This window comes from Neovison vison, chromosome 13 (assembly GCF_020171115.1).
Source record: "Neovison vison isolate M4711 chromosome 13, ASM_NN_V1, whole genome shotgun sequence".
NCBI lineage: Eukaryota > Metazoa > Chordata > Mammalia > Carnivora > Mustelidae > Neogale > Neogale vison.
In genome coordinates this window covers 49,411,709-49,483,797 of record NC_058103.1, presented here as the reverse complement: position 1 = coordinate 49,483,797, position 72,089 = coordinate 49,411,709, and the positions used below count along the sequence as shown (strand labels likewise).

Genomic DNA, 72,089 nt, shown 5'->3' with positions numbered 1-72,089 from the left:
GTAGATACTTTTTCAGAATGGACAGAGGCATTTCCCACCAAACATGAAACAGCACAGACCATAACCAAGAAACATCTTACCAAAGACATCTTACCAAGGTTTTCCTGTTAAGATTGGATCAGACAACGGATCAGGATTTGTAACACAGGGAGTGGCACTGATACTTGGGGCAGATTGGAAATTACATTGTGCATATAGGCCCCAAAGCTCAGGACAGGTAGAGAGGATGAACAGAACATTATAGGAGACCTTAACTAAATTAGCCCTAGAGACTGGCAGGGATTGGGTGACTCTCCTCCCCTTCGCCCTCTGCAGGGTACAAAACTCCCCATATAAGATGGGACTTACCCCCTACGAGATCATGTTCAGTATTCCTCCACCTATTATTCCCAATTTAAAACCTGAGTTACTTGCTGAGTTTGATGATCACCGACTCCTTTTCTCCCTCCAAATGTTACAATGAACCCATGAACAGTTGTGGCCTAAGCTGAGGGTCCTCTACGAGACTGGGGTGCCTGGACCCCCATCGATATCAGCCGGGTGACTGGGTGTACCTCCAGAGATACCAACACCAGACACTCCAACCACACTGGAAGGAATCCTACTTCATGATCCTGACCACTCCCACCGCTCTCAAGGTCGATGGGATTACTCCCTGGGTCCACTACACCCACGTCTGGCCAGCTGACCCACACGGTCTGGCCAGCTGACCCACACGCCGTTCTCAAGGACATCGTCCCAGAATGGAAAAGTCAGCCAGACAAGGACAATCCCCTAAAGCTAAGACTGCACTGTTCTCACTTACCCCACTAATGTTGCTTACTTTTGTCAAAGACAGAGTCAGTACAGTTCAGCTCATGGTACTCAGTCAGCAATACCAACCACCAGACCTTGTTGCTAAGACCAGCCTAGACCCATGATTGGGTCCTTCCTTAGGTTCCTCTGAGAGGGGGAAATGTGGAGGCTGAGAAATTAAGGCCATCCCACCTCAGGTTTAGCTTTAGCATAAGTACAGCCATCTTAGCTCCGGCAGCCATCTCAGACCCCTGTGCCCAAGGGCTGAACTTTCCCCTGCTTTGCTTTAGTAAGCCCCACCCTGCTTTAGTAACAGGAACCCATAAATACCCCTGCCTTAACTAAGCTTGGGGTCCAAGTCCCTACTCCGCTTTGTGGGGTATACTTGGGCCCAAGCTTAAGCTTGTTAGATAAACCCTCATGTGATTGCACTGGTGTTGGCTCCTTAATAGTCTCTCAGAGGCAAAAACTCGGGTATAACAATGGGTACTCTGGCGTACCACCAGATCTCCCATTCTGGACAAAAAGGCTCATTTTGGTCTAGGTGGCAGGCATTCTGGCTGCTGGGGGCTGAGACTTCAGGAACCGCCCACTGCTAAAGGGAGATGCCTGGATCCCAGGTTACTTCCCCTTGGGCTTTCATTGCAAGAGCTATTTCAACTTCTCCTTCTGCCCAAGTCTTTTTTCTTTACTCTTTCACTGGGGCTGGCCCCAGGCTCACTCCTCAATAAAGGGATCTGTTTGCTGTAAGGGCCTATTCAGCCAGAGTGATTTCATCTCACTTAAACAGTGATTTTGTTGTTTATGCAGTAAAACTTAAACTGACCCTGCCCCCCATGCCCAGGGGAACTTAGTTAAAAGCAAGTCCAGGAAACCAGTAAAATATGGTCAACCAGCCCCTGATAACAGAGCCCAAATACAGGGCGGGTCAGGTCGGTGGAAATAACAGAGCCGGAATGCAGGGATGAGTCATCAGGTGGAGGCATCTACTCAGTGGAGCGAGAATACTGTCTCCCTGGCTACCAAGGAGTGTGGGCCCACCTTTTGGGCGCCTTTTGGGCACCAATTCTGACCAAGGTGATAGGCTAGTTCAAATAGCTACTATGGGGTGAATTGTAATTCAATTGGCCACCCGTGTGTGACCTAGCATGACTGTGCAGCTTTCTCTGTGTGTTGCAATCTCATTGGCCACCCGTGTGTGGCCAGGCTCAACCACATGGCCTTTGCTCTATAAAAGTTGGTCTGTGAGGCAGGGAGTGGTCGCCCTCTTCTGTAAGAAGCGGCCCCGAACGATCGGTTTGATTCTCAATGCTTGGCGTGAAATAAAGCTTTGCTTGACCTTCGCTTTGTATCAGTCTCACTTTGTATCAGTCTCGCTCCTTTGATCGCGGGCCTAACATTTGCAAATCTCCATTTCAAGGTTAATTTCCTAGGGAACCCTCCACCCTCTTCCTTCCCCACTCTCCTCTTTTCCTTCCTCTCCCCTCCCTTCAAGAAAAACCAACTCACATCTTCAGGTTCAAAGTTGCAAAATGTTAACTCTCGCACATAGGTATCAATGAATAAACTAGAGGAAGAAATGGCAATCATCTTCAATTACTTTAAATAATACTAAAATGGGACACTGGGGTGGCTCAGTCAGTTAAGCAGCCGATTCTTTTTTTTTTTTTTAATTTTTTTTTATTTCTTTTCAGCGTAACAGTATTCTTTGTTTTTGCACCACACCCAGTGCTCTATGCAATATGTGCCCTCCTTAATACCGACCACCTGGCTCCCTCAAACTCCCACCCCCCACCCCTTCAAAACCCTCAGGTTGTTTTTCAGAGTCCACAGTCTCTCATGGTTGACCTCCCCTTCCAATTTCCCTCAACTCCCTTCTCCTCTCCATCTCCCCATGTCCTCCATGCTATGCTCCACAAATAAGTGAAACCATATGATAATTGACTCTCTCTCTGCTTGACTTATTTCACTCAGCATCATCTCTTCCAGTCCCATCCATTTGCTACAAAAGTTGGGTATCCATCCTTTCTGATGGAGGCATAATACTCCATTGTATATATGGACCACATCTTCCTTATCCATTTGTCCGTTGAAGGGCATCTTGGTTCTTTCAAGCAGCCAATTCTTGATTGAGGCTCAAGTCAAGATCTCAAGGTCCTGAGCTAAGCCCCACGTGATCAGCTCTGCACTCAGCAGGGAGACTGCCTTGTCCCTCTCCTTCTGCTCCTCCACCCCGCATGCTCTCTTTCTCTCTCTCTCTCAAATAAATAAATAAAATCATTGAAAAAAAAATAAGAAAGGGGTATCTGGGTGAATCAGAGGGTTAAGCCTATGCCTTCAGCTCAGGTCATGATCTCAGGGTCTTGGGATTGAGCCCCACATGGAGTTCTCTGCGGGATTGAGCCCCCACATGGAGTTCTCTGCTCAGCAGGAAGCCTGCTCCCCACCTTCTCTCTGCCTGCCTCTCTGCTTACTTGTGACCTCTCTCTCTGTCAGATAAATAAATAAAATCTTTAAAAAAAAAAAAAAGAAAGAAAGAAAGAAAGAAAGAAAGAAAGAAAGAAAAGAAAAAGAAAAAAGTGAGGGGCGCCTGGGTGGCTCAGTTGGTTAAGTGGCTGCCTTCAGCTCAGGTCATGATTCCAGGCTCCTGGGATCAAGCCCTGCATTGGATTCCCTGCTTAGCAGAGAGCCTGCTTCTTTCTCTCCCTCTGCCTGCTGCTCTGCTTACTTGTGCTCTCTATCTCTCTGTCAAATAAATAAATAAAAACTTTTTTTAAAGTGAGTCCTTTTAAAAAAAAATAAAAATAAAAATAAGATGAGAACATGAAGAAAGAGACGGTGTTATTGCATTTGTTCTTAGTGATTAGGTTAGCAGCCAGCCTGGTTAAAAGCAGAGAGGGCCCCAGTCAGCAGCGTGGATATAATATTCAAAAGCAAGAACTTACCACTCATCTTCTTCCAGCTGTAGAAAGAACCTTAAAGCTCAAGAAAAAAGAGTAGGAATGCAAAGAAATTCTAATTGTATAAATGATGCAAATGAAAGCAAAAATTAAATAACTCATTATTAGGTTTTTGTTTTGTTTTGTTTCGGGAAAGAGCAGTTGTCACACAAAGGAAACTATTTGCAACCAATAAGGAGATCACAGGGCATAACTGCCAAAGTGATGACTCCTGGACTCCTTCAAAGTTTAATGAGAAATTAGCTCAGAAGTCCCAAAAGAATATATGCAAATGTTGAAAATAACTTACATGCTGAGACTAAAGCTGATTTTTTAAGTATTTTTTATTTGTGTTTTTTTCAATACTGGCTAAATTTTTAATTAAAAACAAAGCTGTTTTAGATGGGTTGTTGCTGAAGGCAGGGGTTGGGGGTGGATAAAATAGGTAAAGGAGGTCGAAAGCTACAAATTTTAAGTTACAAAATAAGTAAGTCCTAGGGATGTAATGTTCAGGGTAGCAATTATAGTTATTAACACTGTATCACATGTTTGAGAGTTGCTAAGATAGTAGATCTTAGAAGTTCTCACTACCAGAAAAAAACATTCTGCAGCCATGTATAAGGACAGGGTTGAACTAGATCTATTGTAATGATTATTTTCCAATATATACATTGAATCATTATGTTGTATAAAACTAATACAATGTATGTCAATTACACCTCAATTTTTAAAATGAGGCTATTTTAACTTTGAAAAAAAATTTGAAGACCCTCTTAACTCTAAATATGTTTATTTCAAATTGTTTGACTCTATATAAAATGTATTTGGGTATAAAATGTCTAGAAAGTTTTACACAGACATAAATTCACACCCTGCCAATGACCAAGCTCCTTGAAAAGTCATTCTGAGGGCTCTCTCCACCTCCAAATTTACCAGAGGTCCATCTCCATCTCTACCCCCGCAGCTCAAGTTCAAGACCTTACCACTCAGAGTCACATTGTCTTCCACCTGAGACACTCTGGAAGCCCTAAGTCCTTCCTCTCTTCTTCAGGCTCATCCTCCTGCATCTCTTCTCCACGGCCATAGGTCAGCCCCCTTCTGAAGCTTCTCAGATGACCTTCTAACTTCCTCTCCAACTTCACCTTCAATGCTCTCCAGACACTACACTACTTCTAGCTCCACAATTCACTCAAATCTCCTTAGGGAGTCCATTTATTTGTCAGTTTGTTTCCATTTGTTCTAAAAAGAAATGAAGTGGCTACTTTTTTCTTCCCACATCAGCAGAAAAACAATCAGGGGTGATCAGGACAACACTGAAGGGAGGGGGTAGTTGGGAAAGAAAGGACAGAGGATGCTGATAATTAGGAGAGTGGGTAACAATAGTCCCCACTCTGCAAAATTCAGAGGCTTTTCTAAAAGACAAATCTTTGGATAGGGATTCCTTTCCAAAGGAATAGCATGAAACCTAGCTGACAGCTGAACAGAACGGCAAGAGAAACACAGCTTGTTTTACCAAGCCCTCCACCTTCTAGCACTTCCTTGCTACCACCAACTCAACTTGAATCTCTCAGGCTCTCCTCCACAGAACACTACTTTGTCATAAGCTATTAGTAGGTACATGATAAAAGGGTCTATGCTAAAGTGTGGGAAACACTGCTCAGAGTCACACCCCTGGAAATACATATTAATCTCATAGAGCTCTGCAGAGATCACTTCATTGCCAAGGAAGTGAAAGGCTAGTTGAGCATATTTAGCTATGAGTCTCAAGAGTATTTAAAATACTTACATCTTTTGATTAGCAATTCCAAGTGTAGGACTTTATCCTAAAGAAACAATCATGAAGATGTGCGCAGATTTTGCTAACAGAGATTCTATTTAATAGAATAAACCAGGAATTACATAAAAGCCCAGTAGATTAGGGGATTGGTTATATAAAGCATGGTGTATCATACCCCTATATCATATCAGGGATGCTTGAGCAGCTCAGTCAGTTAAGCCTCTGCAGGGGTCCTGGGATTGAGCCCCCACCTCCAGCTCCCTGCTCAACAGGGAGTCTGCTTCTCCCTCTGCCTCCACTCCTCCCTGCACCTCTGCACACCCCTCAGTTGTGTCCTCTCTCTATCTTTCTCTCTCTCTCTCAAATAAATAAATAAGATCTTTTAAAAAACAAAGTATGGTCTATCCACATAATTGACTATCATGCAGACAAAAGCAATGATAACATTTAATGACATGGGAAAATGTTAATGAAATTTTAAGAAGAAAAAGCTTATACTTGAGTACAAAAGGATAACTCACTTTCTAAAATTAAACATTATCCAAGAGGGAAAAGATGAGAAGGCCTTATAACTGGGGTTTCAAACCCAAATATCTCAGGTGCAGGTGGATAAACCAAGCAGGGTTTTCTTTCCTAAACAGAGCAGTGCCTTCTCAGCCCTGAGACCTGACATGCCAGAATGAAGGTCACATGATGCCAATGTTCCAGACTGCAGAAGAAGCTAGAAATATGTGTGTTTGTAAGAAATCACCCAATTTTTTTATGTAGAAGCTGTAATCCAAAAAAATGGAAATAAAACCATCATTAGAGGCTCTGACTTATGCAGAATGTCAACAGTGGCTAAATCAGGTAAGTTTTATTTCTTTTTTTGTTTGTTTTTTATGCTTTTTCCATATTTTCTGCAATGAAAAATAAATCTTTTTAATGAAAAAATACATCTTGATTGAACTTTTAACAGTGCAGTTGTTATCATTGCCACTGAGAATAAGAGGAAAGTTAGAATTTAAGAACTTAGTCTGGAAATGATAAAGTATAAACCAACCTATATAGTGGCAATATGAGGTATAACACTTACACAAAGTGTTAGCAAAGTAGTCTACTTCCTTCCTGTCCTTGGAGCTATCTGGAAATAAAAAGAATCTCCAACATTTTTGCAGATTCTTTCCTTCTGTTCAAAACATTGGCAATGTTACAAATACAAACAACCTAAGGTTATGGGAAGTTCTATTATATTAATTTTTCTGTAAAAACCATAAGAAAAATAGATCCATCTATCCAAAATACAATTTTCCAAACTGGGTTCCTCGGAAGTTCCATGGACAAATCAAATTGGAAAGTACCGCATCTCTATCTCCCTCAAGAGTCCAATGCATATTGACAAGACAAGGCTCTGACCTGTCCTGTAGTCTCAAACAGTCTCATACTGATTTGTCTATAGAACTCTCTTTTATGGAACATCTATTACTATCCCACACGTACTCGTATTCCTTAAGACACAAATTAGAAAATATAGAATGAGTCACGAACAGGGGGAACAAAAAAGGGGGGTCCCTAGGAATCCATTCTGTATAACTGATCATTTTCAGTGAACTTCCAAATTATATAGTCAACCTTTCTTAAAGAGGTATACAGATTTGTGATATTTAGAAACTCAAGGAACAAAGACTTGGCTCTGAAGAGACTGACCCAACCACTCGAGGTAAGATGTATGTAGAAAACCCACACATTAAGGGGTCCCTTGAGGTCAGATTTTGGAGTCTAATAACAAAATGATACTGAACTCAAAATCAATGGGGGTCAGCTGTGGGGCAAAATGAAAGACTGCCTGGAAATGGCTTTCCTTTTTTTCTTTTTCTTTTTTTTTTTATGACTTTCCTTTTTCAAGCAATTTTACTTAGACCTCAGTTAACAGGACTTCTACTCAGCATGATGATAAAAATAAACTGCATCATTTTCTTTTAAAAAGAAAACAACTATTGAAGCTCCAAGTCAGGCTCAGACACTCTAGCTCAACATCAAAGCCATCCTCTCTGAGTCAACTGTTTTAAAATAGCCTCTACATTCCAAAAAGTCCTGATATTTGACTATTAGCTTCTTCACCTACCACAGCTGCCTGGAGAGCTCATAGTGGGATCAAACAGCAACACCATCTCTTCGGTGCCTCTCTCCTCTCCCCTATGCCCCCATTCCTCGCCCCCTCTCCTTCCCCTTGTCTGTATTCTGCCGGTTTCCATCATCACCTGCGACAGGGAGCATGGCCAACTGAACGATTTGTTAGGTTTGTGCTTACATGTGTCAACTTAAAATATGGAATCTTCACACCGATTATTATTTATTTAAAATGTATTGTTTTGTCTGCAAAGGATCATACACCATGTTGGTATCTGATGGTGACCTTCTAACCCCACCCACCCACCCAAACAGAGATCCAACTCAACCTGTTTTCCCCCTCAGTTAAAAGCCAGCTGTTATTCCTCTCCTACTGAAATTGGGCAGCATCTTCCACAGGGCAAACATTTTTCTTTCCTGGGGATTTTATTTTTGTTTTTTTCCTGTTCTGGACTTTTCAGGAGATACACTATTCCTGGCTGATCCACCACTGGCTTGCAGCATTCAGAAAATGGCCCGTGGAGAATTCTGCCTCTTTGCTTTTATTTTTTTGTTCACTGATTCTAAAGAAAACAAACTTCTGGGGCGCCTGGGTGGCTCAGTGGGGTAAAGCCTCTGCTTTTGGCTCAGGTCATGATCCCAGGGTCCTGGGATTGAGCCCCGCATCGGACTCTCTGCTCAGCAGGGAGCCTGCTTCCTCCTCTCTCCTCTCTCTGCCTGCCTCTCTGCCTACTTGTGATCTCTGTCTGTCAAATAAATAAATAAAATCTTAAAAAGAAAAAAAATAAGAAAAAAAAAGAAAACAAACTTCTGGTCAAAAACCACTTGTTTCAGAAAGGGCACAACAACTAAAATATACTGGAAATCCAAAAGACATCAAGAATTTTTCAGACCCGGGGGGAAAAAAATACCTTTTTCAAGGACCTTGGTACATATACAGGGAAGATAAGAACCCTACAATCTTTGTCCCATAATAAGCTTAAGTGAAAGCAATTTTCCAATCTAGATCTCTCTCCATGGTTTACCTCAGAAAAAGCTACAGTGGGATTTTTATCCCCCCCCCCTTAGAAGCATGTTCCCCTTCTCATTCAGTTGATAAAAAGCCTTCTTTTGTGAGAACCATTTGATGTTGAAAGAACTCTTCAATATGCATGGGAACAGCCTTTGGAGAATTCTTGGAACACCAATCTAAATGTGAGTTTTAATAACAGGAAAGTTTAATTAGCTGTAAACAAATTCCAGTGCCAAATTCCAGATAGTAAGAATTCATGTCCTCCTCATCATTGGCCCCTGAAGTCCATCAAGGGCAATTTAGAGTTTGACCATGCACACACTTCCATCCCTTACCATTTCAATGTCAGAAACAGCTACTACTGGAACAAGAAGACCAGTGAACTGTCACAGCAAAAGCCAGCTCTCTACTATTCTTGTCTAATCATCACACAAGAAGTGCAAAGCTACCCACAGTCTCCATCTTCCAAAGAAATTCCTGCCTTGAAGTCACAGTTCCAGGTTCCCCGCATGCTTGCGGAGCTCGGTGAACACACAGGGGAGGATGTCATCAAGGCTTGCATCCTTTTCACCATTTGCATTATTAAATATTTTCCCATCAAGGAAACAGACCCTGGGATGCCTGGCTGACTCAGTCAGGGGAGCACGGGATTCTTGACCTCTTGGTGATGAGCTCAAGCCCCACATTGGGCATGGAGCCTACTTAAACACACACACACACACACACACACACACACACAAAGAAACAGACCTTAAAGCCCTAGGAGACATAGGTAGGAATTGGGTCAAAAGGAGCAGGCTGAATGGTGTGATTTTCCATTTTTTGCTATTAAGTCCAAAAACAAACGGCTTTGGATTTGGGTTTTACTTGAGGATTTTCTTTTCTCTTGCTCTCAGAGAGATTCTGAACCCTTTACTGACTGCAACACTATGTTGCAAAAATCCAGAAAGTGAACTCTGGAGAACTCTAAGTCTTTGCTTTTTTTTTATTTGTTTTCGTTTGTTTGCTGATTGAATTTCCAGTAAATAATCTCTAGTCCTTAAGAAGTCACAGCCACTAGAATACAATAACAATTAAAGTTTTATAGTAATTCTCACCACTTGACCATTTGATTCTCCTATTCTGACTTACATTAGCTTCCTGCTAACCACCAAAATTGAACTAACCAAGCATACTGAGTAGGTACATCTTACTGTCTCACAAAAATTTCATTTAATCCACACAGATTCTCCCTCAACTGGGGGTAGGGAAGAACAGTGTGAGTTTGGACCTAAGAAAAAAGCTGCCACTGGTCCTGTATGTCCACCACTCTCAAACCTACCTTCCAATCCACACCTTTCCTGGGTCAAAGACCCAAACATCTGATTCAACTTGGATATCCTACAAGCACCACAAACTCAGTTTCTCCAAAGCTTAATTTATCCTTTTTACCAACTTCTATTCTTCCTCTATTCTCTATGGTAGTAAATGTCATCAACATTCACCCAGGACCAAAATCAGAAACCAAAGAATCATCCTAAACTCTTCCCTTCCCATCTATGGCTAGAACTACCTTAACACTCCCCTCTGTTGGACTAACCAGGCCTCTTCCCTTTTCTTTTAATTTTTTTTTTATTATGTTCAGTTAGCCAGTGTATACTACATCATTGGGGTTTTTTTTTAATTAAATTTATTTATTTTCAGCATAACAGTATTCATTATTTTTTCACCACACCCAGTGCTCCATGCAATCCATGCCCTCTATAATACCCACCACCTGGTACCCCAACCTCCCACACCCCCGCCACTTCAAACGCCTCAGATTGTTTTTTAATGTAGTGATCAATTCATTAGTTGTGTATAACACCCAGTGCTTATCACAATCTGTGTCCTCCTTAATAAACATCACCCAGTTACCCAATTCCCTCCTTCCCCTCGCCTCTGTTTGAAACCCTCAGTTTGTTTCCCAGAGTCCATATTCTCTCATTACTCTCTCATTACTTCCCATTCAGTTTTCCCTCCTTTCCCCTGTGGTCCTCTGTGCTATTCCTTATGTTCCACATATATGTGAAACCATATGATAATTGTATTTCTCTGCTTGACTTATTTCACTTAACATAATCCCCTCCAGTTCCATCCATATTGATGAAAATGGTGGGTATTCATCCTTTCTGGTGGTCAAATAATATTCCATTGTTTATATATACTACATCTTCTATATCCATTCATCTGTTGAAGGGCATCTCAGCTCCTTCCACTATTTGGCTATTGTGGACATTGCTGCTATGAACATTGGTGTGCATGTGCCCCTTCTTTTCACTACAACTGTATCTTTGGGGTAAATACCCAGCAATGCTGGGTCATCAGGTAGCTCTATTTTTAACATCTTGAGGAACCTTCATACTGTTTTCCAGAGTGGTTGTAACAGGTTGCCTTCCCACCAATAGTGTAAGAGGGTTCCCATTTCTCCACATCTCATCAACATTTGTTGTTTCCTGTTTTGTTAATTTTTGCCATTCTAACTGGTGTAAGGTGATATCTCACTGTGGTTTTGATTTGTATTTCCATTATGGCTAGTGATATTGAACATTTTGTCATGTGCCTGTTAGCCATTTATATGTCTTCTTTGGAGAAGTATCTGTCAATGTCTTCTGCCCATTTTTGGACTTATTTGTTTTCTGGGTGTTGAATTTGAGAATTTCTTTATATATCTTGGATACCAGCATTTTATTTGTAATATCATTTGCAAATACCTTCTCTCATTGTGAGGGTTGCCTCTTACTTTTGTTGACTGTGTCTTTTGCTGTGCAGAAGCTTTTTATCTTAATGAAGTCCCAAAAATTAATTTTTGCTTTTGTTTCCCTTGCCTCTGGAGATGTGTCTTGAAAGAAGTTGCTGCGACCAATCTCAAAGTAGTTACTGCTTATGTTCTTCTCTAGGATTTTGTGGAGTCTTGTCTCACATTGATGTCTTTCATCCAGTTGAGTTTATCTTTGTGTATGTTGTAAGAGAATGGTCTAGTTTCATTCTTCTGTATGTAGCTGTCCAGTTTTCCCAGCACCACTTATTAAAGAGACTGTCTTTTTTCCACTGGATACTTTTTTCTTGATTTGTCAAAGATTAGTTAACCATAGAGTTAAGGGTCCATTTCTGGAGTTCCGACTTAAACATCCTTACATCCTCATTTCCCTGAGATAGTCCTGGTATATACTTATTGTCCCAGAGTAATTATTACAAACCACTTCCTTTATTATCACAAGAGTTGTAGTTTAGAAAACAATGACACCTTAGTATGAAATCTGAGAGCCAACCTCTGACTTCACCTACCTCCACTCTTCTACACACACTACACTCCCATCACAACAAACTGCTTATGCCAGTGGATGACAATGGTGGCTCTACATTAAAATCACCATATATGATGAGGTTTAATAACAGACTTAATAAAATGAAATTTGACTCTCTGGGGGTGTCTCTTAAGCATTCATAGATTTTTTTTTTTAAGATTTTATTTATTTGTCAGGGATAGAGGGAGAGAGAGTGAGCAAGCACAGGCAGACAGAGAGGCAGGCAGAGGCAGAGGGAGAAGCAGGCTTCCTGCTGAGCAAGGAGCCCGATGTGGGATCGATCCCAGGACACTGGGATCATGACCTGAGCCGAAGGCAGCCGCTTAACCAACTGAGCCACCCAGGCGTCCCAAGCATTCATAGATTTTTAAAAGCCTCCTAAGTAACCCTAATGTAGAACCCAACTGAGAACCCCTGACATGTGGTTGCCAGATCAACCATATCAAGTTATTTTGTTTCTTCTGCTTCTACGGCCTTAATGCCTAATAAACCCCTAGTTTTTCTTTTTTTGTTTTTTAAGATTTATTTTATTTCTTTATTTATTGGGAGAGAGAATATAAACAGGGGGAGGGACAAAGAGAGAGGGAGGGAGAGAGCCTCAAGCCAACTCCATGCTGAGCATGGAGCTTGATGCAGGGCTCAATCCCACAGCCCTGAGATCATGACCCAAGCCAAAATCAAGTCAGACACCCCACCAAATGAACCACCAGGGAACTCTGAACCTCTGCTTTCTTTTTTTTTTTTTTAATTAATTAATTTATTTGACAGACAGATCACAAGTAGGCAGAGAGGAAGGCAGAGAGAGAGAGGAAGGGAAGCAGGCTCCCCGCTGAGCAGAGAACCCGATGTGGGGCTTGATCCCAGGACTCAGGATCATGACCTGAGGCGAAGGCAGGGGCTTTAACCCACTGAGCCACCCAGGTGCCCCTGAAACCTCTGCTTTCTTAAAAGTCTTCATATCTGTGATGTTTTCTCTGATCTTTTACAGTACTCTGTATGTGCCTTTATTATAAGACTAATAGCATTGAACTACAATTACTTCTTTACCTGTCCATCAATAGCTAAGTCCTATTGACCTGTAATCAATTTGTCTCTCATGTCTCTCTCCACCTCATTTCCCCACACTAGCTCATTATCAGCTCTCTCTCAAAAAATTGCAGAAACTCCTTAGTACTTTTTCTGCTTCCAATCTCCAAATTTCTACCAGATACTCTTTTTTAAATAGTATCACTCTACCACTCAATTTCCTGATGGCTTATCACCTTCTAAAGAATGATATCCAAACTCCCCAGGATGGAATTCAAAAGTTTTCCCAAGTAATTCCAAGACACACAGGATTCCTCTTACCCTCACTTCTAACACCACCCACCTCCAGCCCCAAAGGATGACTCATCCATCGCATATCAAGCCACCATGTTTTCACTTGAGCAGGTCCTTCTACCTAAAATGACTTACTCTCAATTTCCATCAGGCAAACTCTTTATTTTTAAAAGTTCCTCTTAAGTATTACTTCTCTAAAGCTGTCCCCTCACCAAGAATTAATCTCTCCCTCTCTTCCCCACAGTTCCTATTTAAAATAGCTATAGATCACTCACCATAATTTGTTTGCATTACATAAATGCCTGCCTTCCTCATAGCAGTAAACATCCCTAGGGCAAAGCCCAGGTGCTACTAATACATATCACCCCCTATAAATGATAGTTGAATTCACTTGAGAAAGCATTTTTAAGTCTCTAACTGGTAAGTATAAGACAAGCATCTTTAATCACTCCTGTCTCCTCATCCATTGGAGGAACTGGCAGTGGAAATAGCTTATATCTCCATGTCTTAACATTTTAAGAATTATAGACCTCAAAGAAATGTTTGGATACTGGTTGCAATATATATTTTGCTGGTTTAAAAAGAGAGAGAGAGAGAGAGAGAGAGACTCTTTCCAGATAAAAATGCTTCCAAACATGAAATCTATTAAGCCAGTGTCTTCTAGCTTTTAGATTTTGATTCTCTATTTTAAACAAGCTCACTGAAAAGTTATTTATTGATAGAAATGACAAAGCCAAGTGATTTCTTACAAGATGTTAAGAGAGTTCAGGAAGGGTTTCTCATTCCTAACCTTTAGAGTTTCAAAACTTCTGTTTTTATACTAAGAGCTACTATGAACTGCAAATTGGAGAGGTTCAAAGCCTTTTTTGTGCCCTCAGAAGACTGACAGCACCCTAGGAAATCTGCTAGGTTCATAATTGTAGGTTACCAATAACTAATTTGTATAAAAATCAATATCCAATGACAGATGCTCCCAGATACTTCCAGGAATTACTTCTGCTGCCTTATCAAATATCAGTGTGATATCTGTCTCTGCATTTAGGATCAACAAGGTGTAGAAGAAATATATTAGGGAAAGGTCCAGCACTTTTTTCCTGAAGTACTCTAAAATGTACATCATTCTCTGAAATTTTTCATGCAAAAAAATGGAAGTAAAGACATTGGTGCAAATAAAATTTTTTAACTCTCTTCTACACACAGATCACTGCCTGAGTCAAATGTACATGCACCTCTTTCCTCATGGGTGATACAATGAGGTGGGCACCTGTTGCATGATGAGTTTCACCTGACATTTTTTTATAGCTGTGTATTTATGTTTATGCACCTTAGGAGAAAAAACGTAACTCGTACAACACACCCAAGGATCTTGTAGCTTAGGAAGAGAAAATAGTTGTTATGACTGCAATCACCTGTCTTGTGCAAAAATGCAATCACCTGTCTTATGCAAAATGAACAAGGCACTATGCCCTGGCATTTTCATGAGTGTTTCAAATCTTTAGTAACTGAATTTCGTAACTGCTCAGAAGCATTTCTGATGATGATGGTCTGTATCTCTAACATGGATCCTCACAGAACTGTATTTCCATATATTTTCATACATGAGCTCTTGTACATATTAGCATACACAATTTTCTCAGAAAATGCAATTAATTATCCTTGCCTCTTTCTCACCATATACACCTATGAGTGATAATCTCAGTAATAAGTGACACCAAAATCAAAAATAGTAAGCTAAACTTCAACTTTGTTTTAAATGAGATGACGTTAAACCTACTATTCCCTTACTATTGAGTGCTCAAAAAATTCCATTCTTCTCAAGGAGCTTACTTCTAGACACTTCTAGGTATATGTTTTGTAAATCAATTCCATATTTTACCTTGATGTTATCGTTTGTCCTTGTTTTTTGTTTAATTCAGTGTAGGGTGAAGAATATTTTGTTGCATTTTATGTATTATTATAATTATCTCCTATTTGTGACGCTTAAAACTGGCTTTTGTACTTTTTACTTGTAGTAAAAATACAATGGTGGGGCACCTGTGTGGCTCAGTGGGTTAAGCCTCTGCCTTCAGCTCATGATCTCAGGGTCCTGGGATCAAGCCCCCAGTTGGGCTTTCTGCTCAGCAGGGTGCCTGCTTTCCTCTCTCTCTCTCTGCCTGCCTCTCTGCCTACTTGTGATCTCTCTGTGTCAGATAAATAAATGAAAAACCTTTAAAAAATACAATGCTTCTTTTTAAATGAATTTAAAGTTTTTTAAAAGGGAGTGTATTTAAAGAAAATGGTCAGTGAATAATAGTACAGGTGACAGGAAAGTCATGAAAATGACAGGTAAGGCATGTTTTAGAAGCCCCATCCTAAGGAAAAACTCTTCATACAGGGGAGCCCTCTTTCACAGAGAGTGCATAACTTACACCGTTATCACTGTTAATTCCAAAAGCTAATGACATATAAGTAGGCAACCACAAAGAATACCACTCTAGAAGATACAGATAAGATTAAAACTCGGGAAAAAAATTTTTTTTTTGGATAGTACAGGAAAAAAAACAGGGGTAAGTAATTTTTAATCAACCAAATTTTTAATCAAGATAACCAAAGACTAGTTTAGTCCCTTTTTAAGCTCTTAGGTCATAACTCCTTAACAAATATGAAAGGTCAAGCTTCTCCATGAGAATCACTAATAGGAAGAAAAGATACTACCTCCCAGGTATCCTTTCCAACCAAAGAAATATTTTTCTGTGCTTTATTTCTCATTGTTCATATTTTTAAAAATAGGGTAACCACACAAATACCTGGAAAACTCTATCCTGGTAAATATGCTTTTTTTTTTTTTTTTTAAGATTTACTTATTTGAGAGAGAGAGAGAGCACACAATGAAGGGTAGAGGGAGAGGGGGAGACAAACTTAAGCAGACTCCATGCTGAGCACTGAGCCCGATGTGGGGCTTGATCTCATGACCCTGAGATCATAACCCTGGGATCACAACCTGAACTGAAACCAAGAGTCAGAGCTTAATCTATTGCACCTCCCAAGTGCTCCATAAATACACTTTTACAAACCCCACTTCTCATTTTAGAATCCCTGGGCCACAGTCCCTTGGGAATCATGAGTTGGGATTACCATTATAGATTATTTTAGATTACCATTATAAAAAGTGTAAGCTGCTCTCAGTAACCAAGACATCATTCATTTCTCCTTAAAAGGCACACTGTAATTACTTCAGACTGTTTAAATTTTTTCAGTGATAGTGAAGTGCACTGTTAGAAGCCATAGTTAACCTGCTACAATAAAGCAATTTGTAGCGAAATACAATTAAAGTAAGCTATTTTTATTCTTATTTTAATAGCACAAGAAGAGTGAGTTTGAGGTAACATAGCAACTGTAGGTTGCTATAGAAAGTGAAGTAGTAATATGATTTTTATAATAAAAACAAAACAATTGTTGAGGAGAAACTGTAAGCCTTCCCTGATTAGCATTCCTAACCTTGCAAATATGCAGAAAAACAATCTTTTACAGAATGTTAAATGCCAAGGCTAAAAATGTTTCAACTGTACTTTGATGGATATGACATCTACAGTGTGTATTGTCAAACACAGTGTAAAACAAGCTGTAAGATAAAATCACAGAAGTAAAATAAAACCACAGGGCTTGTAGGAAAGCAACACCACAAGGTACATACGGAAATTTAAAAAGCAAAGGACAGTGCTAAATAGATAACTGTAGGTATCCACAGGGCACATAAAACTAGTTGTCCTTCAAAAACCACTCTAAACTTCTTTTATAGTAACAATGACCATTATTTTTAATTGCATACCTGGAGTCCAGAATAAGGACCTCATTTCCCAGACAGATGGAAGAAAGGGGTTTCAATACCATTTAAATTCTGAATGACAAAATGTAAGGGAAAATGTTAGATGCAACTCCCAGGAAGTATCCTTAAAGAAATGAAGCCTGACCTCCCACTCACCCTTCCTCGTTCCTGCTGGCAGAGGACAAACATGATGGCTGGAACAGGAGCTCTCTCTCAGAGCATGAGATGGCCTTCAGAAGAGAGGCCAGAGACACAGCAAAGAAACAAGACGTAAGAAGCTTGGATGTCTGAAACCAAGCAACAAAAGCCCTGACGCCCTGACCTTTAGATTTGCCCAGGAAAATTAAGTAAATTTCCATGTTGTTCAAGCTGTTATCTGGGGCTTATGGTCATTCTCAGTCAGAATTGATCCGAGTGTGTCCATGTATATGTTTTCAACCATGCACAAAATTTGTTCCTTCTACCAACTCTTTAAATTTGCTTGAGTTTCACTGTTTCAGATCATCTTAGAACACACTTATTGTGGATTGTTTGAAGCATTAGCTGTCACGAATGAATTTTATCAAATATATATACAGGGAATGCAGAAAGAGTCCAGCAATTAATTACTTAATACAAATGTTTCCAATGCTTTTAAATTCTTGCATTTCACTGATGAGTAAAGGAAGAACCAAAAAAATAAGCCATTTGTTCAAGTTCGTGTTCAATGTTCAACAGATTTTCAGTAAATGAAAAATGTGAAGTGAAGCTTAGATTCTACTGGGGGACAAGGACAAAAAATAAGAAATAAAAAGTATGAGTGGAGATGCAATGAAGGTGGTAAGTTGCTGAGAGAGCCTAGCAAGCAGAAGGAAGGGAAATGGCCAGCCAATGTTTGCTTCATGTCCTGGAAGGCTGAGGCCTAAAGGACCAGAGGAAGCCAGCCTAGGAAGCTGGAGGAAAATGCATCCTGACCAGAAGAAGCCTCAAATACCTTCATGTGGATAATGCTTTACATCTGAATAACTGGGGTGCCTCTTTCACATTCCTGTAGACTACTATAGTGAGCAACACTTCTGCACTTCCCCAGGTACCACAAAAGCATTTGTAAACACATGATCGCATTTTCCCCAACAGAGCACATCAGTGGAAGTGTGCACACTGAGACGTACATCTGCTAACATCCACAATCCTGTGTGGAGCCTGGATTTGGGAAGGAGACACGAGGGGCCACCATGGATTCTAACTGCCATCACAGGACATTCGGATGAATAGCCAGTCTGAAATCAAGGGTCAAGGCCAGTAAATCCAGCATCAGCATCAGAAAACTCCAATAAGCTTCTGACCTGGAACATTCTCCAAAACTATCCCATTTCCTGCTGCTCTCTCCCTCTGTCCATGATACACTTTCTTTTTCTCATGCCTACAGTAAATAGAAGAGAGGAGACTAAAACCAAAATAAGACAGAAACTTACAAAATGAAAAGTAGCAGCTCCTGGCCCTTTTCTGACCTACCAATCCCTCTTCTCAGATAAACTCACTTTTATCAGTTTCTGCTTTTAGTTCCTTTGGTGGTTATCAGCCATATCTAAGTGGTAAATTATGCCTAGTTCCTCATTTATCAGTTTTAAACACTTTCTATCTATTTCTTGCTTACTTTAAAGTAGTTACTTAGCTGTCTTGTGGATCTTTCCCTTATCAGAATGAAGAGTCTCTCTGCTGCTTTTTCACAGCACAGTTATTCTCTCCTGGATATCCACATGGCTTCTTCCATCACTTCTTTCAAACTTTCATTCACTTAACATATGTTCCAGTGGGCACAGCAACAATACATAATAATGGGAAGTGGTCCATTGAAGATTGGGCTCAAGCTGACCCATAGGTCACAAGGAAGCTGCACCAATAAGGGTCTCAGAACCCCATGTCACCTACCACCAGTTGTTCTGATGTCTTGCCCTCACTTCCTGGGGGGGTTCCCCAATGACCAGCTGATGGAGGATGAAAATTCCCACACCTGAATCACAAGTAGGTCAGCTCAGTAAGTGAGGGCAAGCAAACAGGGACTGCATCACACTGCAGCCCCACTCAGGTAGACCTCAAAGTTGGAGAAGGGGACATTCTCCCAGTGGGTACACACCCAGCTGCCTACTTTGTGTGGAAAGAGAAGGGGCCTGAGGTAAGAATATATACAGACACACAGATGGCTGGTCAGGGCTCTGGACTTAGCAAGAATGGAAGAGGGGACAAGGAGGTCTGGGGAAGAGGTGAGTAGATGAACCCCTGGGAATGGGTACAAATATGAGGATCTCTGAATCACACATTTGTGATCACCAGAGAACACACTTCAGAAAATGTACCAAACAACCAAGTAGACAGGATGGTTTACCCAATGGATACCAGCCAGATTCTGTCTTCAACCATACTATCATGTATACAAGGTTCTCATGCGACCAGTAATCACTTTGGAGGCTACTCTTGGACTCACAGGTTGGGAACCCTCTCACCAAAGTTGATCCAGCTACTGCTGCTGAGAAACATCTGACCTAGCAGCCATAGAAACCATCACTGAGCCCCTAAGATGGTACCATTGTTCTCATTGAGTCACTTGGTGGCAAAATGATTACATCAGACCCCTTCCATCCTGGAAGTGGCCATGTTTCATGCTGAGTGGAAATGATACAAACTCTAGGGATGGGTTGGTCTTTACTGTTCATAGTTCCTCAGCCAGCACGGCTCTTCAATAATGTGTCTTGGGATACCAATAAGCTTGCACACCAGCTATGCCCTCAAAAGGCTGTTTCATCACTCCATTGGGTTGGTAACTCCTGAATCGTATGAGATACAATAGCACGTTATAGACGCCCAGTCACCTGCCTATATCTCCTCAGCAAATTTGTAGCATAGTTCAACCTTTAGGTTGATATGCTGGCTTAGAGATAACACCCTGGAGAGATGGAGCATTATTCTTCAAGACACAGCATGCCTTAAACATGTTGTACATGTTGTGCCTCAGAAGCTCCAATATGTAGGTTCAGTAACCTAGTAAAAGAACAGAGGAGAGACTGCTCATGAACACTCCTAGTGACACTGAGGGAATGTTTGCTTCTCCACCCACATGACTTAGGCTTTGGGAGTCAAGAGGTCCTGGTCTTTAGAGGTTTATAACCCTTCAACCAGGGGAAAAAGAGAGAGTCCCACTAAACTGAAAGCTACAGCTGATGCCTGATCACTTGATGTTACTCAGAGAAAACAGACCATCAGCAAGGAGAAGAGTTATACTTGCAGAGAGATTATAATAGCCCTCATCAAGAGGGAGGGCTGTGGCAACAATATACTAAGGGATTAAAAAAAAAGTGTGCTAGGCATTAAAGTAGTCCAGTGGACATATCTGGCTATTCCCATGCCCAGTCAGAACTGTAAATGGAGGGGCACCTGGGTGGCTCAGTCGGTTAAGCATCTGTCTTCAGCTCAGGTCATGATCCTGGGGTCTTGGAATCAAGACTGCCCTGGACTCACTGCTCAGTGGGGAGTCTGCTTATCCCTCTCCTTTCCCCTGCTCATGCTCTCTCTTGCTCTCTCTCTCTCTCTCTTACTATCTCAAATAAATAAAATCTTAAAAAATATAACTGTAAATGGACAGATCCCAACAACCATAGACTGATAAGGACATGGGGTCAAGGGTTTAGATTCTCAAGGAATGGGGTCTGTGTTAATTCACCAAGCAAGCCACTTGGACCAGCAGAAGAGTTCACCAAAGAGAAGGGGAGTCTGGTAAGAGTGAAAGGGGAGGAAAATTGTGAGAATCAGTTATGACATTGGGACAAACTACCCTTTAGACAAAAACACCCTTTACAAGCAGTGGAGGGCTCTTCATCCCACTAACTTTCCTCTTGTTAAGTTATCCCAGAAATTGGGATAATGGTCCCAGGGTCCTGGGATCGAGCCCTGCATCGGGCTTTCTGCCCTGCAAGGAGCCTGCTTCCTCCCCTCTCTCTCAAAATCTTGAACTGTGACTGAATGCAGCAAACTTAGCATGAGAAGCAAAATGATTTGAGCTGTGCGAGGGGGATAGTTGAGTGGATGCTACTGGTAATCCTCCCCAAAGCCCTTTACAAACCGGCACACCTGACCCAAGCTGGGAGTGTTGAGCGGTAATAATTCTGCTCCCTTCTGAGAGAGTAGCCCTCCTTCAAATGGGAATGCCTCCCCCAGGAGACCTCACCCACCACCACCAATAGGCAGATCTTGGCCAATGACTGGATAGAACGTGCCTCAAGGTGAGATCGACACTACAGCACAACTGACATACCAGGGTTCCCTGTGGATTCAGAATGCAATAGTACATACCTGAGATCACATTCTTGCTTATCTTTTCTCCCCTGCCTTACCCCACTTTCTTCCCTCCCCTTCTATAGAGAACACCTTCAACCCAATGAATCATTTGATTCACTAAGGCCCCATCTCAAGTTCTGCTTCCAGGGAACCCAATCTAGAAACCACCATACTGAAGTGATTCTGCAAAAAATAAAATTCATGCACTACCATCTCACAGTTGATATTGTATTTTTTCCTAACTAATAAAAATAGAACACATTAAATATTTAATTAAGAAACAGCAGACTTTCTAAGCTGAGTTGAGGAGGGTATATCCACTTAAATTATTTTTCTAAGTGGTTTATTCAAAGCATGACCCTCTGGATAAAACATTAGGGACATCTTCTCTTCCTACAATCATATAATATGGCCAATATAACATGAGCACTTAAATTATAGCTAAGATAGCCTCACTAGGAGACTAAGTGCTCATACACAACAACTCTGATCATGAACATCATCAGCTCTGACATTGGGAAGATTACAGGCCAAAACTCTTCTCACTCTACCTGTAAAATAAGCAGTCAGCCAAATAGCTTCACCTACCCACCTTAGAACCTCACAGAGGAATTTTAATCTATCTAAAGCAAAATGAAAACCTTTGGCTATGGAGGACACTAGTTTTGTTCTACTGGCATAGTAAGTGAACCTTACCTAATCTACTCTGAAATATTAACCAAAAGTTTTAAAGCTATCAGAAGTCTCTTCCTATGACTACCCTAAATTTCTCTTGTGGAAATTTTGTTATAGACTTAGAAAAGAGGTAACAGACTAGTTTTCATCTTAAATAATTTAAATGCCTACACATATTTTATAGGCCCTGGCTTTCTAAGCACCCAATGTATCAGTCTCTGCTAACTTTTAGAGCATCTTGTCAACATGCCTATTGTCTCCTTGAAATTAAAAGTCCAAATACAAGCAGAATGACTCATCAATGGTCATAGTAGAGATGGATCTTAAAAAATAAAATCTCTGGGGATGCCTGGGTGGCTCAGTGGGTTAAAGCCTCTGCCTTAGGCTCAGGTCATGGTCCCAGGGTCCTGGGATCGAGCCCTGCATCGGGCTCTCTGCCCTGCAAGTAGCCTGCTTCCTCCTCTCTCTCTCTCTGCCTGCCTCTCTGCCTACTTGTGATCTCTCTCTCCCTGTCAAATAAATAAAATCCATAAAAAAAATAAAATAAAATAAAATCTCTGGGCACCTGGGTGGCTCAGTTGGTTAAGTGACTGCCTTTGGTTCAGGTAATGATCCCAGCATCCAGGGATCAAGTCCCACATTGAGCTCCCAGCTCCATGGGGAGTCTGCTTCTCCCTCTCAAGCTCTCGCTCTCTTTCTCTCTCTCTCTCTCTCTCTCTCAAATAAATAAATAAATAAATATATTTTTAAAAAAATAAATAAAATAGAGGAGTCAAGATGGCAGAGAAGTAGCAGGCTGAGACTATATCAGGTAGTAGGAGATCAGCTAGATAACTTATCAAACCATTGCAAACACCTACAAATCCAACGGGAGATAGAAGAGAAGAAGAACAGCAATTCTAGAAACAGAAAATCGACCACTTTCTGAAAGGTAGGACCGGCAGAGAAGTGAATCCAAAGCAACGGGAAGATAGACTGCAGGGGGAGGGGCTGGCTTCCAGCAAGCGGTGGAACAACAGAGCACTAAATCAGGACTTCTAAAAGTCTGCTCCCCTGAGGGACATCACTCCAGAGGCTAAACCGGGGTGAAGTCCATACGGGGTCAGCGTGGCCCCAGGTCCCACAGGGTCACAGAAGGATCGGGAGTGTCTGAGTGTTGCGCCGCTCGCAGGTATTAGAACGGGGAAGCCAGCTACAGAGACAGAGCTGAGGAGTGAGCTCTCAGCTCGGGGTTACCTTGAACCGGTCACAGGCTGGGTGAGCTCGGAGCATGGCCAGAGACCAGGGCGATAGGAGTGATTGAGCACTTTTCTCTGAGGCGTACTGAGGAGTGGGGCCCCGAGCTCTTGGCTGCTCCGGGCCAGAGATTGGGAGGCCACCATTTTCATTCCCACCCTCCAGAACTCTACGGAAAGTGCTCAGGGAACAAATCTCCGGAAAGTGAACCCAAGCGGATTACTCAGCCCGGCCCCCGGTAAGAGCGGTGCAATTCCGCCTGGGGCAAAGACACTTGAAAATCACTAAAACAGGCCCCTTCCCCCAGAATATCAACAAGAAATCCAGCCAAGACCAAGTTCACGTACCAAGGAGAACAGCAGAATTCCAGAGAATGAGAAAGCAAAGCATGGAACTCATGGCTTTCTCCCCATGATTCTTTAGTCTTGCAGTTAATTTAATTTTTTTAATTTTTTTTCTTTTCCTCCAACTAAATTTTTTTTTACTTTTACCCTTTCCTTTTTTAACATCTTTTAACTAGTATATCTTAACAATACCTTTCATAAAAAAAAATAATAATAATAATCTTTTTTAAACCTTCATTATTATCGTCACATTTTATCCTTCATTGTATCTAACTTTATTTTTTGTATACACATAGGGTTTTTCCTTCTAAAAAATTTGGGATACAACTTCTTCTAATAGATCAAAATATACCTTAAATCTAGCTCTGGGCTTGTTCTGGTCTCCAGCCTGAGCAAATTCTCTTCACTTTCTTTTTCTTTATTCTCCCAACCAACATACTTTATCAACTCCTTTTTTAGAAATTTAAAAAAAAAAATTGTTTTCACCTTTATAAGTATATTCCATCCCTTCATTGTGTTAACCCTTATATATAATTTTCATTCTTTAAAATTCTGGGAGGTAGTTTCTTCTAAGAGACCAAAATACTCCCAAAATTAAGTGGGTGACCCTGTTCTAGTCACCAGTCTAATATATATATTTTTTTTCTTTTTTGTATTTTTTCTTTATTAGTTTTCTTTTTCTTTTTTAATTTTTTTTCTGAACTTCTTTTTATCCCCTTTCTTCCCCTCATGATTTGGGGTCTTTTCTGATTTGGTTAAAGTGCATTTTTCTGGGGTCTTTGCCACCCTTTTAGTATTTTATTTGCTCCTTCATATATTCTTATCCGGACAAAATGACAAGGCAGAAAAACTCACCACAAAAAAAAAAAAGAAGAAGAGGCAGTACCAAAGGCTAGGGACCTAATCAATATGGACATTGGTAATATGTAAGATCTAGAGTTCAGAATGACGGTTCTCAAGGTTCTTGCCAGGCTCAAAAAAGGCATGGAAGATATTAGAGAAACCCTCTCTGGAGAGATAAAAGCCTTTTCTTCAGAAATAAAAGAACTAAAATCTAACCAAGTTGAAATCAAAAAAGCTACTAATGAGATCCAATAAAAAATTGAGGCCCGTACTGCTAGGATAAATGAGGCAGAAGAAAGAATTAGCGATATAGAAGACCAAATGACAGAGAATAAAGAAGCTGAGCAAAAGAGAGACAAACAGCTACTGGACTACGAGGGGAGAATTTGAGAGATAAGTGACACCATAAGATGAAACAACATTAGAATAATTGGAATTCCAGAAGAAGAAGAAAGAGAAAGGGGAGCAGAAGGTATATTGGAGAGAATTATTGGAGAGAATTTCCCTAATATGGCAAAGGGAACAAGCATCACAATCCAGGAGGTGCAGAGAACCCCCCTCAAAATCAACAAGAATAGGTCCACATGCCATCACCTAATGGTAAAATTTACAAGCCTTAGCTACAAAGAGAAAATCCTGAAAGCAGTCTGGGAAAAGAAGTCTGTAACATACAATAGTAAAAATATTAGATTGCAATGGACTTATCCACAGAGACCTGGCAGGACAGAAAGAACTGGCATGATAAATTCAGAGCACTAAACGAGAAAAACATGCAGTCAGGAATACTATATCCAGACAGGCTATCGTTGAAAATAGAAGGAGAGATAAAAAGCTTCCAGATCAAACAAAAACTGAAAGAATTTACAAACACCAAACCAGCTCTACAGGAAACATTGAAAGGGGTCCTCTAAGCAAAGAGAGAGCCTAAAAGTAGTAGATCAAAAAGAACAGAGACAATATACTGTAACAGTCACCTTACAGGCAATACAATGGCACTAAATTCATATCTCTTAATAGTTACCCTGAATGTTAATGGGCTAAATGCCCCAATCAAATGACACAGGGTATCAAAATGGATAAAAAAACAAAACCGATCAATATGCTGCCTACAAAAAACTCATTTTAGACCCGAAGACACCTCCAGATTTAAAATGGGGGGGGGACAACTTACCATGCTAATGGACATCAGAAGAAAGCTGGAGTGGCAATCCTTATATCAGATCAATTAGATTTTAAACCAAAGACTATAATAAGAGATGAGGAAGGACACTATATCATACTCAAAGAGTCTGTCCAACAAGAATATCTAACAATTTTAAATATCTATGCCCCTAACATGGGAGCAACCAATTATATAAACCAATTATTAACAAAATCAAAGAAACACATCGACAATAATACAATAATAGTAGGGGACTTTAACACTCCCCTCACTGAAATGGACAGATCATCCAAGCAAAAGATCAACAAGGAAATAAAGGCCTTAAATGACGCACTGGACCAGATGGGCATCACAGATATATTCAGAACATTCCATCCTAAAGCAACAGAATACACATTCTTCTCTAGTGCACATGGAACATGCTCCAGAATAGATCACACCCTGGGTCACAAATCAGGTCTCAACTGGTATCAAAAGATTGGGATCATTCCCTGCATACTTTCAGACCACAATGCTCTGAAGCTAGAACTCAATCACAAGAGGAAATTTGGAAAGAACCCAAATACATGGAGACTAAACAGCATCCTTCTAAAGAATGAATGGGTCAACCAGGAAATTAAAGAAGAATTGAAAAAATTCATGAAACAAATGATAATGAAAACACAACAGTTCAAAATCTGTGGGACACAGCAAAGGCAGTCCTGAGAGGAAAATATAGAAAGGAGAAGAAAGGAAGAAAGGTCTCAAATACACAAAGAAGAAGAAAGAAGAAAGGTCTCAAATACACAACCTAACCCTACACCTAAAGGAGATGGAGAAAGAACAACAAAGAAAACCAAAACCCAGCAGGAGAAGAGAAATAATAAAGATCAGAGCAGAAATCAATGAAATAGAAACCAAAAAAAAAAAAAAAAAAAAAAAAAGATTGATAAACCCCTGGCCAGACTTCAAAAAGAAAAGAGAAAGGACCCAAATTAATAAAATCATGAATGAAAGAGGAGAGATCACAACCAACACCAAAAAAATACAAACAATTAAAAGAACATACTATGAGCAACTCTACAACAACGAATTTGACAATCTGGAAGAAATGGATGCATTCCTAGAGACATATAAACTACCACAACTGAACCAGGAAGAAATAGAAAACCTGAACAGACCCATAACTTGTAAGGAGATTGAAAAAGTCATCAAAAATCTCCAAACAAACAAAATCCCAGGGCCAGATGGCTTCCCAGGGGAATTCTACCAAACATGAAAGAAGAATAAATTCCTATTCTCCTGAAACTGTTCCAAAAAATAGAAATGGAAGGAAAACTTCCAAACTCATTTTATGAGGCCAGCATCACCTTGATCCCAAAACCAGACAAGGATCCCATCAAAAAAGAGAATTACAGACCAATATCCTTGATGAACACAGATATGGAAATTCTCACCAAAATACTAGCCAATAGGATCCAACAGTACATTAAAAGGATTATTCACCACAACCAAGTGGGATTTATTCCAGGGATGCAAGGTTGGTTCAACATCCACGAATCAATCAATGTGATACAGTACATCAATAAAAGAAAGAACAAGAACCATATGATACTCTCAATAGATGCTGAAAAAGCATTTGACAAAGTACAACATCCCTTCCTGATCAAAACTCTTCAAAGTGTAGGGATAGAGGGTACATACCTCAATATTAACAAAGCCATCTATGAAAAACCCACCGCAGATATCATTCTCAATGGAGAAAAACTGAAAGCTTTTCTGCTAAGGTCAGGAGCATGGCAGGGATGTCCATTATCACCACTGCTATTCAACATAGTACTAAAAGTCCTAGCCTCATCAATCAGACAACAAAAAGAAACTAAAGGCATCCAAATTGGCAAAGAAGAAGTCAAACCGTCACTCTTTGCAGATGATATGATACTATATGTGGAAAACCCAAAAGACTACACTCCAAAACTGCTAGAGCTTGTACAGGAATTCAGTAAACTGTCAGGATATAAAATCAATGCACAGAAATCAGTTTCATTTCTCTACACCACCAACAAGACAGAAGAATGAGAAATTAAAGAGTCAATCCCATTTACAACTGCACCCAAAACCATAAGATAAGGAATAAACCTAACCAAAGAGGCAAAGAATCTATACTCAGAAAACTATAAAATACTCATGAAAGAAATTGAGGAAGACACAAAGAAATGGAAAAATGTTCCATGCTGGATTGGAAGAACAAATGTTGTGAAAATGTCTATGCTACCTAAAGCAATCTACACATTTAACGCAATCCCTATCAAAATCCCATCCATTTTTTTTTTCAAAGAAATGGGACAAATAATCCTAAAATTTATATGAAACCAGAAAAGACCTCGAATAGCCAAAGGGATATTGAAAAAGAAAGCCAAAGTGGGTGGCACCACAATTCCGGACTTCAAGCTCTATTACAAAGCTGTCATCATCAAGACAGCATGGTACTGGCACAAAAACAGACACATAGGTCAATGGAACAGAATAGAGAGCCCAGAAATAGACCCTCAACTCTATGGTCAACTAATCTTCGACAAAGCAGGAAAGAATGTCCACTGGAAAAAAAGACAGTCTCTTCAATAAATGGTATTGAGAAAATTGGACAGCCACATGCAGAAGAATGAAATTAGACCATTTCCTTACACCACACACGAAAATAGACTCAAAATGGATGAAGGACCTCAATGGGAGAAAGGAATCCATCAAAATCCTTGAGGAGAACACAGGCAGCAACCTCTTCGACCTCAGCTGCAGCAACATCTTCCTAGGAACATTGCCAAAGGCAAGGGAAGCAAGGGTAAAAATGAACAATTGGGACTTCATCAAGATCAAAAGCTTTTGCACAGCAAAGGAAACAGTTAACAAAACCAAAAGACAACTGACAGAATGGGAGAAGATATTTGCAAACGACATATCAGATAAAGGGCTCGTGTTCAAAATCTATAAAGAGCTTAGCAAACTAAACACCCAAAGAACAAATAATCCAATCAAGAAATGGGCAGAGGACATGAACAGACATTTCTGCAAAGAAGACATCCAGATGGCCAACAGACACATGAAAAAGTGCTTCATATCACTCGGCATCAGGGATATACAAATCAAAACCACAATGAGATACCACCTCGCACCAGTCAGAATGGCTAAAATTAACAAGTCAGGAAATGACAGATGATGGCAAGGATGCGGAGAAAGAGGAACCCTCCAACACTGTTGGTGGGAATGCAAGCTGGTGCAGCCACTCTGGAAAACAGCATGGAGGTTCCTCAAAAAGTTGAAAATAGAGCTACCCTATGATCCAGCAATTGCACTACTGGGTATTTACCCTAAAGATACAAATGTAGTGATCCAAAGGGGCACATGCACCCGAATGTTTATAGCAGCAATGTCCACAATAGCCAAACCATGGAAAGAACCTAGATGTCCATCAACAGATGAATGGATAAAGAAGAGTGGTATATATATATATATATATATAAAAAATGGAATAATATGCAGCCATCACAAGAAATGAAATCTTGGCATTTGCAACAATGTAGATGGAACTAGAGGGTATTATGCTTAGTGAAATAAGTCAATTGGAGAAAGACAACTACCATATGATCTCCCTGATATGAGGAAGTGGAGATGCAACATGGGGGGTTTGGAGGGTAGGAAAAGAATAAGTGAAACAAGATGGGATCAGGAGGGAGACAAACCATAAGTGACTCTTAATCTCACAAAACAAACTGAGGGCTGCTGGGGGGAGGAGGGTCACGAGAGGGGGGTGGGGTTATAGACATTGGGGAGGGTATGTGCTATGGTGAGTGCTGTGAAGTGTGTAAACCTGGCGATTCACAGACCTGTACCCCTGGGGATAAAAATACATTATATGTTTGTAAAAAAATTTTTAATTTAGTAAGAAAAATAAAATCACTATTATGATAAGTCATTTAGCATCACTGTTGTTGCTCTTTTGCTCTTAAGTCTTGTCTTTTATTCACATTGCTTTTAGGTCCTCTACTTTTTCTTCTTCTCCACTTGAAATTCTGCATTTTTGTCTAATTGTTTATCAAACAATTTACCTTAATTGTCACTGAAGTCAGATCTATTACTCCAAAAGCTTTAACAGTGATTCTCAGTTACATATTCAGGTTTAAATCTAAATAAGTACAGCAATTCTTCCTCCTCCAACAGGGCTTTTGAGAACAATTGCCAAATGATCCCATTTATTCTCCACTTGGACCAGCATCTCATTATCACATATCATAATCATCTGTGGATCTTTATAAAAACAAACACATGCCTGGCACTCTGTCTTATGGGTTCTGAATCTAGAGAAGGTGCAATCTGCCCATTTTAGTTCAGAAGCTCCACAGGTAATAATAATTAGAATCACTGGGTATTTATCAAGTGCCATGCACAGCATGAAATATGTAATCATGATTCTGATGATTACCTCTACTTAAGAACTACATCCGCAACTACTCCTTGACTACTTCCTTAAACCAAAGGCTTTAAATTACCTTTTCAGTAAAGATTATTAGCTTTGGAGTCCATGGTCAAGCTTAGGAGTTCATCAGTCTCTTCCTGTTGTAGGCAACTTTGTATGTGTGTGGGTGTGTATGTATGTATGAGAAAGAGAGAGAGAGGGAGGGAGAGAGAATTTTATTGGGAAGAGGATCCATTTGACCTTTCATCATTTCTTTAAAAAGCTTTCTGGGTGGCTCAGTCAGTTAAGCCTCTGACTCAATTTCTGATCAGGTAATGATCTCCTGGGTTATGGGGGTGGAACTCTGCCTCCATCCCAAGCTCAGTGGGGAGTCTGCTTGAGATTCTCACTCTCCCTCCTTCTCTGCCCCTCCCTATCACTTGTATTCTTGTTCTCTCTCTCTCTCTCAAATAAATAAATAGATCTTTTTTAAGCAAAAAGATTTCTGACCCATGGTTTCCTGGGTGGCCCAGCCAGTTAAGCCTCTGACTCTTGGTTTCAGCTCAGGTTGTGATGTAAGGTTCATGAGATCAAGCCTCATGTAGAGCTCCCTGCTCAGCTGGGAGTCTGCTCTAGATTCACTCTCTCCCTTCCTCTCTTCCCCTCCTCCCTGCCTGAAGTCTCTCTCTCTCTCTCTCTCTCTAAAAAACAAATAAATTGGGGCAACTGGGTGGCTCAGTGGGTTAGGCCTCTGCCTTCAGCTCGGGTCATAATCTGAGGGTCCTGGGATCGAGCTGCACAGTGGGCTCTCTGCTCAGCAGGGAGCCTGCTTCCCCCTGTGATATCTCTCTCAATATCTCTCTCTCTCTCTCTCTCTCTCTGTCAAATAAATAAGTAAATAAAATAAAATTTAGAAAAAAGATTTCTGAGACAAAAGTAGTTGAAGTACTGCTTAGAATAAAATTCTCCTGTCATTATATATTCACCTACATTTATTCATTCACTCACCAAATATTTGAGCCCCTACCACATGCCAAATATAATTTCAAAGTTTGAGAATATCAATGAACAAAACCAAGCCCCTGCTTGCCCTCAAGGAAAACTCTATTTTAGAGGAATAAATATATAATTATAAAATATGTCAAACAAGTCTTTGGGTCAGAACATAACTTCCTAAACTACTGACAAAAATTGCATAATCAACTGTAGCATTTAAGACTCCCATTCCAAAGCTAATTCTAAAACCCATGCTAAAAAATTAAAAAAAAAAACATGCTATTTCTATTTCTTGCTGTTTTCAATTAGCAATAATCGCGCCTCGGATAAACCTCATTGGCTACGATACTGCCACTGTTTTCAAATATAACTTATTTCATGATGACAAAATTCTTGCCTATTATCTGTTACTGCTTACAGCAAATCCTTTCATAAGTAAATGCCATTTTTCAGTTTCATAAAATGTCATATAGTGTTCATTTATTCAAAAATATTTCCAAAGTGTCAGAATAGTCATGTTGTATTTCTCTAAATTCCATGAACAAATGCAGAAACCAGCAGATGAGGAAAGATTTTGTTATTGATATCACACATTTACATTATAATTCCCAGAATACATCATTATGTTTTGCTTTAAACAATCATCTTTTAAAAAGAATTAAATATTTGTAAATGTCTTTTATTTCTAATCACATGGTTAACAATTTCTGGTGTTCTTCATATCTTTATGTAGATCCTGTTTCCATCTGGAATCATTTTCCTTCTGTCTGAAGAACTTCCTTTAACATCTCTCCTAGGGCAGGTCCACTGGCAAATCATTCCTTCATTCACTGCTGTATGTCTGAAAAATCTTTATTTCATCTTCATAAAGAGATTTTGCTATTATGGATTTCTAATTTGAATGGGTCTTGTTTTACTTTTTTTTTTTCCTTGTTCTTATTGGTTGTCTTTCTACAGTTTGAAGATGTTGCTCCTCTGTTCTCTGGCTTGTTCTGTTTCCTACAGGGAATCAACTGTCACTCTCATCTTTATTTATTTTTATGAAATGCAGGTTTTTCCCTCTGACTGCTTTTATGATTTTTCTCTTTATTACTGGTAAGACATCTGTTTTGATATACTGTGATATAGTTTTCTTTGTGTTTGGAGTTTATTGAGCTTCTTAGACTTGTAGGTTTATGGCCTTCATAAATTTGACATTTTTATTTAGGTCTTCAAATATTTTTCAGTCTGTTTGCAAGAACTTCAGTTACACATATATTTGGCCAACTGAAGTTGTCCCACTAGTTCATTAATACTCTATTTTTTCTAGACTTGTTTAGATTTCATTTTGGATCATTTATATTACTTTGTCTTCAAGTTCACTAATCTTTTCTTCTACAGTATTTATTCTGCTGTAAGTCTTATCAAGTTGTTATCCCTTTAAGTCCAATTTAGGTATTTTTTTAGTATCTTCCATGTCTCTACTTAACATACTCAATCTTACCTCTAACTTCTTGAACATATGAAGTACAGTTAAGATAACTGTTATAATGTCCTTTTCTCCCACAAAATCTTTTTGGAGTTTGATTTTAGTTGTCTTGGCTAGTAAGTACATCTAATTCCTATAACTCCATCTTGGTCAGAAGCAGAATTTAACTTTAATTTAACTATAATCAAAATTTTTTATTAAACTATATGATAAAAATTATTCAGTAGAAAAATTTTGAAGAACACAGATTCAGTATTCAAGGAACACCTTTAGGATATAAAACATAGAGAATTTAAGTAAATGGATTTAAATAAAGGAATTTAAATGAAAATTTAAAGGTTTGAGGAAATACACTTATTCAAATTATTTGTATAAAGCCACCTGATTATATTATCAACTGCATTCATCTATTTCTTGACCTGTCTGGGATTTACACAGCTGTTCATTTTATAACAAGTTAAGCCACACATTTATATTGTATCAAACACCTTTTTGTAATATCTTATCTTTTTTTTTACTTTTTTTTTAAGACATGTAGTCACATCTTCAAGGAACTTAAAACAGAGTAAGACTATGTACACAAATAGCAATGTCTCTAAAATAAGTATCAGATACATGATCCTAACAAAGTGTTCAGTGCTTTAAAGCAGGGAAAAAGTATTCCAGCTGAGTATAATAAAAGATGGCTTAATAAAGAAAATTGCCTATGAACTGAATTACCTACAATAATAGTTAAGATTTGTAGAACCCTTTCCTGCTTACAAAAAGTATTTGGCGTATGACACATCATTCAAAGTACAGGCAGGATTTTTGTGATGAGAGAAGAAAAAAAGCATTCTAAGCTGAGGAAGGGGTGTATACATGAAGGCACTGAAGTATGCTGAAAGCATGTTCTACAAACAGAAAAAAACCCTGTTTGTCTGGGACTAGGCATTCAGCCTTGAAAACAGGTTGAGAATATACCATGGAATTGAATGTCTAGATACAATACTGATCAGGCAGGAATATGGAAACTCCTCCCCTAACCTGCCCTATCTTTGTTGCCCAAGTCCAAAACCAAAAGCCCTTCTTGATTTCTCATTCCCTCTATTTTCACATCTAATCTATTGACAACTTCCACTTATTCTGCCTCTAAATTATATCCCCAAACTATTTTTCCCTCCTCCCCTGCTGCTGCCACCCCAGGCCAACTAACCATTATCTCTCACTTTGGGACTTTAGAGTCCCAGGAAAGCTGCCCAGAATAAATGGCATCTGCTCTACTCAGCATGCCCATGAAGCTTCCATGAATTTTATGAAACCTTGGCTAAATAAATCAGAAATTTCAGTAGGCATCTGGGTGTGTGGTCTGTTCTACCAAGCATCCCGTCTACTATAATATAGACCTAAAATGTTGGAGTTTTTTTTTTCATAGTGTTCTGTATTCCTTTTTCAGAAAGCAGACAGACTAACTATCAAAGCTCAGTATGAAAAAGAAAAGATAATCAGCTAAAATTAATGCTGCTGCTAAAATTCTACAGAACTTCTGGTAGCAAATAGCCTGTTGAGCTATAAAGTTCAAGTTTCCTTTTAAAAGTTTCTTTTCTTGGGAAATAAGATTTCTTGCAAATTCAGATTTCCTCTAATAAGATTTTTATAGCATCTGATTTGATAGTCAAATCCTTTGCCAAGTTTCTATATAAAAGCTTCCACTCTTTTTGGATATAGCCATTCCTTCATATACCTATGATCTTTCCAAAATAGCCATGCAAGACTGCTTCATTCAGCTAGTGTCTGCTCTTTGCTGCCAAATGATGTTACACTGCTTCTGAGGTCAGGCTCTGATGAGCTGCAGAAGCAGGTAAAATTCCATTCTGGTCCTGTGAACATCACCAACAATACTCTGTCGAAAGCAATGTTCATCCAACCTGCATTATCTGTAATGTGTTTTCTCAGGGAAAAGAGTCAGATGGTAATAAAAATAACCCTTCTTTCTGTCTAAAGTCGTCCCAGGTTTGTCATATGTACTAGCCAAAATGAACTCAAGATAGATTACAAGATCCTATTCCCTGATAAACATGGATGTAAAAAATTCTCACAAGATACTAACAAATCAAGTCCAACAGTGCATTAAAAGAATTATTCACCACAATCAAGTGGGAATTATTCCTGGGCTGCAGGTGTGGTTCAAACTTCACAAATCAATCAACATAATACACCATATTATACAAGAAAGGATAAAAACTATATGATCCTTTCAACAGATACAGAAAAAGCATTTGACAAAACCAGCATATCTTCTTTTTTTTTTTAAGATTTTTATTTATTTATTTGACAGAAAGAGATCACAAGCAGGCTGAGAGGCAGGCAGAGAGAGAAGGAGGGGAAGCAGGCTCCCTGCTGAGCAGAGAGCCCGATACGGGGCTCGATCCCAAGACCCTGAGATCATGACCTGAGCTGAAGGCAGAGGCTTAACCCACTGAGCCACCCAGGTGTCCCCAGCATCTATTCTTGATAAAAACTCTCAACAAAATAAGGACAGAGGGAACATAGCTCAACATCGTAAAGGTCTAATTCAAAAGACCTACAGCTAATATCATCCTCGACGGGGAAAAACTGAGCACTTTTCCTCTGCAGTTAGCAACAAGACAGGAGTATCCACTCTCACCACTTTTATTTAACATAGTACTGGAAGTCCCAGCCTCAACAATCAGACAACAAAAGAAAATAAAATGCATCCAAATTCTCAAGGAAGAAGTTAAACTTTCCCTATTTACAGATGGAATGATATTCTATGTAGAAAACCAAAAAAACTCCACCAAAAATTGCTAGAACTGACACACAAATTCAGCAAAGTCAAAGAATATAAAATTAACATGCAGATATCTGGTGGATTTCTATATACCAATAATGAAGCAGCAGAAAGAGAAATCAAGGAATGGATCCCATTTACAATTGCACCAAAAATGATAAGATACATAGGAGTAAACCTAGCCAGAGAGGTTAAAGATCTGTAAAACTATAGAACATTTATGAAAGAAATTGGAAAAGACACAAAGAAATGGAAACATTTCTTATGAAACACTTATGAAAGAAATTGAAGAAGGCACAAAGAAATTGAAAAGCATTCCATGTTCATGGATTGGAAGAAAATAGTTCTAAAATGTCTATATTGCCCAAAGCAATCTGCATATTTAATGCAATTCCTATAAAAATACCACCAGCATTTTTCACAGAACTAGAACAAACAATCATAAAGTTTGTATGGAACCACAAAAGACCCCAAATAGCCAAAGCAATGTTGAAAAAGAAAATAAAAGCCAGAGGCATCACAATTCTGACTTTGAGCCTTATTACAAAGGTATAGTCATCAAGACAGTATGGTACTAGTACAAAAACAGACACATAGATCAATGGTATAGAATAGAAAACCCAGAAATGGACCCACAACTATATGGTCAACTATTCTTCGACAAAGTAAGAAAGAATATCCAATGGATAAAAGACATTCTCTTCTTTAGGGTAAATACCCAGTAGTGCAATTGCTGGGTCATAGGGCAGTTCTATTTTCAACATTTTGAGGAACCTACATGCTGTTTTCCAGAGATACAAATGTAGTGATCCAAAGGGGCACGTGCACCCGAATGTTTATAGCAGCAATGTCCACAATAGCCAAACTATGGAAAGAACCTAGATGTCCATCAACAGATGAATGGATAAAGAAGATGTGGTATATATACACAATGGAATAATATGCAGCCATCAAAAGAAACGAAATCTTGCCATTTGCGACAACATGGATGGAACTAGAGCGTATCATGCTTAGCGAAATAAGTCAAGCGGAGAAAGACAACTATCATATGATCTCCCTGATATGAGGAAGTGGTGATGCAACATGGGGGCTTAAGTGGGTAGAAGAAGAATCCATGAAACAAGACGGGATAGGGAGGGAGACAAACCATAAGTGACTCTTAATCTCACAAAACAAACTGTGGGTTGCTGGGGGGAGGGGGGTTGGGAGAAGGGGGGTAGGGTTATGGACATTGGGGAGGGTATGTGCTTTTGGGTAAATTGGAAGGGGAGGTGAACCATGAGAGACTATGGACTCTGAAAAACAATCTGAGGGGTTTGAAGTGGCGGGGGGGTGGGAGGTTGGGGTACCAGGTGGTGGGTATTATAGAGGGCACGGCTTGCATGGAGCACTGGGTGTGGTGAAAAAATAACGAATACTGTTTTTCTGAAAATAAATAAATTGAAAAAAAAAGACATTCTCTTCAACAAATGGTGTTGGGAAAACTGGACAGCAACATACAAAAGAATGAAACTGGACCACTTTCTTATACCACACACAAAAATAAACTCAAAATGGTTTAAAGACCTAAGTATGAGACAGGGAACCATCAAAATCTTAAAGGAGAACACAGGCAGCAACCTCTTTAACCTCAGCTGGAGCAACTTTTTACTAGACATGTCTCCAGTGGCAAGGAAAACAAAAACAAAACCAATTATTGGGACTTCACCAAGAAAAAAGTCTTCTGCACAGTGAAGGAAACAATCAACAAAACTAAAAGACAGCCTGCAAATGGGAGAAGATGTTTGTTAAGGGTTTGTATCAAAAATCTATAAAGAACTTATCAATTTCAGTACCCCAAAAATGAATAATCCAGCTAAGAAATAGGCAGAAGACATGAACAGACATTTTTCCCAAGAAGACATATAGATGGCTAACAGACACATGAAAAGATGTTCAATATAACACAACATCAGCAAAATACAAATCAAAGCCACAAGGAGATATCCCTCACACCTGTCAGAATGGCTAAAATTAACAACACAGGAAACAACAGATGTTGGCCAGGATGTAGGGAAAGGGAAACACTCTTACACTGTTGGTGAGAATGCAAACTGGAGCAGCCACTCAGGCAAACAGTATGGAGATTCCTCAAAAAGTTAAAAATAGAACTACTCTACGACCTAGCAATTGCACTACTAGGTATTTACCGAAAGGATACAAAAATGATGATTCAAAGGGATACATGCACCCCAGTGTTTATAGCAGCATTATCAATAATAGTCAAACTATGGACAGAGTCTAAATGTCCATCAACTGATGAATGGGTAAAGAACGTATTACTCACCCATCAAAAAGGATAAAATCTTGCCATTTGCTACACACCGATGGACTAGAGTTTATTATGTTAAGCAAAATAAGTCAGTCACAGGAAGACAATTATAGTATGATTTCACTCATATGTGGAATTTAAGAAGCAAAAGAGATGAAAATATGGGAGGGGGGAAGAGAGAAGGAAACAACTGAGAGAACTACAGAGAACCAACTGAGGGTTGATGGAGAGAGGTGGGCAAGGGATGGGCTAAATGGGTGATGGATATTAAGGAGGGCACCTGTGTGGTGAGCCCTGGGTGTTATATGTAAGTGATGAATCACCAAATTCTACACCTAAAACTTATTTTACCATATATGTTAACTAATGGGAATTTAAACAAAAACTTGAAATAAAAAGATTCACCTAGCAACCTGTGTTCTGCCTGAAATCCCATCTCATTTCAAATTTCAAACAACACCCTTTACACAGAAACAACACAGTAAATGTTCTTGAAGGAGGACAAAGAGGAAGAGAAAGTGATGGCATGGGCAACATTGCCAGCATCCATAAGGAGGTAAATGAGATTAAGAACTGAGAAAATGCCACTGACACTAATAATTAGGAATTCACTGCCATTCTTTGAAACAATTTCAGAAGAGATAAAGAGCACTGCTCAGAAAATATATCTTCTTTTCCATCAATAACCCAAACACAAAAGACTGACCTGCTTAAATCAGCTTCAAAATGGCTATACCAGGATACCAAGGTGAATCCAGGCAGCCTGCTCCCCTAATTAAAATACAACCAAGCTACTTAACCATTCAATATGATACATTAGGTGGGCAGATATCCACAACATGTTCCTTAAATCAAATTATGGTGGGATGAATATTGTTATGCCTAACCCCAGATCCCCTTGTCCTCCATAAGTTAATGAGGTTAGTGGCTCGCAACATGCTGACAGCTTCTGACCTCATGTACCTGTATACCTCCACCTCTCCACCTGGGGGCTTTCTCCAGAGGGGAACTTGCTTGACATCAAGCAGGTTCATCCTGGAAATAAATGGAATAGACCCTCAAATCCCCAACCAATAGTGAACAGGAATTGGTAGATAACCATCTCAGCCTCCCTGTCCCCCTCTGGGACAGTTCTGAGGTGGGCCCATTCAATTTCTCAGAATGCCCTCAATAGGAATAAGTGCCACTCACCCAGAGTAGTAACTAAGTTAACTAAGTATTGACTTCTCTCTCTTGCTTTTTTCATTTTTCCAACATTCTTGCTGTCCTGGGTGCAGACAATAAAAGGATGTGTTGTATGCAGAGAATTTCAAAACAATAACAAAACCAGCTTAAAGTCAGTCTGTTTTCTATTAATACCACTGAAAATTTTAAACAGTGTCAGAGCAAAAATGCTCCTCCTTGTTGGGGCAAACCACTCCCATAGGTACCCCCACTACTAAAAAAGTTAGACAATACCAAGGATGGCTTTGACATCAGATGGACTTTGGTTCAACCCACACTCTGTCACTTACTAGCAAGTGGCATGTAAGTTTAAGTAAATGACTTAACCTCTGTAAGCCCTGTTTTGTTATGTGTCAGATAGAAGTACTAGTAGGACATATTAATAGTATTAGTATAATAGCATTAAATAGTATTGAATGAGAAATACACAGAAACTACTCACCAAAACATGTTGTGTATGGGTTCATAAATAGAAGGTTCTGTTAGTATCATCTGGCCTGAATATTTAACATACATTTAATCTATTGAATTTAATACAATCATTAATGCACACATTAGTCCCTATTATCATCCAGAAGGCATACATAGTTACATTAATATTAGCACAGACTATTCATATCCCTCAAAGTATTTAGTTTAATTACACTCTGTTCCCTGAAATAAAATGTCAGCAGATATCTCCAATTCATAATCTTTTCAAAAATTTATTCAACTCCTCTCTAGTTTTCCATTTCCTTCCTTCCCCTTTATCTTCAATTTCTTTTTTTTCCAGTTTCTATTGAATTCCTGATGAGGCCTACTGAGTCCTATTTACAATCCATAATGGGAGCTTCATAGCAAAAGAGAACTGAATTCTAAGTTCACTCAGGCTGCTACATTACCTGTTTGAATTTTGAATTTCTTTAGCTCTTAAGATTTTAAATATCCTTTCATCTCACTCTAATATCTATGAATATGACAGAATCCTGCATTTTTTCATATTCTTCATATCTGATAGAACCTTATAACTTATAAATATATTAAAATGATATTCAATTAAATTCTGATGATTTCTCATGACCTTATGTGGCTTTGCCATCCCAGCTTTTAAGGTCATTTTACTGATAAGCACTTGAGCGGTATCTGCCTTAAAAGAGCCTAGTGGAGGATAGGGTGTTTCAACTCTGGAGTCAAAACTTGGCCATGCCAATCACTGCACGCAGTTACCTTGGGCAAGTCACTTACACTTTCTTTCCGTAATGTGAAGATAATACTAGTATCTCCCTTATAGAGTTGGTGTGGGGTTAAATAAAGAAAGTGTCTACGATGTTGCCTGGCACATAAGATATGTGCAATCATATAAGTCACAATTATTACTATCATTATTATTATAACTATTAGTATTTCCAACTTATAATATGTTGTTTTTATGTACATTTGTCCTCCTTGACAGTAAATGCCTATATGCCCTAATACAAAATGGGGCCATCTCTTTGGGGTACTTTCCACAAACGTCCCATAAATGCAAGTTGAATTGAGTGCATAGCTTGATTCATTGGCTCCTGGTATATACTTAGGCATATGGGAATTTAAATAGTTTCAATTTTCTCCTTTTGCGTTTGCTCCACTAGTGAATTTTACTAACAAAACACATAATAGTCAAGAGGTTGTTTTTCCCAGGCTGATAGAATCTTCCCCCACTTTAGCTCTCCACCCCTTCTTTCCTGATGGGTGCTTGTACCCTCCTTCTCTCAGATGCAGTCCCTCAGCTCTGACACTCCCTCTCTGAGGTGGCTGATGTAGTCTCATTCTTTGGTACCAAGCACCCTGATCACCGACACCTCATGCCGACTTTCCTGGCTGCCTGAATTGGGTGAGTGATCTGCTATGTCCATCTGAACTTGAACCCCATTCTTATGTGCATCTGTCTAGATCCATTGCCTGCTCCCAATTGTAATCACCTGAATCATTACAACAGATATGTGGCTTTATATTTTCTGAAGTTCTTTCAAGAACATTTTCTCATTTGAACCTCCAGTGAAAAAGGAGGACTTACTCTATTATTCCTAATGTGGACGAGGAGAGATTAGAAAAGGTCAGAGAGGTGGTGTCTACCAGACAGAGACTAGAACAAAGATTTACAGGTGAGTGTACTATAGAAGAGAGAGGCCTGAACCTAAGAGGAGCAAACCGAAGGAAAGCAGCCAACCTCACCTGGTTTGTGTGATGGATGGGCCTCTTAACAGATTAGGACTCACCTTGAGTACAAACCTTGGAAGCTTTATCTCAAACACAAGCCTTTGAGTACTTTACAAACAATTAATATCATAAAACCCTGATTCTGAAGTAGACACTAGATGCCCTGTAGTCTTTCCCAGTCAGGGTTCCACTGAAGAACTGAATCCTACAGAAAATGATTGGTGTGACTTCTTTCTTGATTCTTCCAAGAATGGTACAAAGCTAGGACTACTCTAGATGCAGAAGCAAGAAGTTAATTCATTATATTCTCTGGATGCCTTAAAGATTTAAAAGCCTTATAGGATATTGGTTAAAAGGAAATAAATGAGTATAAGAGTTTTCATTAGATCTGCTATGTACAACAGACTCCACCTGAAATAAGTATCTCCTCTTATGTGTTAAAACACACTAGCATTAAAAGTATAGATTGCTCTAGGCAGTATAGACATTTTAACAATATTCTTCAAAGAGCTGGAGCAAATAATCCTAATATTTGCATGGAATCAGAAGAGACCCCGAATTGCTAAGGAAATGTTGAAAAGCAAAAATAAAACTGGCAGCATCACGTTACCTGATTTCAAGCTTTACTACAAAGCTGTGATCACCAAGACAGCATGGTACTGGCATAAAAACAGACACATAGACCAGTGGAACAGAGTAGAGAGCCCATATATGGACCCTCAACTCTATGGTCAAATAATCTTCGACAAAACAGGAAAAAATATACAGTGGAAAAAAGACAGTCTCTTCAATAAATGGTGCTGGGAAAACTGGGCAGCTATATGTAGAAGAATGAAACTCGACCATTCTCTTACACTATACACAAAGATAAACTCAAAATGGATAAAGACCTCAATGTGAGACAGGAATCCATCAGAATCCTAGAGGAGAACATAGGCAGTAATCTCTTCAATATCAGCCACAGCAACTTCTTTCAAGATATGTCTCCAAAGACAGAGGAAACAAAAGTGAAGATGAACTTTTGGGACTTCATCAAAATCAAAAGCTTCTGCACAGCAAAGGAAACAATCAACAAAACAAAGAGGCAACCCACAGAATGGGAGAAGATATTTGCAAATGCCAGTATAGACAAAAGATTGATATCCAGGATCTATAATGAACTCCTCAAACTTAACACACACAAAACAGACAATCATATCAAAAAATGGGCAGAAGATAGGGACAGATACTTCTCCAATCAAGACATACAAATGGCTATCAGACACATGAAAAAATGTTCATTATCACTAGCCATCAGGGAGATTCAAATTAAAACTACATTGAGATATCACCTTACACCAGTTAAAATGGCCAAAATTAGCAAGACAGGAAACAACGTGTGTTGGAGAGGATGTGGAGAAAGGGGAACCCTCTTCCACTGTTGGTGGGAATGCAAGTTGGTGCAGCCTCTTTGGAGAACAGTGTGGAGATTCCTCAAGAAATTAAAAATAGAACTTCCCTATGACCATTGCACTACTGGGTATTTACCCCAAAGATCAGATGTAGTGAAAAGAAGGGCCATCTGTACCCCAATGTTTATAGTGGCAATGGCCATGGTCGCCAAACTGTGGAAAGAACCAAGATGCCCTTCAACGGACGAATGGATAAGGAAAATGTGGTCCATATACACAATGGAGTATTATGCCTCCATCAGAAAGGACGAATACCCAACTTTTGTAGCAACATGGATGGGACTGGAAGAGATTATGCTGAGTGAAATAAGTCAAGCAGAGAGAGTCAATTATCATATGGTTTCACTTATTTGTGAAGCATAACAAATAGCATGGAGGACATGGGGAGATGGAGAGGAGAAGGGAGTTGGGGGAGATTGGAAGGGGAGGTGAACCATGAGAGACTGTGGACTCTGAAAAACAATCTGAGGGTTTTGAAGGAGTGGGGGGTGGGAGGTCAAGTACCAGGTGGTGGGTATTATAGAGGGCACGGATTGCATGGAGCACTGGGTGTGGTGCAAAAATAATGAATACTGTTATGCTGAAAATAAAAATAAATTTAAAAAAAAAAAGAAATAGCTGGGAAAAAAAAACACACAATAGCAGACCTAAATAAAAGATTCCATTGAGGGGTCATTCTTAATAGAGAAATACCTTAAGCTTAAATCCTAGACCTATCAGTCTGGCAAAAGAAAAATCTACTACTAACCTTAGACTATGTATCTGTGGAACCCTCATGTTTTATTATTTGAGAACCAGTGAACAGTATGTGAACATATTACCACCTTCCAGCCTCCCAAGCGAGAGAACATCTCTGGAGAATGTTCTCCAGGCAGTGGGCCAGCCAGAACAGCTCAGTCTATGAACAACAGTAACTTCAGGTGTCAACACAGATGATAAACTTTGGAAACAGGCAGATTGAAGCAGGCTAGAGAGTTTTTTCCTGCAAAGTTCTTTCAGAGATTTGTGGAGGATGTTTCTAGAGGCTGGGAAATTGATCCCCATTGACTCCAGACAGGAAATGATGACTTACAGACCCTATTTTGACTGTACATTGGTGAGCCAGGGCCATCTGGCAGTAAAATCAAACCAACTGGGCCTGTTCTGACCTGACAAACCATCTCCAACCAAGAAAACAAGTCGCCTTTGTCATTAATACATCTTTTAGTTAAAACAACAAGGAAAAAGAAATACAACTGGCTGGATTCAAGGGAACAAAGTCAGGGGAATTTTGCCTCCCATTTATTTCCATCCATAAGCTCTCTTTTATACTTTAAACATGTTTACTTTGAAGATGATGTAAGGAAGGAAATGCCCTCTGAGAGGGAGGGAAAAAACATGAATTTAGAACAGAAGACTAAAGGCCTAAGGAAACAGACCGCCAAGGAATCAGAATAGAATATTATTTGAATAAATTGGCTTAATCAAGATTAATTCTGTTTATTGAAGGGCAGAACTGTTATTAAAGCTAAGTAAGCAGTGGTCTGTGTCCAATTAGGGGGAAAACTCTATGGGGAAAGACAACCACGAACCAGCATGAGAACTGCCCTGGAAGCTCAGAGGGAGAGAAGGTCCTCTGACAGAGCTCTTCAACACAAAGACCTGAAAGAGAGATTAGAGGCAGCTTTGAGACAACCTCTCCCTTGGCTCTCCCTTATACAAGATTAAATGTATTGGGAAGAGATGAATAAGTAGGAAATTTGACATTTAAACACTAGGAAAGAAACCATAGTTAACACAAAGTGTGCTATAAATTCTCTCCTTCAGTCCAGTTTCCCTGAAGTCCCCACTACAGCCCTAGAGGAAAGTACTAGTATTATCTATTTTGACTGAATCAATTGACTCCTTTTCTGCATCTTGGGATTTTTTTTTTTAATACTCCTTGTGTACCTTCTGTACACCAGGCACCGTGCTGGGCTCTAGGTATGGCTGTTGCCTTCAGGACCCTTACAGACAGTACAAATTATGGAGGGAAAAGAAGCAAAGCGCTATGGTAGAAATGAAGGAGGGAAAATCTATTTCAGTAGCCAGGTCAGCTAAGGCCTGAAAGGTGAGAAGGAACCAGCCACATGAACAGCCAGAAGGAGAAGCACACCAAGCAGAAGACACAGCCAGGGCAAGGGCTCAAGGCTGGAAGAAACTCTATATATTTGCAATTTGAAACGTTTTAGTTGGTGAGAGAACAGTGAGCAGTAGGGAGGGGAACATGAGAAAAGTTGGCAGAGATGAGTAAGAGCCGGACCCCATAGGAAATTTCAAAACTTGTTATAAGGTCTGGGTGTATATTAAGTACAGTGGAAGCTCCTGAAGGGTTTTAAGCAGGAGCAATAAGATCTAATTTGCAGTTTCTTAAAAAAAAAAAAAAATCACTTGGGGCGCCTGGGTGGCTCAGTGGGTTAAGCTGCTGCCTTCGGCTCAGGTCATGATCTCAGGGTCCTGGGATCGAGTCCCGCATCAGGCTCTCTGCTCAGCAGGGAGCCTGCTTCCTCCTCTTTCTCTCTCTCTGCCTGCCTCTCTGCCTATTTGTGATCTCTCTCTGTCAAATAAATAATAAAATCTTTAAAAAAAAGTCACTTGAATTGATCTTAGGAGAGAAGATTGTAGGGATTGAAGAGGAGAAGACAAATGAGGAAACTATGGTCCAGGTAACAGAGACAGGATGGCCATGGAAAAGAAACAGAGTCAAGGTATGCTTTGGAGGCGGAATTAATAGAAGTCAACCTTCTATGCAATTCGGTGATAGCACTTATCACACTTTCTTATAATTCTTCATTTGTCTCTTTCTGCCAATGACTGTGAGATTTTTGACTATTTCACTACTCTGTGCTTCCTCACAGCCAACTATATTTTCTGATAAATTCTCAATAAGGATTTGACAAATACATGTAAATGAGGTCAAAAAGATGCACCCACTTCTGGAGGGATATACTGACTGTTCTGTGTGGTCTTAACCAGGTGAGGATTGTGAGAGAACAAAGCCAGCAAGTATCATTTTGAGAGAGACAGAGTCATCCTACTTACCCCTCTAGATCGGGGCCTCAGGACCACTATGGGGAGCATGGTAGATTCTACCTAAGGAGTATGTTGATACTGTTAATCATGGATGCTCCTCCAGTCCCCTGCTACCAACATTTCAGAAGAGGTAGTATGGTATGCCATTCAAAAGAATGGACTTTAGTGTCAGGATTCTACCACTGATCCCTCCTAGCTGTGTGCCCTTGTGCAAATTACTTAACATCTCTGTGTTTTATCACTGTAAAATAAGTAATAATAATATTGACTGTAAGGAGGCAGAATAATGGACTTCCGAATATCCTCACATCCTAGTCCTTGCAACCTATAAATATGCTGTCTTACATGGCAAGGGGGAATTAAGGCTTCAGATGAAATTAAGGTGGCTAATCCACTGGCTTTAAAATAGGGAGATTATCCTGGAGTATCTGTGTGGGCCCTTGCTAATCAAGAGTCCTCAAACTTGGGAAAGAGAGGTAGAAGAGTCATTCTCCAAGCCATACAGTACAAAAAAAGACTCTATGAACTGATGGCTTTAAAAACAGAAAAGGGGGGCGCCCAGGTGGCTCAGTCAGTTAAGCCTCCAGCTCTTGGTTTGGGCTCAGGTCATAATCTCAGGGTCATGAGATCAAGCCCTGCATCAGGCTCTGTGCTCAGTGGGGAGTCTTCTTGAGATTCTCTCCTTTGCCTCCCTCCCCCCACATGTCTGCTCCTTCCCACACATGCCCTTGCACTGTGCTCGCTCTCTCTTGCTCTCTCTCAAGTAAATAAAAAAAAATGTTTAAATAAATAGAATCAGAAAAGGTCATGAGCCGAGGAATGCAGACCGGCTCTAGAAACTGGAAAAAGCAAGGAACTAGATTCTCCACGAGAGCCTCCAGAAGACCACAGCCCTGCCAACACCATGATTTTTAACCTCTGCAGTTCCATTTTGGACTTACAACTTCCAGAACTATATGATAATAAAAGACATAAAATAATAAATATTATTTTAAGTCACTAAATTTGTTATAGCAGAAATACGAAAGTAATGCACTAATATCCTGTACAGGTACTATGAAGATTAAATGAGTCAGTGTGTCTAAGAATGTTCTTGACACAGACTTGCTCATGTATGTTTCCTCTATCATCCTGTTGGAGAAGGAAGCCTGACTAGTTTAATGTCCTTGGCTGCAGAGTCCACTCAGGATAACCCTCCTTCATTATATGATCACATAAATTACAAAGAATATATTCAAATATAATCAAGTAAATACAAGCTGCCAATATAGTTTTAGACATTGTGGCTTAGGATATAGACAATATTCTTAAACATTTTCTAAGTCCCAGTATCATTTCTCTTTCCCCAAGGTACTTTATCTGGATAGGAAACAATTGAATTGACTCTGAAGATCAGAATCCAGTAATCCCAGACGCCAGTTCTGAAACTCAATTGTCATGGGATTCCTTACCTCCTCCTTCCCATCCCCTAGAAAGGAAGGATTTTTATGTTCATTGTTAAGCATTTCTGTCGTTAATGAATAACCTGAGTGAATGCGAAAAGGTTCATTAATATTTTCACCAATTAAGGAAGGACATATTTTCATTATCAACTACCATCATTAGTTGGCTTAAACTGAAATCCTCTTAGTTTAATAAACTCATCACTGCCATTCATTAAAATACAATATGCTTTGCCAGAAACAGCCTTCTACCCTACATTACCTGGTGAAGTTTCACTGGAGATCCAAACTGTAATATCAAGTAAGAATGTAATGCCCGACCCTGCCCCATGCACAATTATAACCGATCTTATAAAAGCTGGATCATTCCTGGAATGTTCATGACCTAGAAGGCTTAAGATGCCATGGTCTTCATGAGGACCATTTCCCCAGCAATTTATTGAAAGGAAGGCTATGTTTATTCCAGTCAGGTTTCAGCCATCCGTTTAAAGCTTTCTAATTTCACTTCTTGGTAATTGTTCCCCCAGCATTTCCTGTAACTATGCCTTATCTGATTCTTTCACTCCAGAGTGTTATTTTTATTGCAGTGTAAAACAGAAAACATTTTTGAGTTATAATTGGAAGTCCTGACTGGTTTCCCATGTGATACTGAATAATTTAATCCTGGCTAATTAGGCATGGGGAACCTCCGACTCACCCTGCAGAAAGGCTAACCCTGACTTCTGGTGATCCTTCTGGAATATGGCTAATTTTCAGAAGCCATGTGTAGTGATAATGAGCACATCTTTGCCTCTCTTGCCCTCATGAGGGAAACTGGAAATTTCTAAAGCAGTATTTAGATGAGCAATGATGCTTTTCGGTGTTCTAAATTATTGACTGGAACATCCCGATAATGACCAGACCATCAATCTTCTCCAACTCTCAGTTCAAGGGGAATGTGCCTGCTTCAAGACTCCTACTGAGGTTTTTCCCAGGAAACAGAATGTTAACCTTAAGTGACTTTTCATTTTTTTTTTAATTTAAGAAAAATGGGCAATTACCTTTGCTCTGCAGACTTCACAAACTCCAGTTTATTCTTCAGAAGATTTTAGCAGAGTTACAAGGTGAAGATTTGTGTCTGAGCTAATTAGCAGTTCCTACTTCCATTGGAGGGACTGTGCTGTAAAAAGACAAAGGAGGCCAACAGGACCGTGGTACTTCCGGAATCCTTATAGAAGGACTTCTCTGACAAATGTAAATTTGCAGGCTGAAAAATCACATCTATTCTTCAATATATTTTCATCAGACTCTGACGATCCTGCAAGCGCCCACTGCCTATATTCATTTTATTAAATGTTGACTTCATATCACCAACCATTTCCATCTTTTGGAAAAGTTTTATCTGTTCTTAAAAGGAAAAAGAAAGCTGTCAACATAATTTTAATTCTTTCTCTGACACGTCTTTTTATGTCATATTTGCATTTTTCTTTTTCACATTATTTGGTCTATTATATGAAAGGGTCTTCTTTCAAGTACTAACGTAAAATTCAAGAGGACATTGAATTCAATTGGCTTTATTTTTTTTAAAGGATGAAATATATCCAAGGAATAAGATTTATAGAGCTGAAGGGAACTTTGAAATTCTTCTACTTCTGAGAGTTCACATTGGAAGTCTTGCTCAGTATGGATCTCCCACAGGAACTGTTGTTTGGTCACTCTGCAAAGACGTTTGGGATGCTTCCATAATTAGGCTATTATAAATAATGCTGCAATAAACAGAGAGGTGTCTATATCTTTTCAAATTAGTGTTTTCATTTTTTTGGATAAATACCCAATAGTGGAATTACAGGACTCTATGGTAATTCTGGGTTTTTTTTTTTAAAGATATTCATTTATTTATTTGACACAGAGAGAGAGAGAAAGAGGCAAAGGAAGAAACAGGCTCCCTGCTGAGTGGGATGTGGGGCTTGATCCCAGGACCCTGGGATCACACCTGAGCCGAAGGAAGACACTTAATGACTGAGCCACCCAGGCACCTCTATTTTTAATTTTTGGAGGAAACGCCATACTCTTTTTCAGATTGGCTGCACCAGTTTGCATTCCTGCCAGCAGTATCTTCATCAACACTTGTTGTTTCTTGTTTTTTTGATTTTAGCCATTCTGATAGGTGTGAGCTGATACCTCATTGTGTTTTGATTTGCATCTCCCTGATCATCAGTGATGTTGAGCATCTTTTCATGTGTCTGTCAGCCATCTGGATGTCATCTTTGGAGAAATGTCTGTTCGTGTCTTCTGCCCATTTTTAAATTGGACTATTTGACTTTTTGTGTTGTATTTTCTAAGTTCTTTATATATCTTGGATATTACCCCTTTATCAATAACCTCATTTCTTAACAAATAGTGTTGAAGGCCAATAATCAACCCATGACCCTTTGCCATTTATTGGCAATACCAAGGACAAGATTCAGATACTCTCAACCACCAATCCACTATTCTCTCCACTATACTATAGCATTTGCCACAGTTAAAGTACTGAAAGAGTCACTGAATTGTTACCATGCATTTCAGCACTGCCTCTCATATCACATGCATTTCAGCACTGCCTCTCATATCAGGGACCCTGATATCCACCCCGACACACAAAGTTATCAGATAGTTGACAGCTGAATAAAAAGTGGAAAATTTAGAGGTTGGTAAAGACTGTCAAAAGTCAGACTTCTCTATATAAGCTCTAATGAGTGAATCTCTTTCACTAAACCCTCCAGTTTGGGGCTCATAGTTATTATTTATTAAGCAATTAGTATGTGCCAGCAACATACAAAACAGTTTACATTTAATTACTTCATATTATCTCCTTTAATCCTCATTTTCCTATGAAACGGTTCTTGCTTTACAGATAAAGAAACTGAGGCTCGGAGGCCATTAATAATCTCTTGGGGTTACACAGTCAGTAAGTAACCAAGGCAGAATTTTATCTACAAATAGAGCTCACTATACTGCAATCAATTAGTGACTTCTCTCTCAAATAGTCAAATCAAGTAAAATGTATTGAAAATAATTTTCACTCTATTTGTGCTTTTTTTCCTTGCCCTGCCCTGATCAAGCAGAGAAAATATATTACTAGCATTCTCCCAAAGTTTGAAAATGTTACCATCAAACCAGGTTACAGCTTTCTTAAAAAATAACTGATGTCACCTTCCAATGGCAGAACCCTCTTGGTCGCTGGTCTAAATTCATTACATTGATTCTTACTATGTTTTCAATGAAATACACAGTAATTGCTTAGCACTCCACCACCCAGTCTATATCCTTTTATAATTCTTTCCTTTCTCCTGCTTTTCTCACAGGTTAAATAACTCCAAATGCTTGAGGTTTTATTCAAAGGGCCCATTTCCAATAGCATAAGCATATCTACACATCAATCCTAAATGTGTGGTTCTTCCAAGTGGGTGTGTATATACAAAAAACTTTCTCTTAGGCTCTCAGGAAATCCAGGTGGAGTCAATTTCAAGATCCTCAAATACCATAGGTTCTCTTTCCTAAAGTCCTGAGAACAAATACACTCAGGGCACCACACCGATTCTCTGTTCCCTTCTCCCCTTTCACAGAAGCCCCTTTCCTTTTTCCTGTTCTGTGAAAGGCAGACCTCACCCAGGCCAGATCTCCCTTCAGGGCATGACCCTGCAATGGAGAAACCATAGGCTACAAAGAGACAGTACCAAGTGCTGCTGAGAAAGTGAGCCAACTCTTTACTGGGCTACGTATCCTTCCTAAATCAGATGGCTTCCAATTCACTGTTTTAATCTAGTTTAAATAAAGACTAAATGAAACAATTCACTGATTAAAAAAAAAAATCCCTATTCTAATGGAAGAGCATTAGTTGCTTTTTTGGCATTTAACTTGACAGTAGCCCAAAGAACTGGCTGACACTGCAATAACCAACTTTCCATTTATTCATTTATGAACATGTTTTCAAATACCAAAAAAGGGGGAAATAGATTTAATATTGATGTTAAGCTAACTGTTTCATTCTAGAAAAATTAATCCACAAATATAAGAACTTTTAAAACTTCTGTCTCATTATAGGATGCATTTCTAGTAAGTTGAAATTTTTATATTTAATAAGCACCCCAACTTGTCATAATAACTCTGCACAGAAAAAATATCAATGCTTTGAGACCCATGGTGAAAGAAATACATTAAGATAAATCCAACTTCAATGTAACTCCCTGGGGTCTTTAGACTCCTTAATGTATTGAATACATTTAACAGAAATTCAACAAAATAAGAGGAATGCAATAGTTTTATTGTGAAATGTCCATATTTACATGTGGTAAATTACATCTTTTATATTTATTTAAATTTACGTTAAAAACTTCAGAAGTTACCTTAAAAATGTGGGAAGAAATATTTCATCTTTCAAAATTCTTTGGAGGAATATTTCATCTTTTAAAATTTGGGGGGGAAAAATTAGAAGGTAATGTCTATGAACCAACTCCAAAACCCTTTTTATTCTTCTTAGTATTTATTGTTACAGCCTAAATTGAATTGTCTTTAGTACAAACATCCTAAAAATTCATACAATGGCTTGATTAAGTCTTAGCCCAGAGCTGCATCTAGGAGAATTACTTTGTGATTCCTGTCTTTCTTTACTTTTTGTTTAAACATCTCGGACTGATACTTTTTAAGAGCTAGCTCTAATTTCTCCTTGGCCCACAAGTTCTTTGCTATCACAGATATGCTTAACCAGTGTGGAAGTATGATGTTTTATGTCATATTTAGATAAAATTAGCAGTGAACCCAGAGGGAGCAGAAAACATTCACTCATTGGTCCTCTCCCCTCCTCACTGCTGGGAACAACTCAAGGCAGTATGGTTTGGAGTGACCAGACATCTTTCGATGGCTTTCCTTTCCTTCTTTTCTTCCCTGCGTCAAACAAATATGCATATAAAGCTTGAGCCCAATTAAATTCTCTCTGCAAACAGGCATAAGAAGGAAAGGAGAAGAAAGTCAGTTTCCCCCACCTGATACATAAGGTCAATGATTTTGTACTTTGTAGGTTTCAAAGGGCCAAGGAGTCTGGTTATGGTTTCAAACTCAAAACAAGATTAGACCTCAAAGGACCAGAGGTGAAGATTGCCATATATACAATCACAGAATCGTGGGCAGTGACTTCAGGAAAGCCTCTCTCTCTCAAAGCCTGTCTCTCTCTCTGAACTAGCTCCAGTATCTGAGAGTGGCTTGAGCTCATATAGTCAACAAAATCTCCCAAGGTACAGGCAGACAAATGGTGTTTCTCTTTCCTCGCCTAGGACAGTGTGGGCCACAGCGAGGATGGAACTGGTTACCCTAATAGACAATCCTTTTACCAGTCCTTCCCTTCGGTTTGGGTTAGAGTCACTGAAAGCAGTTTTCCCTTAAAAATACTAATCGAAGATACTAAATGAGCCTTTGGGGGCCTCTAGTTTCAAAAGCTGCAGTGGAAAGAAGCAGCAGCAGGGAGGGGGAAGGAGGAAGAAGAGGAAAGAGGAAGAAAGAGGAGGAGGAGGAATTCTGCAGCCCTAAAGAGCATATCATCTAGGCAGGATAACAGCAGAGATCATGTTGAAGTGAAAGATACCACTCAGATGCTTAGTCATGACTTAAAACTAAATATGGTCTATAGACACAGCAGGGAATAACAGTTAGCAAATCTCTTAATTAGGCTATTTCTTAACCTTCTAGAGTCAATTTTAATTTTTTTCATACAACCAAGAATTCTTGCTACTTGATAAATACAGAAACACCCATGAACTAATGTGAATGAATTTCCAACAACATGTTTGTATTTCACCATCTCACATTTCACCATAGGGACTCAGGTTCAGTCCATGTCATGCTGTGATTCCCACAAGTAAGGTATAAGGTAGAAGTAAAGCTAGCATTTTCCTTTCAGATAAATGTATAATTAAAATCCTGATTCATGGATTTGCTAATTGAACTTCCTGCTGTGGACATAGGACATTCTTGGCAGGAAGAATAAGGAACTGTTCCAGAGGGCTCAAATTGCCTTATATTTTTTTTTAACTACTTCAATTTGCCTGTCTTTGAACGGTGATTGGAAATGAAAGAATGTGAGTGGGAGTTAATTCAAGAAGGAGATAAAGAAGATAAATGGTTGCAGAAATGTGATAGGTGTTTCTCAAACAAAAAGAAATTGGAAGCAGAGTTCATCTACTACAATGGGGCTCTCTGTTCTTGAAACCCAAGAAGTCATTAAGCAGGAAGGAGTTTGTTCTCTGTTTCCATCATGGTCTGGACAACAATGTCAGCCCCTAGCCAACAGCTCTTTCTGTTCTTACTAAGTCACCAGGCTGTATATCAATAGCCCACATCCTGCTCTTAGCCACAAGGTTTGGAAATTGAAAGAAAATCCCTGGCCCCAGACTGCTCCTGAGCAAACCACTCTGGAAGTTCACCCCCATCTAGGCTTTTCAGCACCGGCATAAGTGTCTTGAGTATCTGGTTGTCTCCTTTCCTCTTCCTCTCCACCCCAAACTCTGAACTTGAGCTAGCTGTCTCAGTCATACTTGGTGACCTCATTAAACTTTTTTAGTTCATAAGTTCAGGAGTTCAAAAATTTTAACAGATTTTATTTCTATAATAACTCTGCCTCCAAGCTTCTATTCTGTTGGATAAGTAAAAAAAGAAACAACTTCAGCCTTTCTTGGAATCACCTCCCCCAAAATAACTTCCTATGATTTGGCTACAGTTATGAGGGTTCAACACTCTGGGGTCATGGTTTTTTGTGGGTTTTTTTTGTTTGTTTTTGTTTTCCGATGGCTACCATCCCTATGGACATGACCTCTTCAGATCGGGTGGCTTTCTGTGAACATGCTCAGGACTTAGGAGTCTTCAGCAGGGTTGCCCATGATCTAGATGCAATCCATGACTGAGAAGTATAACTGTTAAATTTATGAATAATTATACTGGTTCTATCTTTTTCCAATTTCAGTTTTCTGACAACTTTAGCACAGCACTTTCAAAGCCATTTCACTATTCCACAAGCCCTTGGATCTGTCAAACTATCCACTAGACTCTCAATGCCTACCTGGAACTGGATCAGATTTACTGCCCATTTGGTCTTGATCTCCAGTGACTGGAACCTTTGCAGAAAGCTCCCTCACTGACTTCCCCCTAAAGCTTTTATTCTCCACCACAGAACTTAGCTACCCTCTTTGTTCTCAGCATGTGTACAGCCAGCTAGTCGTATAAACTATCTAGTTGTGCAGTCTAATTTAACATTCTCAATGTCTGTCCTGGTCTATGTAATTAATGCTAATTCTATGAGATGTCAATAAGTGTTACAAGAAAAAAATTCTGTGAGCAAAGTGTTAGAAAGTCACATCATTGAGAAGTTCTGGTGAGGAGTTCAAGGGGGCAAAATTTCATCTATACAGGATTTTCAAATTTATTTCAACATAGGCGCCTTTTGTCATGTGATATCTGTTAACATCCCATACAGCCTGGTTCCCTGCAATGTATTTTTTAATAAATCGATATAACCCTTTGTGGGAGCAAATTTTGAAATGAAGTATGGAGGCCAAAACCAGCAAGGAAGTGATCAGTAGACTGATCGGTATAAGTTAAAGAAGACTTTGGGAACAAGGGGGGTCTGCAGCTTAATTTCAAAAAAGCAGTAGGTACAGAGGCGCCTGGATGGGTCAGTCGGTTATGCAGCTAGCTCTTGATTTCAGCTCAGTGATGATCTCAGGGTCATGACATTGAGCCTCACACTGGGCTCTCTGCTTAGCAGGGAGTCTACTTAAGAAACTCTTTCTCTTCTTCTCCCTCTGCCCTTCTCCCTGCTCTCTTGCTCTCTCAAATAAACAAATAAATCTTAAAAAAAAAAAAAAAAAAAGGTAAGTAATGGGTACAACTGAGAAAGAAAAAGCAAGGGGCACTTCCACAATAGTGAGTTCTAGGGAAGGTAAGTTTGAAACCTCTTAGAGCTGGCAGTAAAAATCAGAAAGGAAGAAACTGTGAGACATGTTGTGTGGATGAGAACATTTATGAGGTAAATACTCTCAGGAGTGAGAAACCACTTCCGTGGAAATGACCAGGAAGGAGAGGAACAAGTAAGTCACCAAATGAGCAATATACCATATCTGGTATGAGGTTCTTTTAATGTTTCAGGTTAGAAAATAGACTATTCTAAGATCAACAATTATACCTTATCATCAAAAACATAAGCTTTTTTTCTATTCTTGGTTCCCTCAAAGCTTAATATTTCACATTCTCATTAAACACCTCTCTACCTGCTTTCATCCTTAAAAACAAACACACAACTAAAATACTACTTGAAAGAAAATGGTGTCCAGACTTGTTATTTACCTTTCTGATTGTACCTGTAATATAAGCACATTTATCTCTCCAGGGATTTGTAGTGTAAACTGAATAAATCTCTCACTTTAATAATACAGCCCCATGGTAATTTAAATCTCAGCTATTTCTGAAATATCATATTGGTAAAGTAATCCTACCACACAAGGTTTTCCTTTTCACACATACGCCAAAATGAGATGTACCCACTAAATTGTACCCCAGGCACTGAAAAGCCGTCTGTTATTATTAAGAAAGGTTGCAAAGATACCTGCTCTGCCAAGTGTTTGCATATATCAATTTCTAAAAGCCCAAGATGACAGACTATCTGTTGTGTGTCTGAAGATAAAAGCACCTGGTTCGTTATAACCAGGCGATAAACAGCATGGAACTCGAGTGACGCTCATCCCTGGCCAGTCTTTTTGCCTTCATAATTGGGTCACTGTTGTGTCCTGGAAAGCAGATAAGATTAATTTCCTATGAAACATAAATAACAATTTTTCTGTAATGCCCTCCTCAGCCCTAACATACACACATACAAGACTCACCTCTCCTACTCAAAGAATATGTTATCTCTTCTCCTGCCCAATGTGGAATCCTCACCCTGCCAAGGAAACTGCGTGTCAAAAGCCCTCACCATTCAAAGGAAAATCTGCTTTTATTGTAGAAAGGTCTTCTGAGGCACTGGAACCACTACGACATATGCAGCTTTATTAGCATATGGGATTTCAATTCATTTTTTCATCCTTCACTCTCTCATATCCCTCACGCAGCCAACTCTGGGACTGTGGCTTTGGCAAAACTCAACAACTGACTCAGGCCCTCCCAGGAATTATATTCTTTGGCATGTAAATTGTTTATTTTGTTGTTCCTTTTCAGAAATGTTCTTCCCCAACCAACTCTTTGTTAATTACCACACTGGTTGAGTGACTGAATTCAGAATTTCATTAAAATTCCTCAGTAACAATAATTACTTTGAGCATTCACCCATATAGATTGCATACCTACAAAAAGGCAGAAAAGAAATATTTTTAAGACAAACTCATTTGTTACTCTTTACATCCCTATTTAAGAGGAACTGTAGCCCCCCCATCCAAAATATAAGTAAAATTTACTACTTTAATTCCTTCTATCAGAAAATATCTATTAAGTGCCTCCTTATGGATTAAATACTTGGCTAAGTCTTGGGGAGAGCAAAGGTTATATGTAACTCAGTTCATGCACCAAATCACTGGTTCTCAACTGGGTATCCTCCCTCTGGATATTTGGCAATGTCTGGAGACATTTTGGGTTGTCACTGTTGGGGGGCTTGTTGGGGAGAGGGTGTAGAGACAGGGGTTGTTACCCATCTATTGGGTAGAAGCCAGGGATGTTGCTAAACATCCTACAATGTACAGACGACTCCCCACAACAAAATTTATTCAGTTCCAAATACCAATAGTGCTGAGGTTGAGAAACCCTACCCTAAATTCCCTGATTTTTTCCTTTCTCTTCCACCAAAATTAAATAGGTATAGGGGTGCCCAGTTCATTCAGTCAGTTAAACATCCATCTCTTAATTTCAGCCCAGGTCATGATCTCACAGTTGTGGGATCAAGCCCCATCTTGGGCTCCACACAGTGTGTGGAGCCTGCTTAGGATTCTTTCTCTCCTTCTCCCTTTACCTCTCCTCCCTGCTCCTGCTCACATGCTATCTTTCTCTCTCTCTCTCTGAAAATAATAATAATAATTTTTTTTAAGTTTTAAATAGACGGCTCTCTGCACCTGGCCTCAGGGCAAATAAGCGGTGCAGGGCAGAAAAACAGAAGCTTACAAGGCTTTCCAATTTTTATGGGAAGAGGATTTAAGAGCAAAGATGGGATTCCTGGTAGAAACTTGAAAGAGGAAGGATTTCTCCAAGTGCTTCTGGACTAGGAGAAGAGAGAAGAGAGGAAGAGGGTCTGTGTGTCCCAAGTACAGAGGACTTGCTTACTGGCAACACGCTCAGGGACTCAGAAAGTGAGGAGTGGTCATGGATTGCATCTGGATCATGAGCAGCCCTGCTGATGACTCCTGTGCCCTGGGCATGGCCATAGAGAGCCAGCCACCAGACCTAAAGAGGTCATGTCCACAGGGATGGTAGCCATCTGAAAAAAACCCATGACCCTGGGGTGTTGGGCCCTCATAATAACTGTAGCTGAATCCTAGGGAGTTATTTTGGGGGAGGGGAATTCCAAGAAAGGCTGAAGTTATTTCTGTTTTTACTTATTCATCAGAATAGAGGCTTGAGGCAGAGTTGTTATAGAAATAAAACCTGTTAAATTTTTTGAACATCTGAACTTATGAACTAAAAAAGTTTAACTCTACTTTGGGAAACAAGATGAAGAGAGAAAATAGGCATTGATTCGTGAATCTTCAGGGGTTACAATCCCCACAATCTCAGAGACTTACAACAACAAACATTTATTTCATGCTTGTGTTTTGGCTCAACTACTACAGTACCACATGTTAGCTCATTCTAGGATTCATACTGAAGGAGCAGCTTCTGTGCTCAACAAACCATTTTTGTAGCAGAAGGGATGAGAGAGTGAGCTGACAGAAACACAATTTGTCTAAGAAGCACACAGTCTATGTCACATTTGTTCACATTCCATTGGCTGGAGCAAGTCATATGATCAAGCCCAACATCAATGACATAGAGATGGATAGCCTCTTACAGGGAAGGGGGAGAAAATGGAAGACGATACCAATAATCACCACAGAGATCAAACATCAGAAAACATACTATATTTATGGCCCAAACTGAAACACTTGGAAATCCTGAGAAAGTGGGTGATAGGATGATCAAGAAAAGCACCATGGACCGTGTGGACATTGAAGTGGGAACAAAGAAAGGAAACAGACCTAGTTTGATGTCTACCATGTGCCAGGAAATGAACTCTGCCTCTCATATTGCCTCAGTTAACCCAACCAATCTCTGTGGAAATAAATTCATTAACTTGCCTATCATCATTCAAGCTGCAGTTGATTAAACACCTAATTCTAAAATCTACATTATACATGGCACAAATGAGTAAAACTTAAGACAGTTGGAAGGAAGAGGGGATAATATTACAGGCAAGAGAAAAGCTAAGAACATAGTCACAGAGGCAGAATTTTCATTTTCACATGACAGTAAACATCTGCCCTAATCAGACCAGCAGGCTGAGTTAGAGAGTGGAAGAACTCAAGATTAGCAGGAGAGATCAGGTCATGAAGGGCCTTTACAACCCAGAAGAGTTATAAGAGGAGAAATGATAGATTGGGGTCAAGACATCTTGCCATTAATAGCTAGGTGAACTTGGGCAATTGTCTACAGGCTCCAGAGTTGAGTTCACTCATTTATGAAATAGAAAGATGTGGGTATAGAATGCAATAACCAAAGATTTCTAATTCTCTTATGGAGGCAATGCATAGTGGTCTAATAGATTTTAGGGAAAGGTCATCGACTCAACCTCTTGCTTTTTTTTTTTTTGCCCCGGGCCACAAGGGATGTTGGGTAGGAAACAAGACCCACCACATTCACAAAGACCTGATTCTGAGGGTGGACAGAGCAGCCAAATTTGTCCATATTCACAGGCCAAAAACTCTGACTTTCTGTAAGAAAGAACTGTCACTGACATGATGAAGGAGGTGTTTAAGAGCGATGAATGTGGCTAGAAGATGTTACACAAAATGGAGGGTGGGGAGCTAGTGTCAGAAAAGGCAGCCAGAGGGATTTTGTAGCCATTTTGGTGAGGAGGTTTGGAAGGGGGAAAGCAGTGAGAACAGAGAGAAAGAGGCATTTAAGAAACATTTCTAAGGTGACTGTGGAAACGTACAAGTCTCAGAGTGCTAATTTAGGGTATGAGATCAAAACTTGCCTCCCTTCTGAAATGGATTCTTGAAATGATTTGTAAGTGATTCAAATCCTGCCCCCTTCACCTCCTCAGGGTGAAAACTGTTCTGTCCTTTTTAACAAGTCAAACAAATCAGAACTTTGGCCACTTAAAAGTGCTCTAATATCACACAGATGGGAGTTGTCACTCCAGTAAATTAGCTAAGTATATTTTAGGTACAATTGTAAAGGGCCCATTATTTACAGCAGCGCTGGCAGTGCCAGGCACTCTGTGGTTGTGCATTGAATATGGAATGATAGTGATTGCCTATTAAAAGTTTTACACTTGAGTCCCACAGATTTGCCTCCTGACTCAACAGGGGGAAAAAATGACTTTTCTATAGGAAAATATATAAAATACATACTCTAAGCCATGCCACCTGAAACATGACACATTTCCAAAATCTTAAGTAACTTTTAATTCCAGAAGTTCAAATGTCAGAATGAGGAGTATGGGATACTAGTCTTACTACCACCTTGAATATTTATCCAAAGCAAAAAGCAGGGAAATTCAACCACTTTTGGGGGAGGAGAAAGAAGAGTGCCAGTCCTGTCAACAGAAGTGCATAAATCAGACAAGACTCAAAAATCACTAAGTTCTACTCCTGAAACCAATATTATGCCATATGTTAACTAACTAGAATTTAAATAAAAACTTGAAAAAAATCAGTTTTAACTGAAAACTTGAGATTAAAGTATACCAGAAATGAGAAGTTGAAGGAAAAACCTATGCCAGCACTCATCTATGATATGCATTCAGTATAGGTTTGCTCCCCAAAGATTGTGCTCTCATAGAGAGAGAACATGTTAAGTATAGATGCCTCCAGAATTCTTTCCACTAATTTAGTTCACAGCAGTTGGTCTATTATGATTTAGGATTTGAGGGGATACAAATGAAAAGGAAAAGGTGAGTCTTATCTTTAAAGAGTGGAAATGGAGAGGAAGGGACATTTAAGAGGCATTTCAAGATCGCTGAAGGATTAAACAACCAGACAAGGGAGAGATTCCCCTAGTCCCATAGACAAGAGCTATACTGAGAAAAACAACATGAACTGGATAACTCCCAAAACCTTGGTCTAGGTCTGTTCGTTGCCAATGATATGGACCTCATTTTCATGTCATCATTGTGCCAAGCACTATGGGCTAGGCACCATGCTAAGAACAGAAATCGTAATACTGGCCCCATGAGACCAGAGAAGACCATTAATAGGGACATGAACCACATGACTACAGAGAGAGAGTCAATGGACACAGTAACCACTCTGGCCTCTGACAGTTCCAACATCCAACATTCTACAACCTCTGAGCTCAGAGAAGGGCCCGGTCAGTATGGGCTGAAAGGACAAAAAAGCCTTCATCAAGGGACGAGACCTGAGTTCTGCCTTGAAGAACAGGTAGAACTTGAATAACAGCACAGAGGATGAGGCAGAAAGGTGGGCACTGGGGAGTCATTGTAAACAGAAGTGAAAGAAGTAAAAAGACACAAAATGGAGTTAGGTTAAAGGAAATCTTAAAAACTGGGTCAAGTTTGGAACTTTTCCTCTGAGAAAACCCAGGGAGGGTTTTGGTTTTGGTTTTCTTTTTTTAGCTGGGTTCATAGATTCTGATGAAAGCAAGATGTTGGAAGGGCTGAGCCGATTAATAATGTCAAGCATAAAATAGATTGAAGCAATGGGGACCAAAGCAAGGAGATGAGCAGAAGATTATTGCAATAGTCCATTGGGCCTTACAGAAAGGAAAGCACAGGTCCCCTGCCAAGATGAAATAGATCTTAAACGGAAAGATGGACAAGACCTGACAAGTGACCAGAATTATAGGACAAACAATAGAGAATCCAAAGTGACTTAGAAATCTTGGCAAGCTGGATATTAGTAGGGTTATTTACAAATTTTTTTAAATGAAAAAGACACATGTGAATATGAACTAGTGACAAGCTTGTCCAGAGTATTGCCAAGTGTCAGATGACATACAGAGAAGGGTTGGTTTTGCAGTTGCTATCTACCTACTATGCATCTTTTTTTTTTAAGATTTTATTTATTTATTTGGCAGAGAGAGGGAGATCACAAGTAGGCAGAAAGGGGGAAGCGGGATCCCTGCTGAGCAGAGAGCCGACATGGGGCTTAATCCCAGGACCCCAAGACCATGACCCAAGCCAAAGGCAGAGGCCTAACCCACTGAGCCACCCAGGCGCCCCTGTGCATCTTTATTTTTAGAACCATCTATGAATCATAAAATGCCTTAGCTTAGCTAAAAGACAAACTGGTCCATTTTCAGCTGTTTTGTATTAATTAACCTTCAGCCTGGTCATTTACAGACACACTTGTATCCTTGCTATAGTTAATTGTAGGAACTATACATGGTCACTTTTACCAAAAGAAGTTCAATTACAGTACGTATTCCATTGTTTTAATCACAGTTCTCCACACAAAGATATACACAAGCAAGGAGGTTGAAAGAATAATTGCAATGCCTACCCCCCAAAACAAAGAAAAATCCATTTACCCAAACCAGGCAACACAATTATCATCATAGGGACACCCAAGGAAGGAGAGACTGGATGACAGGATACAGAAGCAAATTCCTTAGGCACCCGCAGGCTCAGGGAATAAGCAAAAGAAATGGCAAGAAAGAAGTCTTTTTGGAAAGACACAAAAGACAGCATTCCCAATAAACAAACGAAGGGGAGAATGATGATAAGACAAAATGGCAAAGAAGGAAAACCCAGTGGCTAGTACTGTTCTTTTAATGGTAACTTATGAAAACCAGAATTTTTCTTGTACTTTGGGAAAAATTAAGAAATAAAACAAGTATGAGTCAACACCCTTTGGGATGTGAATATTTAAAACAGAACATGAACATTCAAATCTCAGACGCCACTAGATATTATCAAACAGACCCTTTTGTTTAGCCTATTTGATATAAATCGAGAAGCTTAAGAATACAATTTACAGTTTAGCTCTCACTGGAAATACTAATGACTCTTAAAGGGCTAGTACACTAAAGTATTAAAACTATTGGCTTAATTTCTTAGTTCTTTTCTTAAGGGAATTTTTGAGACCCCCCCCTTTTAGATTTGCAGAAATGTTTAAGAACTTTTTGAAACCAAACAAAACAGGCATGCCACTGAATTTGAGAGAAGTTACAATCTTCATTTTTAATTTCTTCTGGAGATGAACTACCTAATTTAAAGGCATGTTCCAACTTGATCCTTGATAGATCTATGTCCATCCTTCAGGCACAGACTGCTTCTACCACTAAACTGTTCAGCATCAGAAAGACCGGAGTATCTACTGGGGTTCAAGCATCCTCTTGGATTCACTACTCCCATTTCTCAAATTACACAGAATTTCACCCACAAAAAAATTCTCACACTCAAACAATAAAAATATAATTATATTCTTGGGGCATCTGGGTGGCCCAGTTGGTTGGGCATTCAGCTCCTGGTTTCAGCTCAGGATTTGATCTCAGAGTCCTGGGATCAAGTCCAACATTAGCTCCATGTTCAGTGGGGAGTCTGCTTGAATACTCAAATAAATGAATAAATCCTTAAATAATATATATATTATTAAATTCTTGGACAACCTGGAGATTATCCAGCAGTCATTTTCTTCAAGGGAAAAGAAAAGGGGAAACGCAATTACTTGGTAGAGAGAAACACATTGACACCACTATTTGGAGTCTCCCATGAACCAGAATATCACCTGGAGATTTACCATAGCCCAGAAGATGGCAATTGCCTGTTAATGAAAAACAGCAACGAGGATGCCTGGGTGGCTCAGTCGGTTAAGGGTGGGACTCCTGATTTCAGCTCAGGTCATGATTCAGGGCTCAGGTCATGATGTCAGCCTCTGCACTGGGCATGGAGCCTGCTTAAGAGTCTCTCTCTCTCTCTCTCTCTTTCTCTTTTGCTATTCCTCTCACTCTCCCTCTGCCCCTTCCCTCTTCTTAAAAAAACAAAAAAACAAAAACAAAAAAACAAAAAAAAAAAAAACCAGCAACCTTCTCAGATCAAGGAGTTTGACAGTTCTAACCAACCAACAGTGTGGTAGTCTTGCAGTATGGGAAATTCTCTCTGATGGGTTCTGATGCTCTCCGAAAAGGAAAACCCCCATGCTCAAATCTGATCAACTGTCAAACCTATAACAAAACTATAATATCACTTCCTTTATTCCAACTGCCAACAGACTCACACATGCCTATGCATGGATCCATGCCCGGCAGTTCAGCAAAAACTACGAGAAAATAATCAACCTCAAAAACATACAAATAATAATGGTTTTCTTATTTTTTGATGGCTTTGTGTATTTTAAGCCAAAAAAAAAAATAACTTCTTAGGAACATAGACCCAAGTTGACTCAAGCCAAATAACTAGACTACATGTATCCAAATGCAGATGGCCCTTATCTGTCTTTTTCCAGTTTCTATTTGAGTTCAGCATTGCATCATTTTTCTGTGGGACAGACCATTAATTGTCCCACAGTATCCATTCTCCCCTCCATTCTTATTGTAACAGAGCATCAAAGTTTTAGTTAGGCATATGACCATTCAGTGTAAGGTCCCTGTTAATCATGTGACTAATTTCTGGCCAATAGGATGGAAACAATGTGATATGCACCTTTAGCTTATCTAGGGTCCAGTGTGAGTGTGTCAGTAGTCCCAACTCGGGCATCTTGAGTGTTTCTCACTCTGGAGTGAATTTCAGAGTGATTGGGGCATTGTCCTGGCTACCTATTGTTAAGCCTGGTTCTCTACTCCTTCCCAGAATTCTGTGAGCTAACTTTCCTTTTATAATCTCTTTTCCTACTTAAATTAGCTAGAGTTGGTTTACATTGCTTGCAGCCAAGAACTCAGAGATTCAGGCACCGTTCTAGGCTTACATGTGAATAACATGTATGGTCCCCACCCTTGAGGAGTCCTCAAGGTCTAAAGATGACAGTTTTGTCTTTAGCGTCTTCCTACCAATGTGGAATCCCTCTAACAAATGAGACTAAAGGAATTAAACATTTCCTTAACAAACACGTCAGTGTGTTTATATTTAAGCAACCTATACATCTTAAGGCCCCTCCAAAGGGCAAATCTCTGCTCACAGCACAATTATAATTTATTGTTTCAATAGTGGTCCTGCCACAGTTTAAAACTTTTAGGAATTACATGAGAATCACCTTCAGCCTAACATTTTTCTTTTTTATTTGTTTTATGAAAATGTGTGTTTAAAAATTCAAATATTGTCAGATAAACAATTATCTCCTTCTGAACCTTTCCCTAGAATCAGTGTGCTATCTTGTTTCTTCAAATCCCTCTAGAGATGAGATGATACAAGTATGTAGAAAGATATAAACATCTTTAAGCTTATATATTAATACATATGTATATCCTTTTTTAACAAAGGTTGCAATATACTCTTCTGTACCTAGTTTTTCCACCTAATATCTCAGAGATTGTTCCTTATAAAGCTCTGCCTCATTCTCACTGATGACGGAATGTGTTCTGGTTTATGAATGCTCCATTATTACTTAACCTGTCTCCTATTGTTGGATATTTATGTTTCCTCTAATCTTTTCCTATTGCAGTAAATATTCTGTACAGGATTCTTTCTGTGCTTTTAGGAGTGTGTCTGCCAGCTAAATTCCAAGAAGTGTAATTGTGGGTCAAAGACCAAGTTCATTTATAACTGATAAGTATTTCCAAACTGCCCTCCAAAAAGATGCATGTATCTATACCTTCTTTAACAATGCATGAGATTGTCTGTCCCTTCTTTTCTCTCCCCGCCCCTCTTAACTATCTTGGTGATGGCAAATTTCTATCTTTTAATAAGCTTAACTTCTTTTCTCTCCCCGCCCCTCTTAACTATCTTGGTGATGGCAAATTTCTATCTTTTAATAAGCTTAATTTCTGAAATCTGTCCCCAAGTCATTTGAGGCCAACCCTGATAAATAAAAACATACTCTTGTCAGGTAACACCATTGAGTACAAGATGAGCTGTGACTCTAACATGATTAAATGACTTTCCTTGTTTGGTTTGTAAAGTGATTCTGAAGTTAGCTCCAAAAGAAGATCAAAACATGTTCTGGGAACAGTCGCTTTGTTCAGATAAGTGCACTGCCTCCCACAGGGTTACCACTGAAGGAGACAGTGTTCAGTCAATGGTAGATCTGGTCTACAGATTCCACAATTCTTACTGCACCATAGTCACACTATAAGTGAGGTGTAGAGATCAAGTCATGAGGCTTCTTGGTTTCTGGTTTATACAAATGAGCTCCACTCCTTTATAGCCAATTTTTAATCTTTTATCTTTATAAATCTTCACAACTTCCTTGGCCTAAGACAGCAAGTGGTGTTTTCTCTCCACTGAACATAAGAATTCTAGAAAATCTCCAGGACTTACTTATTCATGATGGCACCCTCTTATAATGCCACAGAACACAGTGTTTCACCTGGGCAGTTCTAGGAAGTATCAGTTTGCTTTTCTGTTGACCTAAGAAACCCTTGTATCCAAGGGTCCCTGGCAGAAAGGTAAAAATTCCTGAGAATTATGCATATGTTAATGCAATTATAATTAATTAAATCTGGGGCACCTGGGTGCTCAGTCAGCTAAATGTCTGCCTTCAGCTCAGGTCATGATCCCAGGATTCTAGGACTGAGCCCCGCATAGGGTTCCCTGCTCAGCGGGGAGTCTGCTTCTCTCTCTCTCTCCCTCTGCCTGCTGCTCCCCTCCCCACCTGCCTGTGTTCCCTCTATGAAATAAATAAAATATTAAAATTACTTAATTAACTAAACTTCTTCAACATGGGTGGTGAAGACTAGTAAAACTGAAGAATACATACAACTAGTGAGTTCTAGTAATGTTTAATAACCAACTCTCAGGGAGGGAAAAAAATCACTCTTTGTAGCCTTTGCCCATATCTGTGGTGTAAATGCTCCTACCTTGGCTAATTTCAAGCTACCTAAAATGACATCAACTGTCTCACAAAATTCCTGAAAATTCAGTCATGGACCCACGGGCTCCAGCACTCCACTGTATGGCAACCACAGGACTTTCCAAATGCGTCACAGCATGAAATTTTTGCCTGCAGGGAAAAACTCAAACTCTCCTGGGCTTCAATGTACTATACCTCTGACTTTCGTACTACTGTGGATTATTGTGTTCTTATTTCATATATTCTGAACTCAAACTTTGCTTTAAGCTTCATTATCCCCAATGTACTGTGCTTCAAAGCATGTAACTTCAATTTTCATAAAAATATATTTTTTACAAAGGTTGATATGTGAGTCTATTAATGTTCACTCATTCAGCACTTCCTTTCTAACTTTTTCTCTTTCTTATAAATATGAAATGGGCAGAGAGCAGCAAGCATGTACAAGATCATTTTTCTATATTTACATAATGAAAAAGTTACAAGTAATGTGAACAAAGGAGTCAAAAGGGAATTCAATACAGAGCGATTCGGGACATCTTGATAGATGGGACATTTTGCAAGGAATCTGCTTAAATAGCTGTGGAGACAACACATTGTTCTTGAAAAGATGATTTTTTAAAAACCACGGAAATGTTTAAAGATGATTTAACATGCTCATCAACTCAGTCTGTACATGTATAAATGTGTATATGTGAGGTGTGAGTATCAAGAAACAACACTTGTGGGCTTCCTGATGACATCCTTCAAAGTCATCACCTCAAAGGATGTATATATATATTCAGTCATGCTTCCATTACCCAAAATGTTTCTAGAACTGTCTTCAGAGTGGTGCATAAAGTACACAAGGGAATTAAGTTTATACAAAGCTCTAGAATTACATTTAGATGAAAAGTTAGAACTAACTTCATGACTTATCTTATCCATCAGACTTAATTCTAAGTGACTTGTAGATATTTCCATAGATGAAATTCACCTGTAAAGAATAAAGATTTGTCAACTTTCAAAAGGACTCCCTCAAAGAAGTTTCAGAAATGTTTCAAGCAGTGGCTGCTTTATTGAATGAAGTAACTGTTTGCCCTTCCAAGGTGAGGATTAGAAGGACAAAGTCCTTATCTGGATATATATAAAATCTGCCACATTTTTTTAAAATCTCATTTTGTGATGGGAGGTCACATCATGTAGTAGTCAAAAACGCATATCTGGGAGTCATTCCATATTCAGATCTTGTCTCTAACATTTCCCAGCCATGTGACCTGGAGCAAGCAACTGACTCTCTCCATGCCTGTTTCCTCACCATAATCTGCAAAATAAAAGTAATAATATTGTCTTCATGGTATTATCTTGAGATCAAAACAAAGATAATACATGGAAAATGCTTAACTCTGTGCCTACAATGTGATAACTACTCAATAAATGGTAAGTGGTTTTTCCTTTTCTCTTTATTATCAGTTACATCTCATATAGTCCTGCAGGTCCTTTTTGCAGATGACTTTCTCTACCCTTTTACATCACCTGTTAGAAATCTAGAAGCACTCCCACGCTTTCATCTAACAGAGAGAGCTAAACTGGGCCCAGTTGAATACCTTGAGCTGGAGAGTAGAGATACCACAGTATTCATTATTATTCACATATGATAGAGAAGTAGAGAGAAGTAACAGCCAGACAGCAAAATCATATTCCTGGGAAGAAATTAGGATTCAGATGGAGGACTAATGGCCTGATATAATCAATTCTATTCTTGGTTGAAAATACAGTAATGATTTTCATTAAACAGAAATTTCACATGGAAAAATAAGAAGTCTCCTTATTCTTAACCTCTGCATACCAGCAAGGTATCATGAATCCTAATCCCATGTATCTGTTTGTGTATATCAGGGCCCCTATTGGCCTGGTACCCCATGCCCCACAGTGGAGAAAGCCCTGAAGGAGTCATCACACAGAGAAGAGCAGTGGAACTGAGCCAGGCATGCCACAAGAACAAGCTCCTGGTCCAGCACACCAAGAGGAGTTGAATGCATCTTCAAGAGGCTGTGTTATTCTCCAGGACACCCTCAGATTTGAGGCTTGAGGAAGAGAACTCAAAAAGAAAGGAGAGACTGATAGCTCTCCTCATGTTACTTTAAAGCCTACTTTGCTTCCTTTCTTTAATGCAGACTTCCTGACTGTCCTTTAATATTGGCCAAAAACTCGGGAACTGCTAGGCATGGCCCAGAACCTACAGGGAACATTCTCTTCCCACTAGGAAATATTTCTATACATTAACTTCTGGGAAATGATGAAGTGCATACATTGCAAATATAAAGAGTTATATAAATACTTAACAATTGAAGCATTTCTACTACTCTGCCCACAAAAAGCCATTACCTCTCTCTTTATGACAGAAGGTTTAATGTTGCTGAATCTTGCTCAAGTGTAATATTCACTTGAACACTAAGGTCCAATTTTATTGTGGCAATTTTTTATTCCAAATCACAGTCACAATCCAATCCAATTCAAGTATTCTGATACCACATCTGTGAAATAGCTTTTCTTCAGCCATACCTACTTTCCAGCTCACCGCCTTCCTATATCCCCAGAGCTTGGCCTAGTACTCAACTCATAGTAAGTGTACAATAAATTACTGGTGGATAGATGAACACTTCAAAATCTTAACTTGTGTTTCCTTACAAAAGATGTCCCAAACAACAGAAATAATAGTAATGACTACAATATGTGTATGTGCTTTAAGTATATTAGCTCTCATCCCTACAAGGATGAGAAGCTCTCAGCCTTACAAGGCTGATAAAATTATGATCTACTCTACAAACAGGAAGCTAAGATTTAGATCAGTAATTGTCTTGCCCAAGAACTCAGAATTATTAAATGGCAAAGCTGGGATATAAAGCCAGTCTCTTGCTCACTGGAATTGGATCTCTTAACCTCTTTGGTAAAATGTCTCTAACCTCAGTAGTCCCCTCAAAGATACCCTGTTCTACAATGTAAGAGCCACCAAATTCTTCGTGTTCTGTCATGGATCCCCACGATGCTGCCTTCTCTTGTCACAAAAAATCCCACCAAGGCTTTCAATATTACTCAGTCATGACATTCTCATCTGCTTCCTGTCCATTCTCAGAGGTAAGATGCTTGGTCCCAAGGCTTGGTCTTCTCATCCATTCTGGATTCCCACAGATTCCAGGAGGAAAAGGACCCTTCATTCCCCCTCATTTTGTTTCCTTAAGTGTTGTGTTTTATTCCCTTAAGTGTTCCCTTAAACCCAGCAACAATGAGCTGTGTGAAGATCATTGTGCTATATTCAGCATCACTCATTCTTCACATACACCAGAGTCTCGGTCCCCAGAACACTCCCCCACCACTCATACAAACAGTTTCCTGGAGCCTGGGAGGACCTACAGAGAAGTTGCATTTTGTGGAGATTTAGGTTCTAAAATCAATGAGTACTCCAAAACAAAATAAATTATCTTTCAAAAAACATATATATATGGGGCACCTGGGTGGCTCATTCAGTTAAGCAAGTGTTGGACTCTTAATTTCAACTCAGATCATGTTCTTAGGGTCAGGAGATGGAGCCCTGCCTCATCGTCATAGTGAACATGGAGCCTGGTTAAGAGTCTCCCTCTCCCTCTGCCTCCTACTTTCACTTTCTTAAAAAAAAGAATATATATATATATAGTATATGTGTATACAAAATGTGTATGTATAAATATATATATGTGTGTGTAAATAATTTTGTTATATATAAATTACATATAACTAATTATAAACAACTAATATATAAACTATATATAAATATAAGTATCAGGATACCTCGGTGGCTCATTGGTTAAGCATCTGATCTCAGGGTTCTGGGATGGAGCTCCAATTTGGGGCTCCCTGCTCAGCGGGGTATCTGCTTCTCCCTCGGTCTCTGCCCTTCCCCCTGTTTGTAATTTCTCCAGCTCTCTCTCAAATAAATAAATAAATCCTTTTTTTAATTACCATTAAAATCACCCACAAAGTACAGTGCTTATGACTTTGTATATTCAGTTCTGGGATCAGAATTCTTATGCAGATTTCATTTTGAGAACGATGAAGCTAGAAGGAAAACTTAAATGCAAATGCCTACACATTCCAATCCTTCTGCCTACCAGAATGGGAAAATGTTCCTGCTTGCTCGCAGGATTTATTTCGTTCTTTTTTAATGTGTGATAACCTGATAACCTATTTAAAGGTATGCTTGCTGTTGTGGCATCTTACTCCAGGTAGGTTCTGAAGTCAGACTAGGCTGAGTCCTTGAGTACTGGCAGCGGCAGCCGCCCACTTGCCCATATGGAACAAAAAGATCCAGGGATAAACGCTGCTCCAGGTCTCAAGCAGAGACCCTGTCATATTAGGATTGATGAGAAAACAACTCAGGAGAGCATCAACCCCCAGTGTCTTGCCTCCATCTTGCACATCCCTCTTTCCTTTCTTGCTTTTCTCCCTCCTTTCGACCTGTGTACTTTTTCATTTCTTTCTTCACATAAAAGTTTCTTTTCATAACTATTTCTTGGACCCCTTTATAAAGTGCCTAAATGTCCGAATTTGTCCAAATGTTTTCTTCTCCCTTATAGTTTCTCGTTTGTTTCTTTCTGTTCACTCATGGCCGGTCAGAGCTTCCAAGGAGACACGTGACACTTTGATCCTCTGACACGCTGTCCCACTTTCAAATTCACATCTCTCAGCTCTTTTTCTTAACTGAAGTTGTGAATATTTCAGACACCATCTGGTTGACTTCTGAATTGTTTAAAGAAAGGAGAAAATCTGAGGACGAAGCTGGGGAAAACCTGTTCTGTCATCTGCGGTTCACAGCTCACAGGTGTCCCAACAGGGTCATGAGAGGGGACTGTTCCTGCGCTTCTCTCCATGAGAAAATCTCCAATCTGTTGCTTTCATTTTCTGAGAACTGTTCACCATGGTCATTTTTCTAAGAAAACATAGTTTGGGGAGGAGTACAAATGGATACCAACTCAAACAGGTAAAGGGCCAACATGAAAATAGAGCAAGGGTCCTCCCAAGCCAAAGATGGAAGCCAGAAACTCTCTTGGGCTGGAAGTTAACTTGGTCAGGAAGTCAAAGTCTAAAGAAAGAAAAAGCTGTAAAGCTTTGATTAAAATTCCCACTGCTGGTTATATTTATATGCCCATTCAGGTGCTCATAAAGGAAGGGCATTTTTATTAAGAACATTGTATATCATTTTGAATACATTTCCCTGTACTTTTCTTTTCTCCTTCCTCCATCTTTCTATAATGATATAAATTAAAGGGCAGAGGCATCAGGTGATAATGATGGATTTTCTCAGCTCTTTGGCTTGTGCCGCAACAAACCTTAATATTATTTTAGCGATGTGAGTTATTTGACCTGGAAGGATCAGCCTGTTCAATACATGCAGTGGTAGTGCTGAGGAATTAGCTTGCTTAGCCTGGGGCAATCAATAGATTGACAAACTAGCCTTTTTTTAAGTCCAAGATCTATTTTATAGGAATATTAAGCTTGCGGTGTTCAGACAACAAAGGAACTGAAGCCTGCACAAAGCTTTCACAGCTGAAAACATTCACAGGACACTTTTGTATCTTTAAAGAGGTTCTCATATACATAGACCCAGCCAAAGGCAGGCAGGAAGGGGGGCTAAAGAGACAGAGCCATTCATCTGAAATAACTATGGACAGGTTTAAAAATACACAAACATGAGCGCTTGAACATCTGGGAGGGGAAAAGGGTACTTTGTGTGAATTATCCGCGGCTGCTGCAACTTCAAACAATGCTCCTAGAGCTATTTTGAAAACATTATGTGAGAAGCAAAATCAGTGAGTAAAAGATGAAAAGCCGTGATCACGGGAAGAAGTGATCTGTGCCCTGTCCCCAGATCGCACACAGAGCTTTCGTGACCCAGCCCATACTACCCTGCGTCCGAAGGTGGAAAAGCAT

General features: G+C 39.4%; 1 pseudogene; it reads right to left on the bottom strand.

The window, feature by feature from the left end:
- Positions 1 to 31,317: 31,317 nt before the first annotated feature.
- On the bottom strand, positions 31,318 to 31,445 carry LOC122894825 (annotated as a pseudogene).
- Between the last annotated feature and the right edge of the window lie 40,644 nt (positions 31,446 to 72,089).